This window comes from Miscanthus floridulus, chromosome 11, assembly GCF_019320115.1.
Source record: "Miscanthus floridulus cultivar M001 chromosome 11, ASM1932011v1, whole genome shotgun sequence".
Taxonomy (NCBI): Eukaryota; Viridiplantae; Streptophyta; class Magnoliopsida; order Poales; family Poaceae; genus Miscanthus; species Miscanthus floridulus.
In genome coordinates this window covers 39,491,330-39,562,039 of record NC_089590.1, presented here as the reverse complement: position 1 = coordinate 39,562,039, position 70,710 = coordinate 39,491,330, and the positions used below count along the sequence as shown (strand labels likewise).

Below are 70,710 nucleotides of genomic sequence, written 5' to 3'. Positions count from 1 at the left end.
CGGAGCCACAGCTCCCTACGACGTCATCACACGATGACCAGCACGACGCCCGCCATGCCCTGCATCAAGCTATACTGAAGCCCCACGACGCACAAGATCGAGTACGACCGACGCGTCACTCCTACACGGCAAGGACAGGGCCACTCCATCAACCGTACCACAACAGTGGCCGGCTACAGGGCTCGGACACACCGCCCCCGTTTATAGAGCAGGAGGTCTCGGCATCCCGACGCCAACTCCGCTTCGTGTGAGGCACCCCAGAGGAGGCCTCGGCGAGGGGCCTAGTCTCCGTCTCGCGCGAGGCCTCATTCTCCGCATCGCTCGGGACCGGCTTGTCCGTGGTCCGTCGGCCCCCACCTCGACAGCACGTCACGTCTCATTAATACTTTCAACCACTCCCGCAATCTCCGCCGGACCGCGGCTCAACGTCACAGAATGGCCGATGCGACCCAAAGTCGCATCAACGCCGTACCAGCTGGGACAGGGCACGGCGGGGGTTACCGACAACTGTGTCCACGATCAGCACCTGGGACAGCGTGACGGGGGTTACCAGCCACTGTGTCCTAACGCTGCACCCGCGACTCGCCGCCCACTCAAGGCCTCGGCACTGTGCACTGGGACAGCGTGAGCCTCGGCACCAACCAGGCCTCGGCCTCGCGCACAATCTGTCCACCAGGGCTTGCACGTTCGCCGTCACATCCGCTCCGAGACATTCTCGGGGCTCCCACGACGTACAGGACCTGATGGGACAACCACGCCGCTCCAGTACTCCAAGGACGGATCGCTCCTATGGCCACGCCGCTACCAGAACGGGCCACAGGGTTCGGACGTGCCACTTCTATTGACACTACGTCGCATAGTGATACATGTACTACCCTCGTTCTCCCTTCAACTATAAAAGGAGAGGACTTGGGCCTCGTAGGGGGGAGGAGGACACCGATAGAACGACACACTTCTACGCTACTTGAGAACAACGCCTCAAGCAGCCCGCACCACCCTCGCCGAGACCTGGGGCTAGCTCCCTCTCTCATCTAGCTTGTAACCCCCTACTACGAGCACTCCGATGCAAAGAACATAAGATCGATCTCCCAGACTGGACGTAGGGCCTCGATTGCCTGAACCAGTATAAACCTTGTGTCTCTTCGCATTACCATCCGGGATTAGGGGGCACGCAGCACAAATTCACTCGTCGGTAGAGGGACCTCCGGTTCCAAAACACCGACAGATAGAAAGAGTAGTTAAGTCCCCTCTTCATTTTTATTCACGAGAGGTACATCCTTGCAGCGTGGCTTGTGCCCAGACCTCCGGACGGACACGCGCGTCCAGACACCCGTGCATATTGCTGTGTGCCTGCATGACTGATGCGCTTGCCTGCGTATCCAGCGCCATCCCCGCGTTTACATGCGCCCTCTGCTCCGCCTGCGAATGTACAATGTGGAGGCATACTGGGCCAACGTCGGCACCGACGACTTCGACTGTGGCGTTGTCCCAAGAGGCTAGGCACCGGAGCTGCCAGTGACCCACGTCAGGGCCGTGACGCTCTCCAAAGAGTTTGCAGACAATAGGGGAACACTACTGGAAACCGGTACTTTGCCGGCACTTGGTAAAGCCTAAAATACACTCGACAAAGGATTTGTCGAGTGCCGTACTCGGCAAAGAGCACTCGGCAAAAAATTAATCGGCAAATAAGCTTTTGCCAAGTGCTATTTATCGAGCACTCGGCAAAGTCTTTGCTGAGTGCCGGAAAAGCACTCGGCAAAGATTTACGCTCGGCAAAATAAAAATGCGAAAAAAATCCAAAAATAATAGCAATTTTTTTTTCGGGAGAGGCCGCCACCAGCCAGCGCTCGTCCGTCCAGCGCCACCGGCCATCGAAGTCGCTGTATTTTTTGCGCAAAATCCGCGGCTAACGCGGCCGGCGAGATTCGAACTCACGACCTCTCTCTCGCGTGTCTGCTGCTCTACCACTGTACTACACTGTCACTTGTGACTAGATTACATTATTTATCCTCATATATTATACTAAACCGACAGTAAATTACTTGTTTGAGGCCATAAATGAATTCAAATCAAAAAATGGTCAACTACAAAGTTTCATAACTTTTTGAGATCTACAATTTTCATTTAGGAAGTTTTTTCATCCGAGGTCGTTTGAAAAATTCGAATTTCAAATTTGAGAGATTCAAACGTAGTTTTGCATGATAAGATGATTTCAAATCAAAAAGTTGTCAACTACATAGTTTCATAACGTTTGGAGATCTACAATTTTCATTTAGGAAGTTTTTACATCCGAGGTCGTTTGAAACATTCGAATTTCAAATTTGAGAGATTCAAACGTAGTTTTGCATGATAAGATGATTTCAAATCAAAAAGTTCTCAACTACATAGTTTAATAACTTTTGGAGATCTACAATTTTCATTTAGGAAGTTTTTCCATCCGAGGTCTTTTGAAAAATTCAAATTTTAAAATTTTCAAATTCAAACATCGTTTTTGCATGACAAGATTTCAAATCAAAATGTTGCCAACTACAAAATTTCATAACTTCTCAAGATCAACAAAGTTTATTTTGATTATTTGTTCATCCGACATAGTGGTAGTAACATTGTTCATAAATCTTATATATCTCTCTTCTACTTTCATGAAACTAATATGAGAGATATGAGAAAGATGTAGATTTTATGAACAACGTTATTGTCGCTTTGTCAAATGAAGAAATGACCAAAATAAACTATGTAGATCTTGAGAAGTTATACAACTTTGTAGTTGAAAAGTTTTTCATTTGAATTTATTTAGGGCCTAAAATTGCTTTGAAAAATTAATTTGCCGAGGGCCAAAAAAAAAATACACACGGTAAAATGCCTCTTTGCCGAGTGCCAAAAAAAGGCACTCGGCAAAGACGCATTTTGCCGAGTGCCGAAAAATGGCACTCGGCAAAATGCCTCTTTGCCGAGTGCAAAAAAAAGGTTTGCACTCGGCAAAAACGCATTTTGCCGAAATGGCACTCGGCAAAATACATCTTTGCCGAGTGCCAGAAAAAAGGCACTCGGCAAAGACGCATTTTGCCGAGTGTCAAAAAATGGCACTCGGCAAAATACATCTTTGCCGAGTGCCGAAAAAAACACTCGGCAAAGCCATCTTTGCCGAGTGCCGAAAAAAAGACTCGGCAAAGCCGTCTTTGCCGAGTGCCCGATATAATACACTCGGCAAAGTTTCCGGCACTCGGCAAAGTGTCGGTTTCCGGTAGTGGAAGGTGGTGGTCATCCACCGACGTCATTGCAAACATGTGCAACACCGAGATCTATTTTTGAAACATCCAGATAAAACATTTGCAACATATATGTGAAGACAGGTCAAAACACTTGAAACATGCATCTGAAACACTTATAAAATACACCTGAAAACACTTGAAAGTCATTGCAAAACATATACAACGTCCATATAAAACACCTGCAATATATGTGTGAAACACATGTAACATTCAGATAAACACACTTGCAGCATACGTCTGACAAATAGATAAAATATTTGGAACAGACACTTGCAACATACGTGTATAGCCATTGCAACATATGCAACATCCTGAGCTACTTTTGCAACATTCATATGAAACACTTGCAACATACCTCTGAAACACATGAAATATACGCTTGCAATATAGAGGCCGACCCCAGTAGATTCCAGCCGTAGGGGTGGGAGCCGACGACGCGCGAGCACCACCAGCACCAGCACCAGCACCAGCGGCGGCGAGCGAGCACCACCACCAGCACCGGCCTAGGCATGGCCGGGCGGGCGGCACGCACGACGGGCGAGGGTAGTGCCATGGGTGGGGCGCGTGACGGGCGGGGACGAGCGGCGTGGGTGGGCGCGCGACAAGCGGGAGCGAGGAGCGAGCGGCGCGGGTAGAGTGTGCGGTGGGGGAAGACGGCAACAGCGAGTGCGGAGTGGGCGCGCGTGGCGTTCGGTTGGACGGACGCCCGCGTGAAGCATTATCGATATCCTTATGGTTTGACTTTTTGTTGCTTTACTAATATTTGGAGGATGCTGTTCTTTTTTCCTGCAGTAGGAGTAGATCATACTTTGTTTCTCTACGCTCTTCCTACCCTTCTTTTTGAGCTCACGATGCATGCTTAACTTGCTCCGTTCTCGTCATTTGCATATATCCATCCACACATGCCACCGTAGCAACAAAGGAAAATCTTGCTTCCTTCCAATCGATCCACCATCTTTATGTCTCACAACTGTACGTGAACTCGCAAAAAAAAATATCACCAAATCTGTCCCATACGCACGAGGAGCGTCGCTGGCTGGCTTCTCGATAGGTGAATCAACCACTTCCAAACTCGAACAAGAAAACAAACCGACCGTCACGTTTAAACAACACTACACGTACTCCTCCGCGCGCCACGACCTTGGCGCGCCACGGCTACCCGTCCCCGTCATGGCGTCATTGGCCACTCTCACGGCGCCGCCACCCCTCACGCTAGCTCACGCCCCGCACCGCCTATAAATGCTTGCACCGATCCCTCCCGTCCCCGGAGCAATTAACTGCACACAAGCACAAGTCAAACGTGCAGCTGAGGCATCATCGCTTCGTTATCCTGACGTGTGCGTTGCCAAATCAAGCTACTAGCGAGTCGCCGCTAGCTCGTGAGTGATCGAGTGTCGTAGCCGCCCGCCGGCAATGGGTATTGCACCGGCGTCGTCCGTCGCCGTGGTCGCCACGGTGGTGATTTTCCTGTGCGGCGCCTTCGCGCGCGCGCAGGCGCAGGACATGGACAACGAGTGGGCGCGGCCGCCGTACCGCGGGTTCTTCGGCGCCCCCGGCTCGCTGCTGCCGCTGTCGGACGTGGACCTGCTGGAGTTCCCGCTGAACCTGGAGTACCTGGAGACGGAGTTCTTCTGCTGGTCCGCTCTGGGCTACGGCCTCGACGCCATCGACGCCAACCTCACCGGCGGCGGGCCGCTCTCCATCGGCGGCCAGTCCGCCTCCCTCACCCCATTCATCCGCGACGTCGCCAGCCAGTTCTGCTACCAAGAAGTCGGGCACCTCAGGTAAAATATAATCGGAACACCTGAACAGTAACAGCCGGAGAACGAAATGTCACCGGCCGGCGTGCGTGTATGCAGGGCGATAAAGCAGACGGTGAGGGGCTTCCCGCGGCCGTTGCTGGACATCAGCGCGGCCAACTTCGGCAAGATCATCGAGCAGGCGCTGAACACGACGCTCGACCCGCCATTCAACCCCTACGAGAACAGCGTCAACTTCCTCATCGCCTCCTACATCATCCCCTACGTCGGCCTCACCGGCTACGTCGGCGCCAACCCCAGGCTCCTCACCCCTCAGGCCAGAAAGGTACGCGCGTGCACCGCATGAACACTCTACTCGCCACCTAGCTAGTTGCCATCGCACGGCACGGCATGTGCATGCGTCATGCGTACAATTCATGTTCTGTGCATGTTCTGCAAGGCAGCTGCTGGCGGGGCTGCTGGCGGTGGAGTCGGCGCAGGACGCGGTGATCCGGACGCTGCTGTACGAGCACGGGACGGCGCGTGTGGCAAGCTACGCCGTCGGGGTCGCGGAGATCACGGCGCACATCTCGGACCTCCGGAACTCGCTCGGGAGGAGGGGCGTCAAGGACGAGGGCCTGGTAGTGGCGCCCGAGCTGGGGCCCGAGGGGCTCACCGTGGGGAACGTCATCGCCGGCGACCACCTCTCGCTCGCCTACGACCGCACGCCCGAGGAGATCCTCGGCATCGTGTACGGCACCGGTAACCCCGCCCAGCACGGCGGCTTCTTTCCCCAGGGCGCTGACGGCCGCATCGCCAGGGGGCTCCTCGCGTAGCGCAGGCATGGGTGAGTTGTGACTGTGCGCTGAGCAGCAGAGGGTGAAGTTGTCCCTGCACGGCGCAGGCTGTAGACTAGTACTAGTACTATACATGTTTGTGTGTTGGCGTGTCTAGTTGTGGTGTGGCCTTGAGTGTGTGTTGTGTGCATGTAAACTGGATGATATACAAGAATGTTGGTAGAAATAAATAAAGTAAATAAAGGGTTGATGCACTATACGCAAAGGTCGGATGTCTTTTGTTTGATCTCTAGCCGAGAAATTCCAAAAGGTGACAAAATATTTTGAGGTCTTGGTAGTCATCTGTCAACAGATTTTAGTTAGAGTTAATCCGTATTTTTTTGTCCTGGACAACGAAGCATCAATGGCTTACATCCAGCCATCCATTTCATAAGTAGACAGCTTTACCTTTAACCTCCTGCTCCCGTTGCCCTCACGCTCTCCTGCGCCCGGCTCCGGCGACATGGGACCGCCTTCACAGCCATGCGTAAGAACCATCGCCACTAATCTATTCTGTCTTCAACCTCTCTCATAAGAGTGCTCTGTCTCCACCACCTCCATCTTTGTCACCGCCGTCAATCCGTGTCATCTTCAACTTAACAGACCTGAGCTCCCCGCCACATGCATTATATATCCAGCCGGATTCTCCTGCGGCCTGATGAGCAACACCCTCATTGCCCCACCTTGTCGTCTTCTCATCCGCCATGCTACCAGCTCAGAGGCCTCCTTTGTCATTCCCTCTATAGCCGGGAAGTCACAAAACCCCTTAAACCTCGAACGCAACCCTAACACCTCTAACCAACACTGAATTCACCAGAGTTGGCCATCATCGAAAAGAAGGATAAGTCACCGGAGATGAAGGCCTCACAAATTTCCAATCAAATCCTTCTGTGAAGTATTCGACATATTTTCCCCTCCACCCTCCGCCCCAACACCCCCCCCCCCCAACCCCCCAAAAAAAATATGTCAACCTATATACTTAGCAAATTTCAATAATTTAACAGGATATGTTCTAGTATAGGATTGTGCCATACGGCTACGAACTGGTCCGAAGCTACAAATTGATTGGACTTTTGGTTTGTCGTGAGGCTGACATGAATACATTCCCTGTGGCTTATGGGTGTGTTTGGTTTGTGGTTCCTACCATCAGGAGGGTAAGCAGAATTTGCCTAGCTGTGTTATAGAAAAAAATGTGCCTACAATATTAAATGAGGGCCGAAATTTCTGGGCATGGCTAAATTTTTCCTTCGTATATTGGGTTCCAAAACTAAAGTTTAAATAAAAATACCCTCTTCTTGTGCAACAAAACAAAGAATATGAGAACCTTATTGTTGGGGTACAACCCCGGATACCCACGGCAGACCACATGGGCTACGCCCCCAGAGGCGGCCCAGCCCACAAGACGAAGCCTTGCGGGGCACGACGTTGCTCGGCGCCTCCTGCAAGATACCGGGAAGATATCCTGAAGATACTATAAGATCTGTTAGGATACGTATGATCTCATGATTCCTATAATCTGTTATTACTTTTCAGTTATCTCCTAGATCTAACCGACTTGTAACCCTACCCCCCGGACTATATAAGGCGAGCAAGGACCCCTCCAAACTCACGCAATATCATACGATAGCCAATACAGTCCAGACCACAGGAGTAGGGTATTATGTCATACTGACGGCCTGAACCTGTCTAACTCGTGTGTCTCTGTTGCCTTCTTGTTCTCGATTGCACGCATCTCTGTCGATCAATCTACCTTCGTGGGATACCCCTCAGAGGACTGCCGACGATATTCTGTCGACAGTTGGCGCGCCAGGAAGGGGTGTGCGTGTTGTTTCCATGTCAAACAAGATGGTACATTCCGCAAGCTCCTCGTCCCTCCCACAGCCCGGCCAAATCTTCACGGTCGGATCGATCTCGTGGATCATCAACGCTGACGGAGTCGGAGAGCTCATCGAGCCGGTGCAGATCAATGCTGCGCCAATCACCCCAACACATACGACTGCAGATCCAGTCTCGAAACCACCTCCGAGGTCGTCTTCGGTGACAATTCGCCGCCCGCTCCCCCGCTACCGGAGGAGGCGAATCAACAACGATGATCTGATCGCATCGATCTATCGGGTCGGTCAGAAGCTCGCCGATTATCTCTCCATCACAAAATCGGCTCTAACCACTCTGGTCCAGTGCCAATCACCCTCCGATCCAGCTCAATCGGAGGCTGCTCGGGAAACTCTAGGGGTCACGGCCCTACCCTTTGGGCTCACCAACACCGTCGCCGCCTATCAAGATGCCCTTAGGGGCAAATTCGCCGACCAGGTTGGAGATGTCCATCCTCTCACCGACCAGATCACCGACCAGCTCCCGCCGGTTGTCAACATGCTACACGTTGGCCGATGCCGTGGAGCATCCCTCCAAACCATCTTGGAGGAGAATACGGACTTTAAGTCCTAGGGCTCTACGGAGACTGTCGCCGAGACCATCGTCGAGCAACTTCCTCTCCCTCCTTTCCGTGGGGGTGCAATCTTCAACATCAGTGTCGACAGCCCCTCGTGGGAAGGGGAAACCGAGGAGGACCATGCCACCCATGTCAACAGGAATGTCAATCGTGCGCAGCACCGAGCAAACGAGGTTGCCCTTGCGATGGCCGAGGCTCAGCTTGACTTGCAAGGAAGGCCACACCAACTCCACGGCAACCTCGATGATGAATTTGTCTGTGTTGACAGCCATGATGTCTACAAGACCCCAAGCGCCAACCTGGTCGTGGCTACCAATGAACTCGCTAGGCTCCCGCAGACACCAAAGGTCACCAAAGTCGCTGCCATGCTTAAAGCGGCGCACTGCCAGGTCAACAAGATCCACCAGGATCAGAGACCTTCATACTCCACAAGCTCGATTCGCTGATCAGACGCGCCGAGATCTAATCGCCGCCCAAGTCATTTCATCGACCAGCACCACGACGATAGACAACCCCTCTAGGGGGGAGCTAGGGGCAACCGCATCAAACACCCATGCCAACATGACCAGCAGGTCAACCAGGACGTCCGAGTGCACCTCAATAATCTTTGAGACACATAACGATGTATCAACGAGCGTCGCTTCGGTCACCATGAAGAAGAAGTACGCTGCCATCAAGAGTACGAGCAAGAGTTCAGTAACCCGGACTCAGTTCTCAAGCCACTCAATGTCGGCAACGCTGCAGATCATGACACCGACAATCCTAAAGGACCCCTAGCATTCATGAGGGCACTCCCAACACTCCAGTGGCCCCGTGGCTTCAAAATCACTAGGGTCAAGCCCTACGAGGGACGGATGAACCCCACATAGTGGCTACAAGTTTACGCCACTGCTATGCACGTTGTCGGAGGAGATACCAGTGTCATGGCAAACTATCTTCCCATCATGCTCACGCCAACCGCCATGAACTAGTTCATAAGCCTTGCCTCGGACTCCATCAGATCCCGGGAAGAGCTGAAGAAATCCTTCACCGACAACTACATGACTACATGTACTCGGTCAGGCACCAAGCATGATCTAAACCGCATCTACCAGAATCCGTCCGAGCTCCTCCGTAGCTACATTAGACACTTTTCTGAGATAAGGAATTCTATTCCCAACATCACGGAAGCTGAGGTCATCACCACCTTCGTCCGAGGACTCCATCACCGTGATCTCCACTCCAAGTTCAACCGCAAGCCACCCACGGGGATTGGCGAGATGATTATGACCGCCAACCAGTATGCCAATGCTGAGGAAGCTGAGGTGTGCTTTAATGAGGATGCGGGCACTCATCGCCCAACTTGCTGCAGTGACGATCTTCCCGACGACCGGCACCACAGCGACCGCAGTCACCATCGGGACAGCGGCCCTGATCAGCCAGAAGGATCTAAGTCTGGTCAATATCGCAACCGCCGACCAGACCACATCATCGTCACCATCGAAGAACCTCGAGCCAAGCGCAATTATGATGAGCAATACAAGAAGATCCTCCACGGCCCGTGCCCTCTCCACAAGAACGCCAAGTATAAGATGAAGGACTGCCTTGGCTTAGCTAAGGAGTTTCAGGCCAAAAAGCCGGATGACAACAACAATGACAGAGCCGGAGGCCGCCAACCACCTGGGGGCAATAACAATGCTTTCTAGGATCATGACAAGGTGGTCGCCACCATCTTTGGGGGCCTCACCTCTGCCACAAGCAGAAGAGAATGGAAGCTCACCGCCCATTGGGTGCTCGCTGTGATGAGGACATCACTTTTTCAGAGGTACCCACTGATCCTCCAACCGTCATGCAAGGTCCAATGACCCGGGCTCGAAAGCGACAACTCAATTTAGAAGTGAGCTCGTTCTTAAGCGATACTTTTCATACTTTTGAGAATAGACTACTATATAATGATGTTATCTTTCTTAGGAACACTGGAGAGGGTCATGAAGGACTTAGAGGAAGTGGTGGAGGTGATGATGACCAGCAAGGACATCCAACACAAGCCGGAGGCCTAATCCAACAAGAATTCGAGTCTGCCTCGGCCTTCAGGACCAGTCTGCCTTAAACTGGTCACCCAGCACGCATCCGGACTCCATTTTCGATGATCCACATATGGATGAAAAGCTAATTTGATAAGAAAGCCAATTCAAGTGGTTTCACATCAAAAGCTGTTCAGAATCAATAGGAATCGTTGAAACAAGTCAGCGTCCAGAATCTGTCAGGGTGCTGCGACACCGTCTTTTGGTCCGTTGGACCATGTATCGAGTTTGGGCCCATTAGGGGCGCGTCCAGGGGTCTTGCACGACCCTAGAGTCTTCATAAAAAGCCACCACCCCTCCATTAGGGTTCGGGTTTTGCTTAGATTAATCTGTCAAGAACAGTTTCACCGTTCATCGGTTTGTGAGACCTCAACTTCATGAGATTAATCATTCATCTATAATTTAGTTGCGTTCTTTCTTGTTCTTGCTTGTGTTCTTCGATGCGCAGGCAGGGATTAGCCTTCTTGGTGAGGTCAACCTGGTCCATGACTCGGTTGATAACCAGAGGAGCTATGGTGCTAAGATTGCAGGGTTTGATCTTTTGATCTGAAGCCGGAGCGGTGTGTCATTCTCCGCCACAACGATAGTTATCATCACCTGATGGAAGATCGGGATTCCCGTCTACATTAAGTGGTATCAAAGCTAAGGTATACCATCAGGTTCACATTTATTCCTTAGTTTGAGTGTTTCGCATTCATTCCATAGTCCAGTGCCATACTCATTTTTCCTGTCCTAGAACCTTCCGCGCCATAGCCTTTGCATATTTCAGTTTCAGAGTCCGTCGTGTTGAGTTTGTGTCCTAGTCGAGGTCTTGTTGCTGGTTAGGTCGTGTTAGAGTCCAGTTCGTGTGTTTTCCCCCATCATTTCCATCAAATCTTTGCTGTTGTGACCAGTTTTGCGCACATTATTCCCGTTTTGTCCTCTAATTCGGAGCCAATTCCTAAAACTGATCTAGTTTTTGCATACAAACTCCTATTTTGATGTTCCATATATCAAAATCGATCAGAAAAAAAATTTCGGATCCATCCATCCCTTGCGTTGTTGGGGTTCAAAATTTTTAGATTGGTCAAAAAGTGATCACAAGATCCTCTTTTCGTGGTCACAAGGTTTTTGTCGATTTTGAGCAAGTTTTCTAAAAATTCCACAGGCCACGTCTTACACTTGTTTGAGCTCATATTTTCTGTGGTTACTTCTTTTGTGCTCCTAAGTAAAGGAAAAATATCAAAAAAATAAAATAAAAAAGTCAAAATTTCCCAAAAAAACAACGACAGCTAAAAATTCGGGTTATATGAGTGGTTAGTAATGCCTTTTGGTTTGATAAATGCACCTAGCACTTTCATGCGCTTAATGAATAAGGTTTTAAGAGCTTTTATTGGACATTTTGTGGTAGTTTACTTTGATGATATATTGATTTACAGTAAGTCTTTTGATGAACATATGGATCACTTATGTGCTATTTTTAATGTTTTACGTGATGCATGTCTATTTGGTAACCTTGAGAAGTGCATCTTTTGCATGAATCGAGTTTCTTTTCTTGGCTATGTTGTAACTACATAGGGAATTGAGGTGGATGAGATGAAAATTAAAGCCATAAAGAGCTGGCCGGTTCCCTAAACTGTCACACAAGTGAGGAGTTTTCTTGGTCTTGCAGGATTCTACCGCCGCTTCGTCAAAGATTTCAGCACCATTGCTGCCCCATTGCATGAGTTGACGATGAAAGGAGTGGTGTTTCATTGGGGAGAGGCACAAGAGGAGTCCTTTGACACTTTGAAAGACAAGCTTACACATGCACCATTGCTGCAACTTCCAAATTTTGGTAAGACTTTTGAGCTAGAATGTGATGCTAGTGGAGTTAGCATTGGTGGTGTTTTGATGCAAGATGGTAAACCAGTTGCTTACTTTAGTGAAAAATTGCATGGTCCTGTTCTTAATTATTACACGTATGATAAAGAATTGTATGCACTTGTTCGTTCTTTAGAGACGTGGCGTCATTATTTGTGGCCTAAAGAATTTGTTATTCATTCTGATCATGAATCGCTTAAGTATCTTTGCTCTCAAAATAATCTGAATCGTAGGCATGCTAAATGGGTTGAATTTATTGAATCTTTTCCTTATATTATCAAACACAAGAAAGGGAAGGATAATGTGATTGCTGATGCTTTGTCTAGATTATATACATTGTTGTCCCAACTTGATTGCCGGATTTTTGGTCTTCAATCCATTAAAGAACAATATGCGCTTGATCCTTATTTTAAGGATGTGTTGCATAATTGTAGAGAGGAACGCACATGGAATAAGTTTATAATCAGCGATGGGTTTTTGTTTAGAGCTAACTGCCTATGCATTCCAGTTGGTTTCGTTCGTCTTTTGTTGTTGCAGGAGGCACATGGAGGCGGATTGATGGGACATTTTGGTGCCAAGAAGACGGGGGAGGTGTTGTCCACATACTTCTTTTGACCAAGGATGAGGCGAGATGTAGAGCGGTACGTGGCTCGGTGTGCCACATGTCAAAAAGCTAAGTCGCGGTTGAACCCACATGGTTTGTATATGCCTCTTCCTGTTCCTTCTACTCCTTGGGCAGATATATCTATGGATTTTATGTTGGGATTGCCAAGGACTAAGAGGGGGAGGGATATTATTTTTGTGGTGGTTGATCGTTTTTTTAAGATGGCATATTTTATTCTTTGTCATAAGAGCGACGATGTTGTTCATATTGCTGACCTTTTCTTTCAAGAAATCGTTCGTTTGCATGGTATGCCTTTTACTATTGTTTTAGATCACGATGCAAAATTCTTGAGTCATTTTTGGCGCACGTTGTGGAATAAATTGAGGACCAAGCTGCTATTTTCGACAACATGTCATCCCCAAACTGATGGGCAAACTGAGGTTGTGAATCGAACATTGTCCACCATGTGAGAGCCATTTTGAAGCACAATTTAAAGATGTGGGAAGAGTTTTTGCCGCATGTGGAGTTTGCATATAACAGGGCGGAACATTCCACCACCAAGATAAGTCCTTTTTAGGTAGTGTATGGTTTTAACCCCTGTGCTCCTATTGATCTTTTGCCTTTACCTACCACTAAGAGAATACATAGTGATGCTAGAGAGCATGCGGATTTTATTCGTAAGTTGCACGAAACAACTAAAGCAAATATTGAAAGAATGAATGAAAAGTATAGAATTGCTGGTAGTAAAGGTAGAAAAGAGATTAAACTTGAACCGGGTGATTTGGTTTGTTTACATTTGAGAAAAGATAGATTTCCAGAGCTGTGTAAGTCTCAATTAATGCCAAGAGCAGCTGGTCCTTATAAGATCATTGAGAAAATAAATAATAATGCCTACAAACTTGAATTGCCACCCGAGTTCGGGGTTAGTCCCACCTTTAACATTGCAGATTTAAAACCTTATTTGGGAGAAAAAGATGAGCTTGAGTCGAGGATGACTCCAATTCAAGAGGGGGAGGATGATGAGGACATCACTTTTTCAGAGGTACCCGCTGATCCTCCAACCGTCATGCAAGGTCCAATGACCCGGGCTCGAAAGCGACAACTCAATTTAGAGGTAAGCTCGTTCTTAAGCGATACTTTTCATACTTTTGAGAATAGACTACTACCTAATGATGTTATCTTGCTTAGGAACATTGGAGAGGGTCATGAAGGACTTAGAGGAAGTGGTGGAGGTGATGATGACCAGCAAGGACGTCCAACATAGGCCGGAGGCCCAGTCCAACAAGAATTCGAGTCTGCCTCGGCCTCCAGGACCAGTCTGCCTTAATCTGGTCACCCAGCACACATCCGGACTCCGTTTTTGATGATCCACATATGGATGGAAAGCTAATTTGATAAGGAATCCAATCCAAGTGGTTTCACATCAAAAGATATTCGGAATCAACAGGAATCATCGAAACAAGTCAGCATCCAAAATCTGCCAGGGTGCTGCGACACCGTCTTTTGGTCCGTTGGACCATGTATTGAGTTTGGGCCCATTAGGGGCATGTCCAGGGGTCTTGCACAACCCTAGAGTCTTCATAAACAGCCGCTGCCCCTCCATTAGGGTTTGGTTTTTGCTTAGATTAATCTGTCAAGAACAGTTTCACCGTTCATCGATTTGTGAGACCCCAACTTCGTGAGATTAATCATTTATCTACAATTTGGTTGCGTTCTTTCTTGTTCTTGCTTGTGTTCTTCGTTGCGCAGGCAGGGATTAGCCTTCTTGGCGAGGTCAACTTGGTCCATGACTCGGTTGATAACTAGAGGAGCTATGGTGCTAAGATTGCATGGTTCGATCTTTCGATCTGAAGCCAGATCGGTGTGTCATTCTCTGCCACAACGATAGTTATCATCACCTGACGGAAGATCAGGATCCCCATCTACATTACGCTGTCAACACGAAAGATGCCACCGCCAACCCCAACTATCACACCTGGTCCAAGGTCCCCATCACTTTTAGTAGGGCCGATCAGTGGGCGAACATCCCTTACATAGGGTGTTTCCCCCTCGTCCTCGACGCAACCGTCTAGAAAGTGCTCTTTAGAAAAGTGCTCATCGACGGCAAAAGTGCAATGAACCTCCTCTTCGCCGGAGACATAAAGGAGTTGGGGCTTAGGATAGGAGATCTTACACCCTCTGACTCCTCCTTCTAGGGTGTGGTACCTGGCAAGGCATCCAAACTGCTTGAAGAGATCACCCTACCAGTACAGTTCGGCATGGCAAGCAACTACCACATCGAGCACATCAACTTCTATGTCGTCGACTTCAACACTGCCTACCACGCCATACTTGGTTGGCTAGCTCTCGCCAAGTTCATGGTTGTACCGCACTACGCCTATCTAGTGCTGAAGATGCCTTTGCCTATAGGAGTCCTAGCCCTATGGGCCAACCTCTCCATCACCTATGCCTGTGAGACAGAGAGTCTCACCCTCGCCGAAGCCACCGACCTCTCCATCTAGATGGCTAGTGTGGTCACCGACACCAAGACGGTGCCCACCGATGACCTAGAGATCCCATCGCTAGAGCTCTTCGTGCCTCCGCCAAGTCCAAAGAAACCAAGGAGGTCAGCCTTGACCTCGATGATCCCTCCAAGACCGTGAAGATTGGGACTCACCTCGACCCCAAATATGAAAGCGTGCTTGTCTCCTTCCTACGTACCAACACCGATGTGTTTGCTTGGAAACCTATAGACATGTCGGGGATACCATAGGAGAAGATCGAGCACTCATTGAATGTCTCACCGACCACCAAACCAATCAAGCAGAAACTCCGATGATTCATGCCAGACAAGAAAGAGGCTATTATGGTAGAAATAAAATGGCTCCTAGCCACCGGATTCATAAAAGACGTGTATCATCCTGAGTAGTTAGCAAACCCTATTCTCATTTAGAAAAAGAATAAAGAATGGAGAATGTGTGTTGATTACACTGATCTTAACAAATACTGCCCAAAAGACCCCTTTGGTCTGCCTCGGATAAATGAGGTTGTAGACTCCACCGCTGGCTATGAACTGCTCTCCTTCCTCGACTATTACTCTGGTATCACTAGATCTCCCTCAAGGAAGAAGACCAGATCAAGATGTCGTTCATCACGCCTTTTAGTGCATACGGCTATACCACCATGACCTTCAGACTCAAGAACATCGGGGCAACCTACCAAAGGGCCATCTAGATGTGCCTCGATCAATAGATCGGCCACAACATTGAAGCATACATTGACGATGTGGTCGTCAAGTCCAAGACCGCCGATAATCTCATCGCTGACCTTGAAGAAACATTCGCCAACTTGAAAAGGTACCGATGGAAGCTGAACCCTTCAAAGTGCATCTTTAGAGTTCCATCCAGTATACTCCTGGGCTACATCATCAGCGCCCGCGGCATCAAACCCAACCCTGACAAGGTCTCCGCCATCACCAACATGAAACAACCAACGTCCGTCAAGGATATACAGAAGCTTACAGGTTGTATGGCTGCTCTCAGCCGCTTTATATCATGCCTCGGCGAAAAGGGACTACCATTCTTTAAACTCCACAAGGCTTCTGAGTGCTTTTCCTGGTCGAAGGAGGCAGATACAGCTTTCGAGCAGCTCAAGTTGTTTTTAACGAAGCCTTTGATCATGACGGTGCCTCGACCAGACGAAACTCTACTGATCTACATCATCGCCACCTCTCGCATCGTCAGCACAGCTATCGTCGTCGAACGTGAGGAGGCCGGGCATGCCTATAAGGTGAAACGTCCGGTCTACTTCATCAGCGAGGTCCTTAATGAGCCCAAAACTCGTTATCCTTAGGTCCAAAAGCTATTATACGCCATTCTGATCATGTCACGCAAGCTCCGCCATTACTTTGAGTACTACAAGATCGTCGTGGTCACTGAGTTCCCTCTGGGGGACATTCTCCGCAATAAAGAGGCCAATGGCCGCATCATCAAGTGGAATGTTGAGCTTGGCACTTACTCCATTGAGTTCAAAAGTAGGCCTACCATCAAGTCACATGCGCTCGCTAACTTTGTCACTGAGTGGACCATGATCCAAGAGCCCATCCCCGCTACATGCCCTGAGCACTGGGTGATATACTTTGACGGCGCTCTCAACATCTGGTGGTTGCATTCTATTCATTACGCCGACCAAGGATAAGCTCCGATATGTTCTCCGAATATATTTTCCAGCCTCCAACAACACCGCCGAATATGAAGCATGTCTCCACGGACTCCGTATAGCCGTTGAGCTCAGCGTCAAATGCCTAATGGTATACGGGGACTCCACGCTGGTCATCAACCAGCTCAACAAAGACTGGTCCTACTCCAGTGAGAAGATGGATTCATACTGCACAAAAATCAGGAAGCTTGAAGGGAAGTTCTATGGTATCGAGTACCACCACATGGTACGAGATCAAAATTAGCTCGCCGACCACCTATCCAAGATAGTCTCCTCTCGTGCCGCGATTTTGCCAGGGGTCTTCATTCAAGACCTCTTTACGTCGTCTATCAAGGAAGAGAAGGAAGTGCAAGAAATTCCCCCCGCTGAGCAGCTGGTACTTATGGTACTCTCAGCGGTCGCCGATTGGAGGGAACAGTTCATCAAGTACCTCACCAGCATCGAAGTACCTGCCGACAAGACTGAAACTGAAAGCCTAATTCATCGAAGCAAGCATTACGTGCTAGTGGACGAGAACTTGATGAGGAAAAGTGACAAGGAAGGGATACTGCAGAAATACATCATCTAAGAAGAGGGAGTGAAACTACTTCTTGAAATTCACTCTAGTTCCTGCGGCAAGAAACCTGGTCGGCAAGGCTTTTCGAGCTGGTTTTTACTGGCCCACGACCATCTTCGATGCAAAAGACCTCGTCCAACGTTGTGAAGGATGTCAATTTTTTGCCAAGCAAATACACGTGCCAACACAAGAACTGTAGACCATCCTAGCTTCCTAGACCTTCGCATGCTGGGGACTGGATATGATTGGGCCCTTCAAGCTAGCGCCAAGTGGTTTCCAGTACGTGTACATCGCCATTGACAAGTTCTCTAAGTGGATCGAATACAAACCGCTTGTTTCGGCCACTGCAAAGAAAGTGGTCGAGCTCTTCGAAGATATCATCCATAGATTCGGTCTCCCGAACAGCATTATCACCGACCTCAAAACTACATTTACTGGCCATCATTTTTGGGACTTCTGCAAAGACCGATGCATCTCCATCAAATATGTCTATGTTGCCCATCCTAGAGCCAATGGCCAGGTCAAATAGGCAAATGGCATGATCCTTGATGCCCTCAAAAAGAGGTTATATCAGAAAGAAGAAAAACATCCGGGCAGATGGCTCAAAGAGCTACCAGCAGTGGTCTAGGGACTACGCACTCAAGCTAGTCACAGCACTGGTGTGTCTCCATATTTCTTGGTCTATGGCTCAGAAGCCATACTACCAGCGGACATTGCCTTCTGAGCACCTAGGGTGGAACATTATGATGAAGAGCAAGCCATAGCTGTTCGGATAAAGGACGTTGATAGGGTCGAGGAGGAACGCTTGATCACCTATGTTCGCATAGTCAAATATCTAGAAGGCTTGCGGAGATACTACAACTGCATCATCAAAGGTTGTTCATTTGCTGTCGGCGACCTCATTCTCCATAGAAAGCAAAAACCGAAGGGATGCACAAGCTCTCCTCCCCCTGGGAAGGTCCTTACGTGGTCAAAGAGGTTACCCAACTAGGGTTTTATCAGCTATGTGACTTGAATGGAATCGATATCCCCAATTCATGGCACATCGAGCACCTTATACGTTTCTATCCTTGAAACGCTCTAGATATGTATTCTCCACTCCATGATGAATAAAGTTTTGGTCACCTTAATTTGTCTCCATTATTTTTCCATTACGATTTAATCTCCACTTACGTTCGTCGAGCTCTAAGCTACTCCTTAACGAACTCCAATACAAGATCGCCATAAATGCTCTGCCATGTTTCTCCATATCTCCAACAAGTGATCGACATAAACACTCCACCATGTTTCTCCATATCTCCAAAATGTTTCGCCAACCGCCGAGCATCACACGTTTTGTTATGTGCTCTATGGAGAAGACCCAGTCTCTGATCTCTCCCTACACGTGCTATGGGCTCCACGCTCTGCGTTATGGGTGGTTGGCTGTGGTTCCTTGGTCATGTCTATTCCTCCTACACGTGCATAGGCTCCACGCTCGACATTATGGACTATGGGCTAGCCAAGGCCAAGAGCCCAGTAAAGAACTAACTGCTCGAACGCTACTAATACTATGTATATCTTCAAGTTATTTAACCAACCGCCGAGCAGCATACTTTCTGCTCTATTCTCTATGGAGAAGACCCAATCTCTGATCTCTCCCTACATGTGCTACGGGCTCTGCGCTCTGTGTTATGGGTGGTCGGCTATGGTTCCTTGGTCACGCCTGTTCCTCCTACATGTGCACGGGCTCCGCCCTCGACGTTATGGACTATGGGCTAGCCAAGGCCAAAGAGTTTAGTAACGAACTAACTGCTTGGATGCTACTTATACTACGTATAATCATGTTAGGGTTAACACTACAATGATTTTTTCACCGCAATACTAGCGAACTACATAAACAAGCACTTGTCACTTTACAACATTTATACATATCCATAAATGTCTATCTACGCCCTTACGCATTCTAACTACTCTCTCCAGTTAATACAGCATCTCTCTGAGCCGATCATCAAACTTTGCCATCGCCATCCATCTCGCCGAACAGGTCGACGTTGTCGGCCAGCTTCTTCCCTACGTCTTCCACCTCATCTTCTAGTTGCTGATGCTCCGTCGCTTCTGTCCCTCTAGCGAATCCAGTCCCTATCGCTTGAAGGTCAACGGCTAGGTAGTGGGACCAGACAACCGCAAGGGTGTGAGTAATGGCGGTAATGATGGCATCATGGTTGAAGCTCTTAAAGTTCTCCCACGCTGCCTTGCACCTGTCGATGATGGTGTCCGGACACGGCGTCCTACCGTTGGATTGAGGAACCACCTCTAGGTCAACACAGTCGAGCACCGGCTTGACTCCGGCAACTACGGCGTCAAGCTTGCTCCGCTGGGTTTTGGCCTCCTGATCCAGCACATTGAACTGTGCCTTGACCCTCCGGCGATAGTCTGCAGGCATTGCAAGGGTCCATCAAGTCAAGAAATTACTCTAGCAGTAACTCCGACCACGAAGAACTCACCTTTTAGCTCCTCGGCCAGCTTCTCCACCCACCCAGCCATCTTCTTCTCCTCCTCCTAGAGTTGCCCAATGGTTTGGCATAGCTAGCCGAGCTCCGCATCTTGCTCTACAAGCATAACCATCGTCAACAACAATATGACTTCAATAATGCAAAAGCAAAATCACAGATACGCCATACCTTTTCTCTGCTCGGAGACGATCCTGAGCTGCTCGGACTTCCGCTCCAACTGCGCAAAAAGACTCATCACCTGCTCAAAGCTGCATTCCAGCTGCTCGGACTTGCCCCGCAGCTGCTCGAATGTGGTCGCCAACTGCTCGGACAGAGCCCCTTTTGGTATTCCAGATCCCACGCTTGAGACTCGGCAAGATCTCGCTCACGCTGGGCCCTCTGGACATTTTTCTCCATTAACTTCATCTCCTCCTTTAGCTTGGCAATTTCTTCGGCGAGGGGCTCCATCCTTTTGATCAGCTGGTGCTGTTGCTCGGCAGTCTGAGCTATCCCCTACAAATGCACCAAGACTATGAAGCAAAGTCGATCTATAACGTCAAAGATGACCATTGCAGGCGCCATACTAACCTTGATCTGCTTCATTACTCTAGAAAGGGTGAACTCCATCCTCCTAAGCTCCCTGGTGGTGTCCTCCTCCTCAACGACCACCACTTTGTCACCCCGCTTATAGAGGATTCGGACAGCTTGAGGCTGCGATTCCTCACGCTCGATCTCTTCCACATCATCCTCCTCCACAGCGGGAGGCACCACCAGGGGGCTCGGTGGCCGGACAGTGTGTCCGACCACACCCTCCGACGCCTCAAGGAGCATCGTTTGCTCCTCGGGCGCCACCGGCCTATAAGCCATAGACTCCGACGCGGCATCTGCAACTCTAGTTGCCTCCTCCGAAGACCTAACAACTTCTGTCGTTGCTGCGGGCATCGTCGCCAACCCATCCACCATCGTCGCCAACCGTTCACCGCCGCCAAGTACATCAGCAGTGGCGATCGACTTCTCCGTAGGCCGTCGAGCACCCGAGGACTCTAGGATAGGGTCTACCAGCATTGCCTCCACCCTGGGACCAACCCTCGGTTGCTCGTTAGTCTAGACGGGTGGGGTCAGATCCTCCGTATGCCTCGCTCTATATCAGATTAGCTCATCAATCGCCAAAAAAGATAAGGATATGACAGCAAAATAACTTTGAGGCTACGATACTTATGTGCTGGCCTGTTGGTACACTTTCTTGAACCGGCGCTGCCTACCCGAGCCCCCAGGTGTGACCCTAGGGTCGACTCCTGCGCCCTGGGATGGAGGTCTCACGGCCTCCACCATTGGCCTCGCCTCCTCCTGCCGCTCTGGGACTCCCGTCACCTGCTGCTCGGGGACTCCCTCCCCTTCCTTCGGTCGCTCTTCCACATGCGAGCTGCGTGGGGGTGCTTTAGTACTCGGAGGAGGAGCTACTAGAGCCCCATCGTCATCCGACCACTCGGACATCGCCGCACTCTGTGTCCAAGTGCTCTGGTCACCGTCAAGCGAGATGTCGCCCGGCTTGAGGGGAACAGCACCCATCATCTTCCTCTTCTTTCGGGCTAGCTCATCTGCTGTTGCCCTCTTCCCCTAGACTTTCTCTGACACTAGTGGGTACTCTCTATCCGACCAATGTCTGCGCCTTCAGACTCCAACGAGGCGCTGGCCGCTTCTTCTTTAGGCCAAGCCGGTGGCCGAGCGTCTACTGCCTGGGGCCAATCGCCCCTCGGCACATCCGAGAAGTACATCACTCTTTCCTGTGAATGGATCTTTGCATAAGTGAATCAGTTCACTGCTCGGCAATGGTAATGGATAAAAAGCATCACGAACAAAACAAATGGGATGGTTACCAGAGGAGGCGGATTTGTACAGTTGAAGGCCCTTGTCTGCCTTGACACACTGAACGAGGCATTTGGAGCGAATAGCTCTACGGCCCGCTCTAGCATGTCATCCTTTGATAGCCTCCCCGTGCTCTCCTAAGTGTCGTCGTTGTCGCCCATGAAGTTAAAGCCTGGGTGGGCCCTCTCCTTGTAGAGCTAGACGCGGCGCACTATGAAGCTTGCCGTCACTAGTCCGCCGTTAATCTCCACGCCTTTTATCAGGTCAAGGAGCTCCCTCACCTGCTCCATGTTGGCACTACTCGGCTTCTCCGACCAGCTCTTTTGGCTCTCTAGGATGTGGTCGACGTCGCAGCGGATTGTAGGATGGCTCTGCTTCATGTAGAACCACCTGGCGTTCCACTCCTTCAGCAAAGTATTCAGCGGTACAGTGATGTACTCGCTCGCCATCCCATCTCGGAGTTGAAGATATACGCCGCCGACCACCTTGGAACCATCGTCGCCCTTCTTCTTCAACTAGAACAGGTGTCTGAAGAGGTTGAAGTGCGATAGAACCCCCAGATACACTTCGCATAAGTGGATAAAGATCGAGATGTGCAAGATGATGTTTGGGTGAAGATTGCATAGACTAATTACCTAGAACTCCAATAGATCCCTCAGGAGAGGATAAACAGGAAATCCGAACCCGTGCCAGAAATAATCCTCAAACACCACTACTTCATCAGTATGAGGCATTGGAAAGGGCTCACTGCTGGCTGGCCACCATCCGGCGGTGACTCGGTCAGAAAGAATGCCCGCCCCTACCATCCTGTTGATCTCTGCCTCCCCCATCCTTGATGGCACCCATTCCTCATCACGGTTGGCTATGGCGGCCGCCTTCTTCGGCTTCACAGCTCCCTTCTTCGGCGCCATTTCTCATATCTGATTTGGGATTGGCGGTGGAAGCACGTATGGATCTAGAAGTGTGAGGGCTAAGGAGGAACACGAAGTGGCAAAGTGGTAGAGGTGGGAGCGTGGGGTGTGGCGATGCATTTATATAGCACTCCCCCACTCTTTTGCATTCGAGGGTTTTTGGGAAATCGCTCCACAAATTGCGCCCCTTCGAATTCTTCGAAACCGCATGGTGGGCCGCTACCTAGGCTTTCGCGCAACTATAGCCCATATCGCCCATTTATCGCCGCAAGTTGTTACTGCTCACCGAATATTCGCCGACATCTCCGCCATCTGTTACGGCTCAGTAATTACTACTGTACAGTCGTTACTCCAGTTTATTCTCCACGATTTGTTTTCTCCAAGATTTCCTCTTGTGGCTCAGGGACTGCGTCCGCACTACGTCTTGGTTCCTCACTGCATTAGGGACTTTCTTCTGTTGACTGCTGTTTTTGACCCTAACACCACGTGACCACGTCACCTACTGTCAGTCTCGGGGACTAAGTGGCCACACTTCACCTTGCGATGAATGTGTTTTTCTCATCTCGAGGATACGTCTGGGGACTGGCTGCCTATTCGGCTGGTCTTCTACTTTTCTCCTACTTTGGACCCTTGAAAGGTCCTAATATGGCTAGAGGGGGGTGAATAGCCTATTTAAAAATCGTCGTGAAGGGGATGAACCAATCACAAGATGAAGACCAATCCAGTCACCGGGAGAATGCAAATGACAAGAGACAATCGATTTTTCTCCTGAGGTTCACGTGTTTGCCAACACGCTAGTCCCCGTTGTGTCGACCAACACTTGGTGGTTCGGCGGCTAAGAGGTGTTTCACAAACCTCGTCCACACGATAGGACACCGCAAGAACCGACCCACAAGTGAGGTAACTCAATGACACGAGCAATTTACTAAAGTTACCTTTCGGCACTCCGCCGGGGAAGGTACAACTCCCCTCACAATCACCGAAGGCGGCCACGAACAATCACCAACTCATGCCGATCCTCCACCGCTGCTCCAACTGTCTAGGTGGTGACAACCACCAAGAGAAACAAGCGAAATCCGCAGCGCAACACGAATACCAAGTGCCACTAGATGCAATCACTCAAGCAATGCACTTGGATTCTCTCCCAATCTCACAATGATGATGGATCAATGATGGAGATGAGTGGGAGGGCTTTGGCTAAGCTCACAAGGATGCTATGTCAATGAAAATGTGCAAGGGTTCTCCCTTGAGCCGGCCATGGGGCTATAAATAGAGCCCCCATCAAATAGAGCCGTTATACCCCTTCACTGGGCAAAACGCGCTCTGACCGGACGCTCCGGTCACACTGACCGGACGCTGGCCCTCAGCGTCCGGTCGCCCGATGGACGCCACGCGTCACTGGCTTCAAATGTTGTTCGTCAGATTTCAACGGCTACGAAGTTGACCAGACGCTCCGGTAAAACTGACCGGACGCTGAAGCCCCAGCATCCGGTCGTTTCCAGTAAGCTCCCCGAGGCATATTTTTTTGACCGAACGCGTCCGGTCCACCTTGACCGGACGCAGACTAGCGTCCGGTGCTCAACCCTAGCCACTGTGTCGTCTGACAGCTTGACCGGACGCTGCCTTTCAGCGTCCGGTCGCTGAGTGACCCAGCGTCCGGTCAGTAGACCGACGCCAGCATCATTTCGACCAACTCCATTTCAACTCTAACTTCTTCACCCTTGCTCAAATGTGTCAACCACCAAGAATTTTGCATCCGGCATAATAGAAAATAGGCATTTCATTTTCCCGAAAGCGCCGAATCCCTGCAAACACCACCTCCTTTGTAGATGTGCCAACACCACCAAGTGTATCACCTTGTGCACATGTGTTAGCATATTTTCACAAATATTTTCAAGGGTGTTAGCACTCCACTAGGTCCTAAATGCATATGCAATGAGTTAGAGCATCTAGTGGCACTTTGATAACCGCATTCCGATACGAGTTTCACTCCTCTTAATAGTACGGCTATCTATCCTAAATGTGATCACACTCACTAAGTGTCTTGATCACTAAAACAAAATGGCTTCTACATTTTATACCTTTGCCTTGAGCCTTTTGTTTTTCTCTTTCTTCTTTTCCAAGTTTAAGCATTTGACCATCACCATTGTTATGATCTTCGTCATTGCTTCATCACTTGGAGTAGTGCTACCTATCTCATAATTATCTTGATATACTAGGTTAGCACTTAGGGTTTCATCAATTAACCAAAACCAAACTAGAGCTTTTAATCTCTCCTTTTTTGGTAATTGATGACAACCCTTATACAAAGATATGAATTAAAGTTCATTTGAATCCATGTTGCTTGCCCAAGCATATTTACCATGTGTAAAGGATATGGACAAGTTTCATGAACTCCATATGGTAGCAATTGCTCCCCCTACATATGTGCTAAGAGTTTGGATTGTAGCTTTGCACATATGCTTAGATAGGAAATATAGGAGTCAATTTCTACCAAATGATGCTAAGGTATAAGAGATGGACCTTTGAAGCGTGATACCAATCGGAGTGCACCAATATACCATCCTTAGCACCATTAGTAACTAGACATACACAAAAACTAGAATACCCCATGAGATCACCATTAAAAGCAAGGGTCTAGTTTTCATAATGTGAGCATGAGTCTAGTTACTTTTAGCCTATGCATGCTAGTTTTTTATTTCATCATTCAAACCTATAACTAGCATACACCACACAAGCATGGATGTTGAAACTTAGACTTTGTACCATGCGAGCAAATATATGAAATGTTCATTCAAATGCATCATACAAGTTTATGAGCTTGCTCCCCCTACTTGTGTGTTTAAAATTTTAATTGATCCCTTTTCTTTAGCATATCTCTCCCCTTATGTCCAATGCTCCCCTATCACTCATATCTTTGTTTCTCTCCCCCTTTGTCAACAATTAGCACAAAAGGTGAGCTTAAATTATGGATAGGTTGGGGTGAAACCATGTAAAATGAGGATCATTTTCCCAATTTGGTTCAATCTAGATTACTTGCAAAAGATATTTAACTCGGTTTGATCCAAGGACAAGCTTCTTCACACCTCCAAATAAGGGTTATCTTGTACCATGTTGAGTTAAACACTTATAGCTTATTTTCTAAATCAAACACTAGGTTTACAAGCCCACAGACATGTTATATGCTACCACTAGATCATTTCAAACATACAAGCAATAGTGGTAAGCATCAAATTCATTTAATTTTCATGAATGAGCCTAGGACATGATAGGAATGACTAGATGCACTAAACAAGTCCTTAGTAATGAATGGATGACATGTCAATCAAATTTACTTTGCTTTGCTCGAAGGAGAGGCATGTCATATAATGGGGTGCATCAACACATATTGGAGAAGTCAAGTATGTTCAATTCATTCCTTAGCTTGCAAAACCTCTTCTCATCAAATGGCTTGGTGAATATGTCGGCAAGTTGATCTTCGGTGCCCACACTCTCTATGCAAATGTCTCCTTTTTGTTGGTGATCTCTTATGAAATGATGGCGGATATCAATATGCTTTGTTCTTGAGTGTTGAACCGGGTTGTTGGTGAGCTTGACGGCACTTTCATTGTCACATAGCAATGGCACTTGCTTGAACTTGATTCCATAGTCACTCAAAGTGGCCTTCATCCAAAGTAATTGTGCACAACAACTACCGGCCGAAATGTACTCCGCTTCGGCGGTTGAAAGTGCTACACTATTTTGCTTCTTTGATGACTAAGATACAAGTGATCTTCCCAATAGTTGACATGTGCCCGATGTGCTCTTTCTCTCAACTTTGCATCTCGCATAATCGGAATCCGAATATCCAATCAACTCAAATCTTGCTCCTTTGGGATACCATAATCCAACATGTTATGTATGCTTTAAGTACCTCAATATTCTCTTTGTTGCCTTCCCGCGTAGAAATACTCTTCCAAAGCTCTTGCTACTGACTTTTCGAATGCTGATGTGCCCCACACCACAACAGCGCAAGAGATTTGATCGATCCGATCCCATGGTCATGGCATGTTGCTTTCGTTCATTCCCTGCCAAGATCGGTGCCTTTCCCAAGGAAAAGTCCTGATCATGAAAAGATTATTCCCTCAGATGTGCACATCTCCTTTCAAATTCCTTCCATCGATCGGTGCAGTATTTTAGTCCGTGTCCTTGAGAGTTGAGACTTGTGCGAAGCTGACGAGCCTGATATTTGTAGCCTAAACGCGTGAACTGATGATGATACTGATGATTACACAAAGAAACCTCTTGTAAATCGCCATCAGAACAACGAACCAGCTAGCAGAGATTCAACACGACTCTGCCTGCGAATATCTATATCAGAAGGTGGTGGCAGTTGTCACGATACGATGCATCAGAGAAAGCGATTAGTTGAATCGTTTTTTTTTCTTTCAGCCTGAGAAGAAGAGGAATCAATGGCGTTGCTTGCAAGAGAGGGACGGCTGTAGCTTAATTCGGCCGAGATTCAGACCAGAGAAAGATGCCCACTCTGCAACATGTCGACACGCATGCATGGGTGAGCATGGACGATTGTGTTTGACCGGAATAATGTACCGGTCCTCGTTTTTTTACTAGCTTTGTGAGACGCTAGCCAGCTGATGTGGAGGATGACAAAGCGGGCCGGAGGAGCTAATAATGGAGGGTGGCCGGTGCGGAGGAGATAGGGTTTGGTCGTGGTGGGGTTAAGGTGTTGACACCTTGTTCTCTGGTGCCTTTGGACCAAAGGGAACAGCACCTAAAAATGAATGGACACTGCTCGGTGGTCGAGCATCTGCGACCACGAATGGACGAGTCTACTACACGCGAACGCCACACGATGAGACGACGGAGGAAGAAGAGGGTTCCGAAAACCGCGGCCTCTCCTTCGCAGTGCCGCTGCACCCAACACGCCCCGCCCGCGGGGTCCCCGTGAGGCCGTGACTCCGTGAGCGAGCTTGTGTGCGTTTCGATGCAGAACTCTGGAGTATGTACGTTGGCGCGGCGCCGGATCGAATCGAATCCTCCACGGCACTACCACGGACAGAGGTTTCCACGGCCGGACGTGTCGTTGACGGCTACCCCATCCGCCGGCGTCCGTGGGAAGATAGCCAGAGGAAATAGGGATCCTTATCCCGGGCGCGCGCCACAGGGCTTCGGCGCTTCGCTGTCCCGCGGCCCGCGCCGTGCCCGTGCCGGCTACTATTCGGCCTGGCGTGACTGCGCTCACCGTGCCGTGCGGCTGTCGCTGTGGCCCTCACCCGCTGCCACGGGCCATGCACGTCGGAGCGAGCTGGAGCTGGGCAGAAGAATCAGGTGACGTGGCGAGGGGTGCCCACGCCATGAATTTTTTTCGCGATCATGCTTTGCATATATATCATTAATTAGGAAATGGAGTTGTTATATAGGTAAACGCCGTGAAATTGAAAACCGACGACGTGCAGCTCAAGAGATGGGGACGGAGTCCGTGGCCGTGGGGCGTTCACGAGGCTGTACCAGCGACGTCCGCTACCGTGGGCTCTCCGGTCTCCGCTCAATGAACATAGATTGGGAAACAAAATTTTATATATATATATATATATATATATATATATATATATATATATATATATATATATATATAAGATTTGGATAGAGCAGCAGCAGATTCATTCTAGAACCGTCTGCAGCTGCGCGTGTGATCGCGTGAGATTTTGTTCGGTTCCCGGCTTCACGCCTCCGAACCCGAGACCGGAGGCTGGCAAACCCGCTGGCGTTTGCACGCAACCGACGCGATCCACATCCACCGGGGGCAGGCGGCGAGCCAGCTGCGCAACCCGCCAAGCTCCACAGCCCACACACCCCATCGTTTCCCGCCACCTCAAAGAAACCGCCCCCTTTTTTAATCAAAACCCGCCAAAATGACCGCTTTGCCAGTAACCATCGCGCCCCCGCCGGCTTGGCTGGTAAGCCTGGGCGCCGGCCGGAACGAGGGCACGGCCGTCGGCGTCACATTCCACGCATGGCTTTTCATCTGATCTGACCGCACGACTAGTTAATCTGCTGGCGCCTTGCTTAGCTTTCGGGATTAGTTTCAAAAACCAGTGGGCGAGTAGATGGTGGGTGGGTCCAGGAGGCCAGTGGGCGGGGTCGGAGAGGAATCCTGGGCAGCGCCCGATGCTGCCCGCGGGCAGTGCCATCCCCTGTATAAAAGCGAGGAGTGCTCGCCGTGGTGCCGCAGTTTGCCGCTCTCGGCACCTCGGCGGCGTCCTCTGTTTTCTTTCCTGCCTATCAGCTGCCGGTTCTCTCTCGTCTGGTAAGCTCCTACGAAGCCTTCCTCCTATCCCTTTATACTTCTACAGTCCTAACTCCTACCTAGGAGAAGAGAAACACACCGCTGTTCTGGATCCGTTCCTCTTTTTCTTAAAGATTTTTTTATTCATTCAAGCGTGTGCTGCTTGTGGAGTTTAATAGGAAGAACAGGTAGAGTGCTAACCTGAAACGGATCACTAACTAGGTAGAGTTCTTCGGTGCATGTAGTACCTCAAATCATCAAAACTTGTGTATTTGGCTTCAGTCCTCTAAATTTGTCCGCCGGTGGAAACTCTGCGTACAATCACTTTCTTCAGCGATCCTTGTAGTAACGAATTTAATCAGTCATCCTAATGGTGGTTATCCATCCAGGGACAGGAAAGTGAACGGAGAACCAGGGGCTGATGGCGTCCAACTACGTCGACATCGTGGCTGAGGAGGGCAGGTTCCACGGCCACGGCCACGGCCACCACCACCACCACAGCAGCAGCACGACGCCGTCCGGCGCGGCGGCGTCGCCCAAGACGATGCGGAGGAGCTGGTCGTCGGCCTCGTCCGCCCACAGCCACGGCCACGGCGCCGCGCCCAAGTGCGTCTGCGCGCCGGCCACGCACGCAGGCTCCTTCAAGTGCCGCCTCCACCGCAGCAGCAGCTCCCACGGCCACGGCCACGGCCACCCGGCGTCCCCTCCCTCCCCAGCCACCACCTCCGCCACGCCGCCGCCGCCGGCCGCGGCCCCGTCCTCCTCCCGCACCGTCGCGGCGCAGTGACGGCGCCCGTCTCTCTGAACCAAGAAACGCCAGCCCAGCAGCAGTAAAGAGGAGAGGAGAAGAGAGAAACGGGAAAAGGAAAACATACTCACCCTCTGTTATGTGACACAGCAAAGGGAGCTTACCCTTCATCTTCACATGCCAATGGCAAATATTCCTATTTCCTTTCACTTTCTTCCCTCCTCTTTTTTGTTGTTGGGATCGATCGAGTCTCCCTGGAATGCAAGGCCTTCCCTCCCTCCATCAGAAGAAATTCCCCTGCTTGTACTAGGCATCCCGCTCGCCTCCTCCACTGAAATGGAACGGGCCCGATTGGTAGAGTATGTGCGATGGTGACATGGAGTTCACTCATGTAATTACCATTTCAGTAAATCCATGCTTCTTGCAGGAGATGTATGATCTTGGTGGGTCTGCTGGTTACTCTTTTACCATTCCGTTGCGGAATCTTGAAACTGCATCAATTATTTGCTACAGACGGGGCCCATCAAGGATGACTAGGAAACAAGGTTAGTGGATTGGGATCCAGATTTGTTGGATGGTGAAACGTAGCAATCACACGAGCTTATATAGCACTGTCAGTTACTATAGGATTCTTTGTTGGTTCAGTTCATCGCACCTGAAAGTCTGCTCTGTCAGTAAAGTTCTGTATGGCCATGGTTTGGTTATCCCGTGATTCTTTAGTGCTCATGTGATACTTCTGCAGTAGTCTGACGGAGCCTGCATAGATCCATTCCGTCCCCACCTGCAAATGTTTCAGAGCTCCCCGGCCTCAATGCATCCATCGTATTAGCTGCACTTGTACCTGCAGACGTACCATTCTGAATGATGGTAACAGGGCATGTGTCATTAGCTGAAGGAGAACAATGCAACCAAAGCTATTGCGATGTGGCGCCGAATCGCAGTAAATTTGTACGATCCTGTTGATGTGCACAAGCACAGGAGTTCGCTGGCAGGAGACGGTTGGCATGTCAAGATCCGTAGCTGATCAAGATATTATTGTCAGCCCTATCTTGCTTTAAGCAGCATGCAGGTCCTACTGTAGCATACTAGTGCTCATGGTTGTGTCAGCTGGATGATATGTTTTTGGTTGGGTGCTGGATGACATGTTTTTGGTTGGGTGCTGGTCCTGTGTTACCTTCAGTCTTGGTGGCTAAGCATGTGCCAAGTAGCCTGCTGCCAGTCATGCTTCGGCTTCGGGCGGATTTGGTTTGAATTTAGCCAAGATAGGGCTGAAGACGGTTCATGTTTAGTTCTCTTAAACATGGATGATGGAGAGTGGTCATTTGGGTGAAGTGTAACGGACTGGCAAGAACAGTGGCTACAAACCAGATCTTCAGTAGCAACTAAACAAAAAAAAAGGCTTTAGGGGGTGTTTGGATCCGGCTACTAAAATTTAGGAGGTGTGTTGGGAGGATGTTGCATGGGGTGTTCGGATACTAATAAAAAAACAAATTACATAATCCGTCAGTACTCCACGAGACGATTTTTCAAGCCTAATTAATCCATCATTAGCACATGTTACTGTAGCAAAACATTGTTAAATCATGGACTAATTAGGCTTAAAAGATTCGTTTCGCAAATTAGTCGCAAACTATGCAATTAGTTTCGTAATTAGTCTATATTTAATACTCCATGCATGTGTCCAAATATTCGATGAGACAGCGACTCATGTGTCCAAATATTCGATGAGACATCGACTAAAATTTAGAGCCTTTTTACGCCAGTGCCATTAAAAAAGATGACATAATCGTCGATGCCCCTACAAAGTTGGGTCTATCACTGCCGTCCCTGGGTTTGGAAACTTCTTTCGCCCAAGCCATTCCGTCGCCACTCCGCTTGTTTTTCGCCGTTTGGGAGGCCTGACATGTGGGGTCGGGCATGGGAAATAACCCAGTTGCCCATGGGCATGGGACAGTTGACATTACATCGAGCACTTGGTTCGCATGAGAAGTCCACCACCAGGGGAGAATCACGTGAGCTCGTTGGCGGCGCCACAATGCCGACTTGGCGCCCATGCCGACGCCGGTATGGCCTACCTCCTGGACCGCGGTGCTGTGCTCTGCGGTGAGGTGCACGGCCTGTAGGCCGTCCATGTCGTGCGCCTCCAGCTTGCGCATGATCTCGGCCTTGAACTGCTGCCGAGGACGTTCTTCAGGTCGGGCTCCGTCCTCCGCGCCAGCACGGTGCGGCTGTCCCCGACGTTCATCACGTAAATGTCCTTGCCCTTCATCACCATGACGAGCACGCAGGAGCCCATCAGCCCCAGCTCCGGGCTATCGGCCGCGTGTTCCTCCGCCACCGCGAAGAACGCCTCCTCCGTCCTCTTCAGTGCCCGCGCCAGCGCCCTTAGGACGTCGCGATGCACTGGCGTCGTGGCGTTGTTGCCTGACATGGGCACTTCCATTCGCCTGCGCTAAGCCTCCACACTGTCGCCGTCGGCCCCAGCATGACAGAGGCGTTCGGCATTGCCTGCAGCCGCTTCTTGCTGACCGCACCTGGCGTCGTCGCCTGTTTGGATGTCGTCCCAGAGCACGCCTTTGAGCTCGTTGTGGACGGCGATGTAGAGGTTGGCGTAGAGGCAATCGGGCGCGTCGGGCCCATTGAAACCGTTGTAGATTCCGACGAACACCCAACCGTGTTCCTCGGACACCGCGATGTGGAACCGGTCCTCGCCGGCCATGCCTTGAGCCCACTCCACATTGTCGTTCGGCGGTGAGTGGTAGTCCCCATCGCTGAAGGAGACCTTTATCGGCTCAGCAGGATGTTCCTGTGGCCCACGGCCATAGCGCGGCGACCCGAGCTAGAGTTTGGAGGCGGTCCTCACGAAAAAACGTAGCAGGGATCGCTCGTCACGGAGACGGGAGCGTGCGGCACGGTGCTCAGCGATGAGATGAGAAACGCTCGGTTGGACCCCCACAACCACGGACGAGGAGGCGGCCGAGGATTGGTCAAGTGGACCCGACATGAATGGTGAGTCTGTGGTGGTGGACGCCGAGCCTGATGTCTCCGAGAACCGACGCTCGCTGAAGGAGACCTTTGTCGGCTCAGGCCTTCCACTTGGCGACAAGCGCGAGCACACCCAGCACAGCGAGCCCGAGCTTGAGGCCTTGCACCTCGATGCCTGCAGCACGGCGAGCGCGAGCACACCCATGGCAGCACAGTTGTCCTTGAGGGCCAACCCGAAGAGCGCCCCCGCTGTGTGCTCCCCCGCCTCGGGGACCGACGCGCCCGACTGGAGCACCTCGACGAGCGCCACCATGGGCCCCGGCGCACACGGTGAGCTCGAGCGCTTCATCCCTGCCTTCACCCGAGGACGAGCGCGACGGTGAGGACCGGGTAGCCGCCGGACACCGGAGTGTTGTGATTCTGTGGATCGACTAGGGTAGATCTAGACGGTTTGCTGTTGAACATGATGAACTAGAACAAGTAGAGAGTGGGAGATAGGGTAGAGATGCTGGTGTTGAACCTGAGCCTTCGGATGAAGTCGCGGTTGAGCTGGCCATCACTGGTTCGTTGATGGAGGCAGCACACGGGCAGCGACGGGTGGAGTAGAGGTTGCACGGACGTCGATGCAGTGCAGACGGGGCGTAGCAGTGACGACGGCGAGAGTCAGCGGAGCTTCCCGTCGCTGGCTGCGCGCCCTCTTAGATCGGTCTAGGGTTTGTCGGTGGGTTTGCGGCTCACGGCGAACCTCGTGCTTTGAGCCGCCGGCCCCCATCTCTTTTTATAGCGCAGTGCGACGGGGGCCCACCAACCATGTAGGGTTGGGCGCCCCCGATCAGGGCGCGTGACCAAGGCCCAATAAGCCGTTGGGCTTATTGGTTAGGAGACCATTCTAACACGGAGGCGTCGAGCGAACGGGGGAGGGTGAGGCAGGCGGCGGCGTAGCGCTACGTAGCGAAGTGGAGACGGAAACCGGGAGGTGATAGAAACCAGCGCGTTGGGAAGGAGAGAGCCAGACTGAGCCAGACCTGCATCCTCTTACTCCTCAGTGGCATTCAAGTCTTTTTTCACCTCCGTTACCCACCGTTAGTAGCTACAATAGATGAAATGGATTGGGCGAAAGAAGTTTCTAAACCCAGGGACGACAGTGATAGACGCAACTTTGTAGGGGCATTGACAATTAGACCATCCTTTTTAATGGCACTGGCGTAAAAAGCCCTAAAATTTAGGGGGACAACCAAACACCCCCTTAGTTGTGCCTTTGCAGTTGCTGTGTTCAGGTTCAGAGGTTGTGACTCGGAAGGCAGAGATGCAGTCAAAAGTACGATAGAGAATGATGATCATGTACATATAGTACAACACAAAAGTCACAAAACTGTGAAGGGCGGTCCGGCGATCTCTGTGCCAACGCCAATTGAAGGATGGATAAACATACAGGGGGATCAGAGATGCTCTCAGTTTCCCTGCTCAGTCTAGACTGGCTATGAACAGGTGAACTGTGAATTGTTACCATGCCTTTCTTGGTCGGAGATCCAATCAGATATTTCTAGCAAGTTTTTTTTTTCTGCTCAGAGAAAGATAGCAGCATTCACCATAGAAAGGACAAACTCAGGATTTCACCTATAGTACACAGTGTTCAGGTCGATAGTGGTATGCTGACACTTTGACAAAAATAGCAAGTATCAGTTACTACAGAAAGTTCGGCGATTGCCCGGTTGGTGTGTTTATCGTTATCTTCAAGACTTCCACACATGAAATCGGCCAGTCGTTATTGGTCGATGTGCTCGTGGCCTGAACCTCCTCCTTTTTTTTTCCTTTTTGTTGTTGAATTTTTTTTGTTTCTGTTATGTTCCTAGGTGGCTCGTGATCTGGGAGCTTTCTCAATACTGATTCTAACTAAGGCCACCTATCAGACGAGCTGCTGGGCAATACACACGCAGTGACACAGAGGAGTTGCCCTGGAGCTGGAAGTGTGGGAAGACATGTCAGTTAACTGACCATGCTGGCACTCTGAACTGTTCTTGGTGTAACGGATGAAGGAAAGTGGAAACATTGGAGGAATATCTTATTTTGCACGAGCTCATCTCAAAATGATTACCATCATGCGTCTACTGAATGATCAGTGCCATTCTTGGTGTTTGACGACGTTGCCAACAGTGGTGTCTGAAGACTGGGTATTCCTGCTCTGCACTGGACATTTGAGGGAATACTTTTCGATCGTTATACGGATCAAACAACTTCACTCTCTCATGTTCAGGTTTGCATCTGTGTTAGGATATGGCCATGGGCTCTATGGACCGGGCAGTACAGTATGTGCTCTCTCGGACAAGGCCCAAGGAGGACACGAATAGAGCAATAGAAAAGTAGTAGTTGCGATTCAGAGGGGATTGACTATTCAGAGAACAGGAACTCTATCTTCATCCTCCGGTGTCTCTTCTTCCTCCTCTACCTCAAGTTTCCACCTGCTGTACTTCTAAAACTTTCTACAGCTATCCCTGTGTTCTTCATCCTCGATTTCCCTCCTTGCTTCCTGTCCCCAACACTCCCTCTCATATTGTATCAGCTACCGGTACGTATCGTTGCTAATGGAGTTGGTGTGACCGGTTGCTAACAATCTGTTCCCACATAGACAGAGCACCAGTTGGATGATTTGTAGGCACTGATCCAGAGACGCCGAGATCTGCGATACAGCAGAACGAAACGCCGGTTCTGCTGGTGCGCATGCTGATAGATTTTTTTTTTAATAACAATGCTGATAGAATTAATTACTACATGAGTATGCACACTACGAACTTTTTTAAGACGGCATGAGTAACTTTATGCTCGATTGCGTGTGCACTGTGAAACATGCCATTTCAGCATCTCGTCATCCGATCATCTGCGTCACTGTATCCCCGATCCCCGTGCAAGGTACATCACATGCTATGTTCAGAACATGCATTGCATTGCACATCTACGAGGCAGAGGCTTATGGTGTACCTTGTTTTGAGATGGCTCCAGAACGTTTCTTCCCAACCTATGGAGCCCCAGCCGTCCCGGGAACTGAAGGAACAATGGCAACTGATGCCGGAGCATCTAGTGATCTGACCCTTGCGTTTCCGGACGAACCGGAATCCAGTGCTCCCGACCAAAAGGCAAAAATGAGACTGAAAGGAGATAGGGGGTGTGGGGGGCGTGCTGCTGAGCTGCTGCACCGTCTCTGGAGATATAGTCTTGTGCCTGTATCACTTTCAGGTTCTGCATCGGCGTCAGGTGGGAAGGTAGGAGTGAAGACTGAAGAGTGAAGAGCCGAAGAGGTGCCTGTGCCTGCCCTATCTTTTCTGTCCTGAAAGGCTGAAACGTGTGATCTCGTGTCGCGGAATCGTATCATTCTGCGACCAAAAAGTGTGTGTTCTTTATTGTTGGTGACAGCCAGGCGAATCGGGTCTTCTGTCTTGTCTATAACCAAAAAGATCGTTTCTGTTCCCTGAAACACGTACCCTTCAAATTCACGTTCTTCTTGTGTGGCAACCAAACGATCGATCTATGCACAACTGCAGGCTGCTGGGAGTCCGAAAACATTCAGATTTGGCGCCTCGGTTTTCAGACGCGATGCTGAAGTTAGCCTGACCACTGCTAGCGGCCTCCTAATTTAGGTGGATTCAGATTTCAGAGACCGTGCAGATGCTGGTGTTGAGCGCTAGGTCTCTCCCAGCAGGAAAGGGCAGCACAGCCGCACAGGGCGCAAATTAAACACCCTTTCGTTCAACATTTTTCAGTTCAGCTGCTTCTACCAGATCCTTATTTGTCCGATCACACTGGCAGCGTCCAGGAACAGATCCGGCTACTCCAAGATCACGCTTCCATCCACGGCCACATGCCTCTGAGGACGGAGGGGCAGACAAACGTACCCAACATGCAAAAGTTGGCCGTGGTTATGCATCTCATCATTGACGAGGCTGCGTGCATGTGTTTACTTTAGACATGATAAAGGTACATATCGAGCTGAATTCACATGTGGCAGCGGCAGAGATAAGATTCTTTGTTCTTGCCCTCAAATAATTCATGAGTGTCCTCGAATATATTCTCTATAGTCTATTCCTCCCTGGTTAAGTCTCAAACAATGTGGCGATGCAGTGACGCAGAAACAATGGCTTAGTGACCTTTGCTCCCTGAGTTATTACCAGATGTATCGCATATCTATCTCCTGCCCTTTGGATGGCCCCAATGGACGACAACTGTCAAGCCAACATGAGGAGCTGGTGAAACAAAACAAAACAAAATTGTCGTAAACCCCAGTCGCCCACTTGACACTGTTTTGGCGCTGTAGCATGCGTCAGCTGCATTATTGATCATGAACAACACTGCTACTGTATTTGGTAAATTAGGCGCCGTTCGTGTGTCCTTCAGCCCGGCTTGATCCGTTTCTTTTTTTTATATAAAATAATATTTTTTCTCACAAATTTTTTTAGATTCATCTAAATTTCTCTATATTTCTCCCGGCGAATAGGGCCTTAGAAGTTTGGGTGGCCGTGTCATGACCATCTTTAGTTGAAAAAGTGGGCCCCGGTGATATATTTACTTTGTTGTAACCTCGTAGCCTATCCTACCGGTCTTTCGAATTAATCCCCACGAGGTGACGAGCAAGAAAAAAAGGAAGGATAAACCTAAAAATTCACACAAGAATAAAAACAGATCCTAATCTTTAATTAACGATCGACAATGATAGTCACTGAGTCTATTTTGTTTCTAAAAATAAATAAATTACACCTATGATATTATGAGAAATAACTCAAAGTAACATGATCTTTGTCTTGTTGTTATTAGAAATATTTGAATTAGTCCTAAATTTGCATCTAAATAATTAGTCATTTTCATCATTAGTAGAAAATAACCTAGAGCAACCCATCATCTAGACATAATATAAAGTAAACCTTAAACTAATTAAATTACCCACCTCCACCATGGTTAAAATAAGAGAAAATTTCTTAGTTAGCCCTGGTTTAAAGTTGTCTTTCTTCCTTGGCCCTGAAACGAAATTTCTTACCTATTTGGCCTCACTCGAAGTTTCATTTTCTCATATGACCTTACCGTGAGATCTGTCGAAGTTTGCCGTGATTGAGTTGTCAGTTTTTATTGAACGGACAGAAATACCCCCGTGTCTCTCCTTTCTCTTCTATCTCGCTGTCGGTCTCGTCTCTGTCCCTCCGAGCCCGCTCTCTTCTTTTGAAACACAAACGAACCCTAAACCTAGGTACTGCGGGGCGGCGGCTAGGGCGCGCAGGCTCAGCAGGCGGCTAGAAGGGCGGAGGCAAGGGCGCGCGGCGGCCAGGGCGTGCGGCGGCCTGGGCTCGCGGCGAACAGGGCGCGCGGCGGCCTGGGCTCGAGGCGGCGCCCAGGCTCGCGCAATGGCGCGTCGACGCACTCCCCTGCTACACCTACCGCAAGTCACTCCCCTTCCGCATCGGCCTTTGGAACTGGTCCGTCTCCTCCTTTGCTCCCTCCCCTTCCATGTCTCTCTGCTTCTCAGCAGATTCGTTCAGAAAGTCTATGCTTGTTACTTGGTTCTCATGTCGGTTAGGGATAGGTTTGTACCAAGCTGAATTTCATCTGTGCGAAATTTGGGAACGAATCATGGAGTTTTGGTCGAGATTGCTTCATTTTTTTCGCTCACGCCTCTTGCTGTTCGTAGCGTTCTATTCTTCGTGCTCGGTCTCTAGGTCAGCGCTCCCGTACGGTGTTGATCGTGGCAGTGCAGCTCCTGCCCGCGTCCCTCGCAGCCGCATCGCTGCAGGCCGGCTCGGCGTCGCGCAGCCCCGCGCCGCAGCCAGCTCCTTGCCCTGCTCGCGTCCAGCAGCAGGAGCGCTCCTTGATTTGTGCGAATCCAGTCCGAGCAGTGCCTGCCCGTGAGGCCCAGGTGGCCTGCTCATCCGCTCTGCAGGGAACAGCTCGCCGTGGTCGGTCGTGGTCTTCATTGTTCTTGCAAGCGCAGCTTGCCAAGGTCGTGCGTGGCCTTTCTCCTTGCTGTTCGTGGCCGTAACCTCTCTCTCTCCCTCCGTGCGTTTTTGGTTCCGTGAGATTTGGACTCCAGGAGGAGCTGGTCCGTTGCCCCAGCTGCTTGGTCCATCTCTGTTCGGTCTCTCCTCTCCCTCTGCTTGTTTTCTGTGAAACCGGTTGAGCCACAGGTGTCAGACTCCCGAGAGGATTTCTCGTTCCTGTACACGGGGGTATTTCTGTCCGTTCAATAAAAACTGACAACTCAATCACGGCAAACTTCGACAGATCTCACGGTAAGGTCATATGAGAAAACGAAACTTTGAGGGAGGCCAAATAGGTAAGAAATTTTGTTTCAGGGCCAAGGAAGAAAGACAACTTTAAACCAGGGCCAAATAAGAAATTTTCTCTTAAAATAATGTTAAGTAATATATTAATTGGCATTTCCTTAAAAAATTACTAATTGGCATCTGTATTACCAGCATTTTTCATTACTAAAAAAGATATCCCAAGTTTTTTTTGTAGTATATCCTTCTAAATTATCTACTTCTTGCCATGTTGACATGGAATAACTAGCTCGATATACACGCATATGTCGCTATTCACACCATGTATACATAGGAAGAGATGATCATATATGCAAGAGTTTCAATTAATCATATGTCAAACGTAGATGGAGGTGTGGTGCATTGGAAAAACTTAAATATGGATGCCAAAATATGGTGTAATTGGTAATAAAAGTCTATTCAACTAGACAAAGTTATAGTAAAGTATCTACAACAGCATTGTGTTAGAATATGGTCATATGGACATATCGGATAGAGCAAAGATGAACAACTTGATTAGTTATTATAGACCCTAAATTTATTATCAAACTTTAAAAACTTATCTTTCCTAAAATTAGGAACTTGTGCTTAAAATGTCTAGTGCGTAACAATTTTCTCTTTTCCGAAACATAGTACAAATGCGTACTTTCACATAGCACCGTTAAAATCTTAACATAAATTTAAGGAAATACGAGCATCAATGTTAAGTCAGTAACTTAAATCCTGGCATGCTGGTTCTACCATAATAAGAAATCAAACTTGTCGAGAATACGTGAAGTCCTAATCAGCTGATCTATGCGAAGTTTGCGTAAAGGTTTTCCCGACAAGATTAATTCTGCGTATAAAAAAAACAGTGGCTTCGATTCGAGGAAACAGTCAGTAGCACCGTGTGGAATAGTGCGAAAAATCCAAGAGTATTCATGCGAAGCTGGCAGGAGGTGCGTGTGCGGTGTGCCGACGGGCAGCACACGTCGTCGCGATCCACGAGATCTCCTCCGCAAGCAACTCCGCCCTCCATGCATATATGAGAGCGCAACGGCAGGCTCGTCCAGAGAGACCACCACCTCTCAAGCCCGTTGACCCTTGGCGCGCAGAACGGGTAGCCGCGCCCGCGCACACGGCCGCTATTTCTGATAAATTTAACTCCGCGGTCCCTGTCGCGGCTGGCATCACCACAGTCCACACACACCACCCGCCCCCGGTCCAACGATCCCGGCGCACGATCCAATGCGTGTACGGGCCCCGGAACCGAAAGAGACGAGCCGGCCCGGGTCGCGCTCTCGCGTCGCGCCTCAAAAAAACGCCGCGTCCTTGTCGAGCTTCTTCGCCCCGTTAGTCAATGGCTGCCACAGTTCCTGTTCCTGCTCAGAAAATCTAACAAAGCCGACGAGCGAGCAGAAGCTGGTGGTGGTCCGGATCGATGCAAAGTGCATGCGGGCAGACGAATGCGATCGACGCATAAATCTCTACTTTTTAGGGTAAAAGAGATAAAAGGGAATTTTCACAAAAAAGAAAAGAGAGAGAGAGCCAAAAGGGCCGGGTTTGCAACCAGCGTACGTGCATATCCGGACTCCGATCGAGATTTCATATGTGCCTGCGGCTGCGCTGACCACCATCGAGCCGGCCGCTGCTGTGCACTGTATATGTGTACTTGATTATGAGAATTTGTGCTGCACCATTTGGATTGGGATATATCCACGGAGATCATGAAATAACGCTGATGTATCAGTACCACCAACCGGCCGCCGTGTGTTGAGCACGGAGTGCTACAGTGTGCCTTCGCTGGCTGGCTGCATGGCTGGCTTATCAGCAACGTCACGGCCATGTTCGCTTGTCTGAATTCTGGAGGAATTTGGATGGTTTGGAGAAATGCTGGATGAATTTGTGAGAGAAAAATACTGTTCCGGATGAAAAAATAAGCGGATCAAACCCAATTTAAGGGCACGCGATATCAGAAATAGCGTCCCCCACCGAGAAGTGAAGTGGTACGGACAATATGTGCCACCGTGGAGTTTGTGCATATAGGGTAGAAGTTTTAATTTGGTGTCCAACAACTGTTTTGGCCTCAGCCTCTAGAAAAGGCATAAATTTTGTTTTCGGCTTTCTTTCTTCTATCTTACGTGAAATGCTACTCCTTCGTTTCAAATTATAAATTGTTTTAGCTTTTCTATATACACAGTAAAACCTAGTACATATCTGCTACATAGCAAAAACCATATGTACTTAGAAAAATCAGAAGGACTTACATACACCAATATCAGTACCAATTAATTTTTTTAGGAACAATTGGAGATGCTCTAATTGTGGTTAAATTTGCAATTGGAGTATATCAATGAGCTTTTTAAGTGGCTAAAAAAAGTTAGAAGCATATTTGTTGTGTTCCTCTAACAATCTGCAAAATCTAGCTCCTAAAGTATAAAGACAATTTTGCAAAATCTCTGGTACATTTGCATTAGGAACCTTGTCCTACTTTTTTTCTTCCCCACGTCCTTCCACCTCCAGATTGGGGCGACGATACACACACGTAACTTTACGTGCATGGGGGTAGTTTTTTTTCAAGTGCCAAAAGATTGAGAAGTGGGTTTGGGAGTTGTTGGAGATGATTTTTTTTCAATCTTGTCAAAATTCCTGGATTGGGAGACTTTTGGATACTCTTGGAGATGCTCTAATTGCTCTAGCATTAGGCAAATTTGTCCCTTATAAAAGTTGCTCCTAACTCCGTCACTAAGCTGAACTTCTCAAGTATTAAAACCGAACCTGAATCCGGAAACGGATGCTCCTAACTCAGCCGCTGAGCTGAACTTCTCAAGTATTAAAACCAAACCTGAATCCGGAAACGGAGAAGACCAATATTTCAATTCGATTCAGGTCCGATTCAGACCAGCGTTTTTTTTCTGGTTTTAAAGTGCCAAGCCCTACCTTGCGAAGGGCCATGGGAATTAGAAGGTTGGAGTTGATGGAGCGAGTTAAGGTGGAAAATTAACTTTTAGTCGTAATCCCTTGTTTGATTCGTGGAGGGAAATAAAGAGAGGGAGTTCACGAGGGAATTCATATCCCTTAGTATCCCCCATTTGATGTTGGGGTTTTGAGGGGGAAGTTATATATCAAATCATGATAGATGTAATTTTTTTCTTTTATTAAGAACACAATTCCCTCCCAATTATCACCCCTCCCTAGGAAATTGATTAGTAAGAGTTGGCCCTCTAAACTTCCATTCCCTTCTCATCAAAACTCCCATTCCCACGAAACAAATCTCTAATAAACTTCTATTCACTACTTTAATTTCAATTACCCTCAAGCAAAGGAGAGGATAAAGGGCGTTACTAGCGTTCGGACATCCAGAGCCGCCCAAAATATCAGATGCCTCCGTCCTCCGCGCAAGAGGCCACACCGCACACGAAAAAAGCCCATGCTGTCTGTTTTTGCGTGCCCCACTATGTGTACCCCATGCTGCTATTTCCCTTACCACCGGGCCCACATGTAGGAACCCACGAGGATCCCAATCACCTGCCCCTGCCTATGGATGCCACGCCGTGGATGCATCTACTGGCATGAGACGCCCCGCAAGGTGATCCATGGATCCCCATTGCAACATGTGCAACACTCGATCTAATTTTGCAACATCCAGATGAAACACTTGCAACATACGTCCGAAAACATCTGCAACAGTTGCAACATACGTCTGAAACATTTGCAAAAACACAAAAAAAACTTGAAAACACGTGTTTAACCATTGCGAACATATGCAAACATCCAGATGAAACACTTGCAACATACATCTGAAAACACATGAAACACTTGCATATAAAAGCAACATCCAGATCTACTTTTGTAACATCCAAATGAAACACTTGTAATATATGTCTGAAACAGATGAAACATTTGGAACATAGACTTAAAACATATGTGTATAGCCATTGCAACATGTGCAACATCCCGATCTACTTTTGCAACATCGGTATAAAATACTTGCAACATACCTCTGAAATATCTGAAATACTTGAAATGTACGCTTGCAATATGCGCTTTTAACACAATGTCACCTTGCTGCTTGGACGATTTGAGGCTAGTCGTCTCGCAGAGCTCGATGCCAGTGCGGAGTGGGGGTGGGGGGGGGGGTGCAGCGGGTGGGGCGGGTGAAGTGCTCATAGCGAGGGACCCCCCATGCTGGAGAAGCCTGCAGTGGGTGGGCGAGCGGGTGCGGTGCCCGCAGCGCGGCGCTCCTGCGCTAGAGAAAGGCCGTAGAGGAAGGGGATTGGGCGTCGCCGGCAGGAGCGAAGGCGTCATAGGCGCGGACAGGAGCAAGCTTCACGGTCGGGGCACGTGACGAAGCGGGAGCGAGCGGTGTGGATTGGGAAGTGCGTCTTACGCCCTTTTGGAGAGCATTACCAGAGGATAAACGCACGGCTAGCGCTATTTCCTGCTCGCGTTACACTTGTTTCTACCCCCGCCGCAGAGAAGGGCGAAGCACAAGCAACAGTGTCAGTATCGTGGTGGCTAGTGACATGGTTAGATTTGGTATATCCAATCAGATCACAGGAAGCAGTCAGATCTCACCTAAAGAAAATCAAATCAAAAGAATAATAACAAAGAAAAACCAGGTGAATCTGTTACTTCCCTCTCTCTCTCTCTCCCCGTCGCCCACCACCCCCAACCAAAGCCCGCAATATTATTGTTGTAAAAAAAAAAGCCCGCAATATACTCCCTCTGTCCCTTTTTCTGTCGTTTGAGCCTCCTCCTAGATACACGAGACAATCAATAAACCTGGATACAAGTGACATGCAAATACGTGAACAATGCTCTGAACCTAGACTGTTTGAACCATAGCCAAAACGGAAAAAAAAAAAAGGACAGAGGGAGTATTCGCCGCAGCCCACACCTTCCACCAAATTTCCGTCCCCCACCTCCTCCGCACCGCGGCTGTCTCTTCCTCTCCTGGTCCCTCCTCCTGCCACTCCTCCGCCTCAACAACTTACTCGGCTATTCCCGGATTGCGGCTCGGGGTTGGTCATTGGCGGAGAGGTGAGCGTGCGAATCGTCCTCTCTCCTCCCTCCGTCCGCGTTCTGTATAGATGCGTATGTAGTTGTCCACGCAACTGCAACTGCAATCACACTGGACTCGACTTGCGCGGTATGCTGATTCTTGATTCGTGTTCTGTTCTGCTGCGATAGGGCCTTTTCAAGAAGAACGGGCGGCGGCGGCGCTTTTCCTGACGCAAATTGCCCGGGTCTCCTGTCCTGCCTTGCTGCGCGCTTGGGGCCGGGGTTGGGCTCAGGAATGGGGGGAGGAGAGCAGGGGCTGCGTCGCCTGGCCCGGTTCCCATCTCTCTGAACTTAGATGGATGCATCTGTACGTCTCTCTGCCTCTGGTTGCTTTTGCCTGTCTGACTGATCTTTCTTCTCATGTGTGTTTCCGTTCTCTTGTGTTGTGCTGCTGCCTAGGTGAACGCCAAGAAGAAGGTTAGTTTCTGTGGGAACACTGGCCACAGCCGCTGTGGTGAAGTTCATTTAGCTGCCGCCGTGTGCTCCGGTCGTATGCGAAGCAACAACTTCTCACTTCAGGTTATTGTGTTCTCTCTGTTCCCCTACATGTCTTGCTCAAGAGTAAAACTCTCTACGCTCTGACTCCGAACGATGTTGTTCTTGATTGGGAGGCTATCATTTTCCTTCTTTTCTTCAGTTGTTGTATTTGGATCTTGTAGAACTCAGTCATATTTCTTCGCAAACTGTGTCCGGTGGGTCATATCTGCTTGCTTAGCAGCAAGTACTGCCAGAGTTTAGAACCGGTGTATCCACTTTTGATAAGAACTAAGAGGGTAGGTTTGTACAATTCAAGGTGGAGGCGGCTGTAGCCTGGTGGCCTTTGATTTCCTCATATAAAAGTTTGTGATGGGGGAACAGGCGAATATTACAACCACAAGTCAAACTTGAGTTCTCTTATTTCATTAGTGGCGATTGGCACCTAATATGTTATTTCCGCGCTCTTAAATCCAGGTGGAAAAATAGTCAAACAAACTTACTTCCTCCATCCTAGAAAGAATGCAGTTCTAGTTTTCTTTTTAATCAATTCATCTCAAATTTAGCAAAGTTTATACAAAAAAATATTAATATTTACGATGCCAAATGATTAACATTAGATACATCATGGAATATATTTTCATATTATATCTATTTGAAGTAATAAATGCTGATACTATTTGCCATAAACTTAGTCAAACTTAGGAGAGTTTGACTGGTTCAAACCTAAAAATGCATTCTTTTAGGGACGGAGTTAGTACCATGTTATCAGGAAGGAATACATTATTTAGATGAAGGGAGTCTAACTTCTAACCTTTGCACTGGCTAGGGATGCACGCAACCACTAAACTCACAAGCATCTAAATAGATGAACACCCGGATTTGAACCCTGTGAATTGTCATATATATTTATACTAGTACAAACTGCGCGCCATCGCGCGCGCCGGCGAGTAAGCACACTTAAATATACATTGAAGTTTTGTATGTCACATATGGTGCGCGTCATTGAGCGCGTGGGCGAGCAAAGTGTGGGCAGTACAGATTGAGATTATGTAAGAACGATACGTAGATATATTCATAGATATACGATTTTTATTACATATACAGTACAATTGCTGTTTGAATCTACATATACGTAGATATATTGCTGTCACATATACAGTACAGTGTGCACCTGCTGAGCTGGCCGAAATGTGTTTTTTTCTAATAGAAAGAGGTATTGGTATAGAAGTCTGGTGATCAAACCTGGCTACATGGAGTTAACCAGGTATGTTGACGCCACATAGCAGAACGAATCTTCAGTTAGGCCAATGGCAAATGTGAACTTTTTATGAGATAGCAGCCTTGAGTGTTGGAGGGAAACCAGTCGGTTTTCCGAGTGGATTGATTAGCGCTTTACAGTTTTGGCAAACAATCTGTCGAGCTATTTCATCATAACAGAAGAAGTTGGCTTTAGCTGTGTCATCTGCTGCAGCAGAAGGAAGCTTGTATCTGCATGTTGAGAAATAGGCACAGGTAGCAGTGTCGATTGTTAATAATGATTATATAGTAGGCTGTGCATAACGATTCACAGACGGTGAGTGATACCTAGGCATAGTTCCTGTCCAATTACATTTGGTGCAGACGTATGGGCCGGATTCGTTGCTTCGTTTTTTGTTGCATTTTTTCCACAAAATATATCACTGCTTGTCATCTTGTGGAATCTGTTTAACTGTGACAGTGCATTTACGGCCTTCTTCCTGTAAAGAGTAGAAGACCAAATCTTGAACAATGTATCAATAGCATAGTTGTATATGTGGAACTAAAAGCTGCAGAATTTCATACTTTTTTAAACAAATGAAAAGGAAAAAAAGGATATGGTAAGAAAACGTATGACATTGAATCTGAATATACGCGATTAAACTGCAACATTAGGTCAGTGTAGGTGGCTAAAGTGTCGATCGAAGTCGTTAAAGAGCAGCACGACAATATTGGGAACCTATATTGGGATTAGTATAAAAAGATGCAATATGCAAGGACATTTCAGAGATGATGATCTCAACTCATGGTAGACCACTGGCAGGACCTTGGGAGACTAATTAATGTGAAGGCAAAGAAGAATTTGTAAAAACGCTACCGAATTAGCTACTCATGGTGAGGGTGGTGTGGCAGGGAAAAAATGAATTCAAATTAGGGGACAAAACCAGTATATGAACATCTAATATAGTTGCAAAGAAGTAACTAAATATAGTTATAGATAGCAATGTTATGAAGCAGCAGTTTATAGCAACATTCTAGGAAGATGTGTCATCAAATAAAGATAAAATTAAAAAAGGGGACGTACTGGTGGAACTCTGTGTTTTGCAACAAGAGGAGGATCCACTGCATACAGTTTCATTGTGGAGGCTGTGCTGTAATTCTCTTAAATTATCATGGACGAAGATCTGGAAAACACAAAATGGAGGCAAAATGGTTAGTGCTACAGCAGGTAGACCTAAGCTTTTGTTTGAACAAATTTTGCATATTTCTAAGAATAATTTACAGTTTCATTGCTTAACCCAGTCACGACCTATGGTTAGAAGGTGGTCGGTAAAATATTGAAGGGTCAAATTAGATGGAGACATAGTAAAATGAATGGATAGATATTTAACCTGCCTAGATCATGAATCCATGGCAGGGCACATGGTAAAAAAAGTTTGACAACTAACAACCTGCCACCAAATAGAGAGCAGCCATGATTACAAGGTAAATTAACTACAAGGCAACTGGGAAAATTGATCTATATGAAAAAATAGTAAAATACATTAATAGAAGCACTAATGCGATGAAGCATTGAGCTGTCAATTAGAAGGTGAAAAATAAAGTACAAGGACTGTGGATTAGATTTTCCATTGCCCTTTCTATCCGAGTTAGGAGATGGTCACTATATTGTAAAAAATAGTATCATCAGGCGTAGGATATCTTCCAACAATATAGTGACTAAATTTAAGTATCACACGAGACTGGATTATCTGAACGTAGCAATTTGCACAGTATGCACTGGAAAAAATCCTTATCACAAATGAGGCACGAAGCAAGTTACGAACGTATAAATCAAGGAACTTGTGATAATTACTCCTCACTCAGTTTTCTCCAGGCCATCAAACGGATTGTGTAGGTACGTGGAGAAGTGAAACCACATATAGGGATGTAGGAGAAAAGATCACCAGCCCACTACACATAGCAACAGTTCTGAAATCTGAGTCAAAAATAGCTGTCAAAGAAAAGAACAAATTAACCTCCCCATAAGGTAGTAAGTAACTTAATGGTGCGAGAGAGACATGAAAAGACAGCGCTAACTGAAGTAGGGAATTACGAAAGTGAAACCAAACTGTTTGAAGCAAAATAGCAGATCTTATTATGCAAAGAAGGAAAAAGCTGTCAGAGATGAAGAAATACAAACACGACAGCTTCCTGCATTTGGCTTACTTTAATAGGAACAATGCAGGAAGCACATATGGGAAAATATAAAGCCATGTAGGTGTGTAAGCCAAAAAGAATGGATCATAAGCTTTTTTGAAGAAGAGATAATTAAGCATATGGCAGGCCACATTGGCTCACGACAGGTTGCAGCAATTTAGTGTAGGACGTTCCAACCAAGATCATGATATTAGAAACCAAAAGTAGCACATTAAAATGTGGAAAAAGCAAGAATGATAAAACAGGCAAGTGTGATGCTAACTCAATCGCAATAGAGGCAGAGGTGTGTACTGGTAGATTAAGCCATAGGATAAACAAAGAACTTGGATGTTGAAAAATAAAAAAAGAATAGCCATGAAGGAAAACAGGAAAATAACTAAAATTAGATGGAAATGAAAAGGGAATGAGAGAGGGGGTGGATCAGCCTGTCTGACATATTTTGGTAAGCCAATAACTGTAATAAGTACATAGGTAAACGCACGCTGTTATCATGTACCTTGGACCAACCATAGTAACCATACTCATTCATTTGATCTAATCCTTTAGTATGGTATAAGTCATAGAAGCACAGTACATCAACATATAACCATATATGATTATTTAACCTTAAGATTTATCAAAATAGCACCTCGCTGTAGTCCACAAGATGTATCAGCATTTAGAAACAAACCAACTAAAAATACATACAGCGGTAAGAGGTTACAAATCTGCCAGGAGATGACACCGCTCTGTTGATAGCGCACGTGGATCAGACAGGACCCGACATCATCATCATATCAACCTGCCAGGAATAATAATAGACAAAAGGACGTCATGTCCTAATCATTGTAGCATGAATAAATTCTTATAAGCTAGGGAGCACTGTATTTTGTTGCGTCCTAATCTATTAGCCACACGAAGATTTAGCATATATGGTGTCAATTGCATCCCGAGCCGGAATGCGTAAACATTGCTGACAAATATAATTAATGAAGCTAAGTATTTAGGAAGATTTTCTCACTGAACCATGAAGGTTTTTTTTGCCATAATATGAGCCTTACCAATTGGACTACCTTTTCTTATCTTTAGTTATAATTTCCAATCATTTGTTAACCTGCAACTTCATGGACTAATTTTCAGTTCGCAAAGGAGGTAGCAGCTGTCCTCCTCCATTAGTGCAGCATGCTGTTTATCTGCCTCGATTTGGTTTCAGACAACATGATACGAAGGTTTAGGTGAGGCCATTGCATCGGCAGTAAGGACTGAATACTAATTGCAGGCAGACCACACGAAGTAACATAATAGATGGAAAACAAAGACGTGGCCAGCGGTTAAGACCTAAGAAACTGGATATATGCGCAAAGCTAACTTACAAATATATGACGTGGTAGACACAAACCATTCCAACCAGTGAAGGTAGACGAAGAAATCTAACCTGGGAGAGGACTAAGCCTGCCACTGACATGGTTAGAATATAATGGGCAGACCAAAGTAGCAGATAACCATGGAACCACCATTCTGTCAACTATCCTTTAGGCAGCGCTCAACCACTAAATATGCTTCATGTCTATACTAACTGCAAGTATATGAGATATGTATCTATATATAAGTGGATCGCAAAAAATATGACACAAAACTGTATTCTGTAGCTGAAGGACACCTATTACCAGAGACACAGTTGCAGTGCAAGCTTAGAGATGGCATGTAATCATTGCAATAAAATCTGGCATGATTTCCAATTGGGTCAACTACGAATAATCCCAACTTTTTTGCTGCCAGAACACTAAATTTGAACCAATAAAGTAAACTAAATTTCATAAAATAGCGGATGATAATAGGGATGGGAGTTTTACCATCAATTTCATATTTTCACTTGCTTCAGCACTCTCTTTGTTGGCAAACACTCCTCCAGTGCTTTTTTCAGCAATAAGAACGAAACACGTGGCCATTTGGCTCATTTTATATAATGTTCTGATGACCTGGTGACCAGGAAGAAATTGTAGATGCCAAGGCTGCATGTATAAAACAATATTTTGTGAACAATTAGCAAATTGAAAGGTGATATGGAAGCATTAGTTGTGACTATTTTAGCAAATAGGGATTAAAGCGTATGGTTAAACATTGAAGTACCTATCTTGAGAACACATGATGAAGCTGGTCAGGGACTTGGACCAAAGAACTGACACATCTAGCATCGATCCCAATTTGACTATGAGGATGGAACGCTAAACACTAACCAACTCCTTTTGGGTGTGCAAAACATGATGCACAACACAAGGGGAAATAAACAGTGTATTAAAGGGAAATTGAATTCTCTCCATCCTCCATATGCAGCCAACAACATTGTAGCAATATTTTTTTTGGGACATTTAATTTAGGAGGGAATCTATTCAACTGTCTATAATTTGTTGAAAACATTTTTAACATAAGTGCCAGCTGCCTGCCTTTTCCTAACATGTACTCTCTAATGGCATTCCAAATGCTTTGTGATTGAGACCGAGATGTTACATCTGAGCTAGAAACCTACTGGCATTGAATTTACTCTCGGATTGTAGAAGGCACATTGCTGAGGCTTCTCCATGGTGTATAGGATAGAAAAGCAGGAGAATTAGGCACACTTCACAACTTCTTCCAGCAAAGAAATATTGAATTCCAAGATCCAAACCAATAAGATCAAATATGCATGACTATCTAAAAATCAACTGTAGTGAGTCTGATATATTTGAAATCAGAGGAAAAGAATAGAGGGAGAAAGAACCTAACAAGACTGTGACACCGTCGCTACAAGCGTCATTGGTCTATATGGATCAGGTTACCGAGATATCACACAGGTTTAACAACGACCATAATTTCCCCCTTAACCTGCAAAAAGAAACACTTCTTTCACAACTCTAATTCAGGGAAGGACAATATTCCATTTCATGCAGACTAACCAAAGTTTCTTGTGGAGACGCAAACTATTTGATTTCTGAACTGTGTGGACCATCGAACTCCAGACCTGATACCTACAACAAAGTATGAGTCTCACCTTTTCTCGTCATATATATCAAACTTACTGGAATTTAACAAAGGTACACATTGCTTTATTTCTGGTAGCAGCACAGTAATGCATTAAGGGCAGAGGAGGCTCCACAAATGAAAAAAACACATTAATGTTCATTCAGCATGTGCCTTTGATTTACGTTTGGCTGCTAAACAGTACGCAACCTTTATTGAAAATGAGCAAAGCATGAATTGGGAAGTACATAGAGAAGAAAGAATGGAATGTACATGCACATGTAGTCCACGCAGCCCCAGTTGCAGATCTGCTTGTAAGGACCAAGCAGGTTGCTTCCCCAACATGCGTTGACTTCAGAGCCTCTGCAAAATCCCCGTCATCTTGTCTCCTTCAGCGACGAACTCCCTCTGAGCACCGCCGTCGTCGCAGTCTGACAAAACAACCTTGGAGAGAAGGGCCATCGCGCGCGCCGGCAAGGTAGGAAAGGAACTAAAGGAGTTCACCCGATTCACTGCATAGATTGAATGGGTAGCGGAGAACTGGTGGAGCATACGCGGAGCGGCGGGAAGGGGCAGCGTGGGGGAAGCAGCGGCGGCGGCTACCGTCATGGGCCTGTCGTGGCGCTCCGTGGCCGAGGACGACCACCGCCGTGGGGCCGCCCAGCATGGGGGCCCACGCGCGGCGCTACGCAGCAGGCCGGGTGCGTTGTCGCCCCGGCAGCGCGGCGCACGAGGAGAGGCGAACCTGCGGGACTGAAGCCGCGTCGGGGTGGCAGGCACGGCGGCGGCCACCTGCGGGGGGCAGCGGAGGCCAGGTTGCGGACGTGTGGCACCGTCCAGCGCGACGGCGGAGCCTATGCAGCCGGATCCAGTGGAGACGGGGAGGCCTCGCGCTAGATCCGCCTGCTCGGCGCAGATCCACCACCTCCATTGCCGGCACGAGGTCCACGCCGTGCTCCAGCTTCAGATCCACCGCCGGGAGCGGCCCCGCGAGCGACCGCTTCAGATCCACTGCCGAGGTTGCTGACGTGACCTCCCCGTCGTCATCGACGACCAGCACGGAGGTCCCTCCGCCACCAGAGCCTGCCGTCGCGTCAGGGATTCAGCTGGCTGTCCGCGCGTCCGTGGGGACGCCCGGTGACGGAGGGGCCAAACCCTATGCCGCGCGCCCCGCTGCTTTGCGTCGCGAGGAGGAAGCGGCGTGGCAGTTCCGAGAGGGTCTCGCGCGGTGAGCTGGTAGCGTTGACCCGGCCGGCATGCGGCGACGCGACGGGAGGAGGAGGGCGTCGCCGCATGGGGAGAGAGAGAGGAAGGACTGCAAGAGGGGGCGGCGAGCGTCGCGGAGAGGTCGAGTGAGACGGTACGACGGGAGTCTTCGAGAGGTGTCGGACGTGGTGGGAGCAGATATTTCAACGCAGGCAACGTAGGACCCGGTGCGACGAACCAGGAACATTGATCTTAAAATCCAACGGCTGACACAATTCGGGTGACGTGGATGGGCTGAGAGCTGGCCAAAGCTCCCTGCTTTGATAAGAAGAAATTAAAACAGAGGATCAATTGTACTGCAGTCACAACCATACTATGCCCAGAACTAGAGAAGCAGCCCTCTGCCTTGTTGAGATGCCATCCTTTGCAATTCTTGTGCACAGATCTACAGATTTAGTAGGCTGGAACATACTAATTTACAATCACCTTGCTATTAGCTTATCAAAGAGTACTTCACCCTTTCTTGTTCTTTTACAGCGGTTTTAACACTAAAGCAATGATGTGTATTTGGATCATTAGCTAGGTAATATTTTTTAAAATACTTTGTGCTTAGTATTGCAGGTTTGGTTTGCATTTCCGTTCAAGTATAAAGGAAGCAGTATTTGGCATGGCATTTGAATACCATAGGAACCTATAGAAAACAAAGTGTTCCGGCAGTATTACGTCACACTGGTGTTATACTGTTATAGAAAAACATGGTGGACGTAGAACTGTTTTATAAGGACACTAGCGATCACAGCATCAGCTCTGAGGAAGATATGCTTGTCAGGAGTTGTAGCAATCTCAATGTGAGCTTTGGATACCATTGTGATTCTTATCAGAGCTTTTCTCCTGAAAATGATCATGGGAATGGCATTTCTCCTAAGAACATATTTGGGACTAATACCATGATGGGGTCACGAAATGGCTCATTTACTTGTTTATCTGGTGCTGCTATTAGTGCAAATTTTACACTGGCAAATACAAATATTTGCAATGGCCTTATTGGCGAAGAAATTTTACCAGAACTAGATTCTCCAAATGCCTTTAGAAAAATTGTTTCTTCTCCATCAATGTCAAGATTGGACTCGTTATCCACCTCACAAGGCAGCCCTGTGTCAACTGAGAGCTCTATAATTGAGATCAGTAAAAATCTTTGGAGGTCCAGTGCCCCAACAACTGTATCATCCAATTTTCTGACTAATACAGAGGTGAAAATGGCTGGCGGAGCTGCTGGAGAGGATAGAGTCCAAGCTGTGTGCTCAGAGAAAAATGGATGGCTGATTTGTGGAATATATGATGGGTTTAATGGGAGGGATGCAGCTGATTTTCTTGCGGTAACTCTATATGATAACATAGTATATTACTTGTACCTGCTGGAGAATCGGATCAAGCAACAAAATGGTTTATACAATTCATCAGAAAGCTCTCTCAATGGTCTTAAAAGTGAGTTAACACTTGCCATGAGAAATTCAGAAAATGAAGACATCAAATTTTCTGAAACATTTCGAGCTGGTGTGCTGAATTGCCTTTCTACTGCTATTGAGCAAGCTGAGAATGACTTTCTGTGCATGGTTGAACAAGAGATGGATGATAGACCAGATTTAGTTTCAGTAGGGTCTTGTGTTCTGGTTGTACTTCTTCATGGAACAGATCTGTGCATCTTAAATATGGGGGACAGTAGAGCTGTGCTTGCTTCCATGCCATATGTAGAAAATGGTGCTTTGATGGCTACTCAACTGACAGAGACCCACTCACTTGAAAATCCTTTGGAGTACCAAAGACTTTTAGCTGACCATCCCAATGATCCTTCAGTTGTCAGGGGTAACAAAATAAAAGGAAAGCTGAAGGTTACTCGTGCTTTTGGAGTTGGCTATCTAAAGCAGGTGACAAATTACTCTTGGATAAGTGAATAAAATTCGTATCATTGCTACAGTTGTAACCATTGTTTTTTGGTCAATTTGCAGAGGAAGTTCAATGATGCACTCATGGGCATTCTACGAGTCTGCGATTTGAGCAGCCCTCCATATGTTTACACAAATCCACACACATTGAGTCACAAAGTTACGGATGATGACTTGTTTGTTGTGCTTGGTAGTGATGGCTTATTTGATTTCTTCAGTAATGATGAAGTTGTTCAGTTGGTTTATCAATTTATGCATGATAATACAATGGGGGATCCTGCAAAGTATCTCATCGAGCAACTTATACTCAAAGCAGCCAAGGAAGCAGGTACCCTCTAAATTCTATTTTGAATTTTTATGATTGAAATATCAAACAGTTAGGAGGGCTATTGCCCTGTGGATCATTAATCTATGAGTCATCTGCACAATTCGTTTTCCATATTATATTAGAAGCATCAGGATTTGTTTGATATAGTTTTGTATCTTTTTTCCCCTATGTAATCAGCATCTTTGAAATCATTTCAGATCAACCTGCATCAATGCTAACTCAGCAACTCCTAATCGCTTTCTTTCTATTTTCTCAGCTTTAACAGCCGAAGAATTGATGAGGATACCTGTTGGGAGTAGGAGAAAGTACCATGATGATGTGACTGTCATTGTTATCATCCTTGGAAATGCACAGAGGACGACGACTGCATCAACTTCCTTGTGAAAGAATGGAGAGCTAGAGAGACGGGCTATCAGCTGGTAAATTTTTGTGGGTGTTTGCATACGTGTCTGTTTCAAACTACATGGTTTTTTTGTTGAGAACGGTGTAGTAGTCAATAAACCGAATAAAGATGTATATATTGTTTTGAAATTTGGGAATTGAACAAAACCTTTTGTTCAATCACAAGGTGCACATGGATTTGACCTACTTTTGTGCATGAATCAAACATGGAGGCTCGTACCTGAGCTAATGAGTCCATGAGCAGAGTGGCAGATCGTTTTCAGTTTCCGTTTGCCAATCTTTCTCTGCTAAGTATTTTTGTTGTTTCTGTGAATCGTAAATTTATGACTCATGGTATGAATTTGCTTGAAATGAAGTCTTATGGTTTTCTTATATCTCCAAAAATAAAAGGGCAAACATTTGAGATAGTGGTCCATGTGGACTAGATTTTGGAAACCATGCAAAAACCAGTCCAGTGCAGAGGATTTACTGATACCACCAGCCACTAATTCGAAGAAGATATTATGTGGTGCGTGACGAATCTAAGCGCACATACCTACCACAGATCCACCACACCTCTAGCTCTTTTGTGCTTTCTGTCCACAATTCCATGCCGCGGCGAGCAGGCAACCACCTAATCTTCCGCATTGAAAATTCCCCGTGGAGCGTGGACAGGGACAGCGTCCCGCGGCCTAGTCTAACCTGGAATACACGGCTGTATTGCTCTGCCAAAGTACGCCAGCCACTAATCCTCCAATTCTTGCGTTTTTTTTGTGCATCAATGATAGCGACGTCCTGGTTAAAACTACTGCCACCACAGGCTCCAAGTAGATGTGACCGAGGAAGAGAGGCATGGGAAATGGCATTAGAAAGGCCTCTCTTATTTTCCCAGAAGCAGCCAGGCAAGCAATGTGGCACTGGACCTTTTGGTAATTTGGTAAAAAAAAAAAGGCGTGCATTTTATTTTTGTGCCATTGTGGACTTCACACTTGGCATGGACTAATGGCAGCTGCCTTGTGAAATTGGTTAAAGGCAAAAGCGACTGATAGTGACCTCCATGGTTAACAACACCTGGATCTGGGTGAATCGCTCTATATACAAGGGCAGTTCTCCACCACAGCACTCCCTCTTCCTCCTCTCTGTGCTTGTGTTGCTGTTAGGTTCTTGGATAGTTTGATGAATGATAGTGTGCAGCAGCAGTAGTAATTCACAGTGGGCTGTGTGGTAGTAGTGAGATCGAGAAGAGGATGGAGGTGTTCATCCACGAGGACTACGTGAACAAGCGCAACGAGGTGAGGAGGGAGCAGAGGCGGCGGCAGCTGCAGATGCTGCGGGTGGAGGGCAACCCCGACGCGTCCCGGCAGGCGCTGCTGGCAGTGCCTGACGCCCACCGGCGCGTCGCCGTCGTCCGGCGTCAGATCCCCAACTGCGAGCGCGCTGCAGTCGCCGGCCGCAGCAGCGGCGGGGGAGGCTGCTGTTGGTTGGCCGTCGGAGCATCGCCGCCTCTACGACTGCCTCAAGCCGTACTAGCTAGTAGTAGGCGCGACGCGAGAGTGGTCGGTCAGACGTGGCATGTCGTCCGTCCAACCGAATAAGCGTGGAGTTTCTGTGGTGAAAGTAGTGCTCCTGTTACTGTTCGTATCTGCCGTGATTGGCCGTGTATGTGTATGCACCAGGTTGAAAACTTGAAATTTTGAAATGCTTCATGAGTCGCAGATGCGCTGTCGCCCTTTATCTGTCTGCCGTTGGCATGATCATGTGGACTGAAGCTGTTCTGCTCTGTTCCACTGTCATGGTCACAGCAAATCTTTCATTCAGTTTCAACGACGTTGTCAAGAACTGCCCAGTGTTTCACGTTCACTTTCCCTACAGAATGCATTAGCCATTCAGCCCATAGAAAACCTACCTGCTGCAGTGCTGCTCATCGCTCGGATTTGCCATGATGCCGCTCGGTGGCAACGCCTGCAGCCCTGCACTGCCGGAAATTCTCATCGCCAGCGAGTCAGCGACCGGTGCATGTGTGATCTGTCATGTGTCATGAGGTAGGGTAGCCCTCGATTCTCCATCCATTTGACCTGGCAGGTCGATCAGCAGGACAGCTGCTGCCAATTGCCACTAAAGCACTGCATGAACATCCGTTCCCGACGGTGGTGAGGAACTTGGCCCTCGGGTGCACGGCGCAGCTGAGGGACCATCGTGGCAACGCTGGCGGTAGTGCTCATAGGGAGGGTGCCGCTGCACTGCCGGAGACGATGAGCACGCTGCACGCCCATGTACATGTACCGTATGCACGAGTACGATGCCATGGCCGCTGGCCAGGCTTGGAGGAAGGGCAAAAGAGCACGCTGCGCGCCATGTAGGAAGGGCAAAAGAGCCTTAAGTGATACACGGAAGGGCAAAAGAGTCAATTACTTGGCATGTTGGATTCACGTGAACATTGGGTCGTTCTTTTGTGAACATAGCGTCTTTTTTAATTGAGTTGATCTAATCAATGATGCATATGATTTACACTTCAAAAACATTTTGTGGGAAACCATCTGGTAAAAACATCAACATGGTTCGAAGTGCAGGTTGTTGAAAATGGGTCTAATGTCACATTCACAAGACTGTGAGCTCATGCCGCTCACCTCCATCAAGATTGTGAACCAACGTAACAATTATGTGACCCACGGTACTATATATTTTGTTAGCTCTTAAGTCTCAAGTGCTAGAAAATTCCAGCAGAAAAAAAATGCTGCACTGACTTTTGAACTATTGACTATGGTCAGATTCAGGGAGAAAGAAAGAAAGAACACAAGGATCATGAGTTACTGCTGAGTTTACGAACTTTCCACCTATAATACATTCAGAGACTGGGGAACAAGACCACAGATTCACACTCTTACCTTGGCTGCAGCTTCCTTGATTTGTTCAATGGTGAACACCCCAAAGAAGCTGTCATCTATGACTCCGTTGATTACCGCGTAGGCAACATCGTCCACGCCCACAGGGGGTGCAAGGATTAGGTCAGAGGCAGGCAGTGAGCTCAATGGTTTGGTGAAATTTTCAACAGAGGAGAGCAACCTCTCCAATGGTTGTCCAACAGCATCAAGCGGTACCTCAAAGCCATTTACTTTCCTTTTACCATAAATGAAGCCTGGCCTCAACACAACACCTGTAAAAGAAAAGCAGGTCCAATATATGACAAGAATATATAAATTCGAGAGAAAAAAAAAACTGACGATAAATGGTGTGCAGTATTTCTAACCTGAGGCTGGGTATTTGGAAAGGACTTCAGATTCCGCCTTTCTCTTACCAGTGAAGTAACCCGAGGTAAGAAGAAAGGATGGAAGATTGTAATCATGTACAGAGATTAAAATGAACTTCGGGACTCCTGTAAATGAACACATGAATATATTTATTTCAATCCAAAAGGAAATGGTATGGTAAAACAACAATCCACTTCTTTCTCTTTGATGTTATTCCTTGAGAAGATTAAATCCAGAAAGCAAGTTCTCTCACAAAAATTCTACAACTAAAAACTTTGTCGGTACACTAGATGTACCTGACACTTGAGAAGTTACAGACTACTATAGTTTGATTTGAACAATCTTAGTTCAGTCAAATCAATCTCATGAAAATTTGTCTATAGAGCATAGTTGCATACAAATTGGCATCAATGTAGTGCACTACGTAATACTTACCATATTCTTTTGCAGCGTTTACTGCTATGATATTTGCCTCACCATTTATCCTTTTCATTTGTTCTTCATTGCCAAATCCTCCAAGGGTAGACACAACAGCGGTAGCCCCAATCAATACTTCATCCCATCTTGCATAGAAAACATCTCCTACATCACATTAAGGTGCTTAACTGAATATTAGAGTGCCAGACAACATGTAAATCGCAGACTCTTGATTCTTGAAAGTAGACTATCACCATGTGGGCCTGCCACATAGTTGCAGGAATAAGGTGCCAACAGGAAATCCAGTTTATTCTCTGTTGCACTTTGTTAAAGCAGTTTTTCATGAATAAGGAGCCATGCAGTAAGCCAGTGAGCAAGGCTAAAGTAAGAAACAGTCTTATGTACAGGGCTACATTATTTTGCAATAATCAATATATGTGCATATATGTCTTATCTCAGCACTCAGAAGCAATAGGACATCAATAGAATATTGTATAAACTTAAAGAAATTGCCTTATACAGTTCATTTTAATATCCCAAACAAAGTATGGCAGAATGATGACAATACAAAATTGTTTGTTGAGTACAAGTACAACAGGGATCATACAAATTACAGCATGGCAGCAATATAAAATTTTGTTTGTTGAGTACAAGTATAACAGGGATCATACATAATACATTTCTTACAGAACAGCTATTACTCTGGATAAGAATCTTATTATTCTCATTCTCAATTCAGTTGTATCCTCAATCACTTGATAAAGGTATAATTTGGGAGGCAAACCATCAATATTAACACACTAGACACAACAGGTTGGGGAAGTAAAGCAGTTAGCTAACGTGAGGGAGCAAAATCTAATAACCAAACTCCTATAACGGCATATAATACTACAAGAATACCTGCTAGCCAATTGACTTGATCAACCCAGGGATCAGAGTAAGATGGTCTTCCTGACCTGCCCATCAACACACAATCAAGTAAAATGTGTAAATTTGTACATAAACCAGGTTTGGTACCCAGAACACTGTATCCACCTCTCATTTTTCATTACCAAACAGAGACTATTGACCCAATTTAGTAAAATAAAGGGGCTGCTAAAGAAATCAATAGATGAAGAATCTAATATAAACTTAAAATTGTTTAAAATATGCTAGAAATGGTGAAAGTTACAACTGCTGCATAGTTGAAATGATTTATACATCACCTATTTGCTTCTACAGGGTATACAGCACAGAAATGTTCATCACAGAGAAGAGCAAAAGAAGTACCTGCTGAAGCTCACAACCTCAATGCCTTTAGAGACAGCAGCTTTGCAGATCGCAGAACCAACGAATCCACTTCCTCCCAACACCACAATCTGCAACCGCCGACAAACAGTTCAGAATGGTGGGGGGAAATCGGCTTAGTAACCTAACAAAAGCTGAATGTTAGAGAACTTGAGCTGCGGAAACCCATGCCTTTTCCGTCTTCACATCAGCGACAATATCTATCGGAGTGGATGAGTAGTCTTCTCTCACATCCGATGCGGCGAACCTACACTTGGTACGGAGCCTGCGCGATCAAGGGAAACCATGTCACCACACCACGAAATTTAGCAGAAAACGAGGAGAGCATGCGCCAGGTGAGAGGGGTCGGTCAGCAGGGGCCATGGGGCATAAGATAACCTAGAGAGTGGGGCTGCGGGAGCCGTCCGAACCGCCGTCGCCGCTGCTACCGCGGCCGCGCAACGGGTAGGCGGAAGGGGTGAATTCGCCATCGCCGGCGGCCGGACGAGCAGCGGCGAGGGGGCCATGGGTTTCTCCGCTCGATGGACCTGAGCTGGCGGAGGTGTGAGCGCGAGGGTGCAACGGCGGCGGCGAGCCGGGAACGGCCGGCAGGTGGTGGCGCAGAGCGTGGCCGCGTGGGGCTGCTTGCTTCGCGTTGCCCGTGGTTGTGGGCTGCTGGAGCCTGGAGCTGGACTACTGGAGTGAGGCGTCCCGCTAGCCGCTGCCACGTCGCTCGCTTGTTTTCCCGTGGATTTGTGCTCGGAAACCAACAATTTTTTCTCTCGCAACAAATCAGCCATACTTATCAGCCAAGTGAATAAGAAACCACGGGAAAAATATGACGTCTGGTCCACATCCAATTTGACGGCTGGGATATTTGGATGCTGTTTATTTGCAACGAATGGGACTGGACAAAATATGTATATATATGTAATAAAGATAGGAGAATGTTAAGCTGCAAAATTGAATATGCCACATCTTCAGTTTCAGTATATGTAATTATTCATTCAGCAGATCATGTATACATTTGTCTCTCATTAGGTGAATGAGAAAGCCATATTTTCCAATACAAGAATGGATTCCTATAAAAATGGAATACATGAAAACATGACATGATATCTACACCATAAATGTAATCTGAAACATGAAAAATGGGACAATGAAGAATCGTCACTCAGGTCGCCTCTCTCTTTCTGGTCGTCAGACAATACAACAACAAGTCCTTCACAAACTTCAGTTCGCTTGAAACATGCGAATCCGAAGCTTCCAACAACAGCTTATCAAACATGTCTGTCATATCAATCAACCTTTGGTACTGTACTCTCTTTATAACCCCTCTCCATTGAACTATCAGGGCGAAATAGATCCATGGGACTGCATCAAGAACTGGACGCAAGCTTTCACTTAATCCTTTTCCTGGCTCTGTGAAGAATCTACCTGCCCCCATAGTGTCTCTGCATAAATCTTCTCTTCTTCCTTCTCTTGTTGAGAACAATCAGATAGCTCAACCACCTGCTCATCATCTTCATCTGGCACATCTTCGTCAGTATCCTCTGACAAATCTACAACATCGTTACCCTGCAGAACACAAGCCTGAGCCACAGCCTCTCGCATGGCCAGCCGAGTCGCTGGCCTATCACTCCCCTTATATCGTGGTGGAGGGACAACAAATGGCAGGGCGATGCCCTCGATCCTGTGCCTACTTTCACTTGCATGCTTTGACATGCCTGGTGGTGGAGCAATGAGTATGATGCCGAGCTCATAGTTGCAAATGTGCAGCCTCGGACCAGAAGGTGCTGATCTGGCTTCACTAGGATTTGCTTTGGAGGGAGGAGATAGAGGCTGTCCCCATGCAGCCGGACTGAAATTGTGAGACCCACAATAAGTCCAGCCGAATGAACGCTCATCAAAACAAGACTTGAAGCGTCTTTGAGCAACCTGGTACATAGATAAATTTGTCACTACCATAGCTGAATTTTATGCAAGAATATTGAACATTTCATCACTTTTTAATGTAGTATCTGTATCAGCCAACGATGACATAAGGTAAACAGAAGCAAGTCACATAGGACATGTCTATCCAAGTTGATGGTAGACAGCTTATCCAAAAAGGATGAATATCAAGAGCATTAGCTAGCAGTTGAAGACATAGTAAGAAAGAGTAAATATCAAGTTTTTTTTTTTTGTAAAGCTATAATTGGACTTTTCTCGCTAACATCTTCACTTAAACAACACACATACAATCATCAGCTGTTTCTAACCCATTGTCAATGTCTGCAACCATAGTATTCAGAGAAATGACGTTGTGTATGTCATGTCTGCCATTGTTTAACTTGAACCACCATTCAATATTTTATGAATAACTAAACAAGGCCAAGGAAGTTTAATTCTATGATATTCCCTGAGATGATTATACCTTAACATGCATAGGATGCCCTATCCTGGCATATGGTTGTGGGATTGCATCGTGAAATATACCAGTAGATCTCAGTCTTTGCCATGTTTTCTGTCAAAAGGAAGCATGTGAGATGGGCACAAAAAGTAATATCATACACCTTACTTGGGTAATCTCTAAATTTACACTATTTTCAGCACTTGCTTCTATGACTAGAAAAGCATGAATTTTCTATTTCATGTGCACAACTTTCCATATTGAATATAGTGCAAATATATCACGAGCTCTTATTTGTAAATTGTTCGAAAGGTTTAGAGTAGTCAAAAGAAAATCCACCTCAGGTAGAGAAAGCAAATTCCTGCACAATTGAATTCCACAAGCCCCTTTTTTCACCCTGTCAATTGTTGGAAACAACAGACTGATTGATGGCTTCTTCAGCTCATGGTTTGTTGTCCAGCAACCCCACTACGAAAATTAAGGAACACTTAAGTGGGTATGTCCATCAAGAAAAGATATACATATTCCAGTAATTTGCTAGAATACAGTAAGCTTCAGTAAACAGTTAAGAATTACCTCCGGATCAGATTCTTGAGAGTCAAAATCCTGATGGGGTCGTTTACCAGCAGCAGAAGCAAAGCTTGCAATGAACTGTGGATTAATTGAAGTCCCAATGGATGAAGCACCTATAAAATAATTTAACCTGAGTAGGAAACACTTAATCTAATACTCCCACCATTCCAAATTATAAGTCGTTTTGGATTTTCTAGATACATAGTAAAAGCTACATATCTAGATGCATAACAAAAGCTATAAACCTAGAAAAGCCAAAACGACTTATAATTTGGAATGGAGTAACTATTTCAATATAGCAAAATTGATTGTTTTCTCACTGTAGATGAAATTAGTCTCGAGTGTTTCAGGCCACTTAATGTTTGACAATACCTGCTTCAAATCAATGTTAATTACAATTAGAAAAATTTGGTTAATATCAGTAAAGAGGACAGGTGGTATGGACAGAAGTGACATAAGCAACTAAATAGCCATGGAGCAACTTACAAAGTGCAAATCAAGAAACCAAACTGACCAAGCAACAAGATGATAAGTGTAAAAGCTGAATTGATTCTGATGAATGTACAGTTCTTTTTCTGTTTTAGGCTCTCATTGGAAGGCAGAAAATTTTCCTGGTTCCTTTGTAAATTGAAGGTTCCCTGTGAAACTCTTCCATTCCAAGCAGAACCTTAGAAACTACAAATACCAATTTTACATGTCCTTACAGAGCAGTGAGGGCAAAAACAACTGAAGACATAATATTTGTTGCTTGACTCCTTATGTTTAGATATCACAAATGCAAAAGGCAGTGCAAAGGTCTTCAAACTGAGAAAATTGGAAGTATTGCTCTAGATGGTGACGACTAAAAAGGTATTAAGTTATGCCGATCAGCTTCATACCACTACTATCCATTTTAGAATAAGTATACACTGATTTCACCAAATAATATTATCATCTTAAAAAAATGTTAGTTTAGTTTATAAATCGCATGGTTTTATCAAAGATGCACATAATTTCATCATATAAAATCATAGACCTCTTCTAACCGCCAAAGTCCAAGGCACCGCTGCAAGGATGCTATTAGTGAGCAGAGTGGTGGAAAATGCTCATTGCTTATCAGCTCGGAAATTTGAGAAAACACTGGACCCTGAATTTAATTGAAACAGTTTAGGATATGCATGGAGAAGTTTCACAATAGTAGTACAAACTTATGAGAAAGGTTTCTTAAAATCTTTCTGGCATACCTTTGATACGTATAGAAGCAACTGCACTTTAGTATTAGTTACTCCATATGCAGCCTCCAGGGCTTCTCTAGGGTAGATAAATCCAGAGAAATTGAAGAATCCTGAGTCACTGAGGGGAGCTACCCACTTAGCAACCTCTCTAGGCAAGAAACCAAGTTGGACAGAATCTGAAAGGCATTGGGATATGGTCAATTAAAATATAAAGGTAGCAATTTGTTGTTTTACACGTGAACCATGAAACACAGAACACCTTTGGGCACACATTCAGTAAAAGTGCACATATTGAACTATGCATACCTTCCTCAGAAAATTTATCCAGATCAGCAACAAGGACACTCACAGCATTAGCATCTGCAGGTATATTGGTGTTCCTCTTCAAGATCACTTCTGTAGTCCCATGCATATTCTCACGGCATTTTCCAAGAAATGCAGACAAGGCTCTTAGTTGTTTGCCAGCATCTGATGGCATGTGAAACCGATGGGATAGGCCAACTACAGATGTTTGAACAGAGCCAATAAACATTCTATGTGCAGATTTTGTGTGTACATTATGTTTAGCCTGAAAAAGCCGGTGGATACAGCTAGTTATGGAATAGGGCACCATAAAAATAGGCTATTATTTTTCCAGTAATGACAAAGCAATAGCTAGTTCTGAGCTTAGGATTAAGTTCACTTACGCTAATATCTTCCTCAGAAAGTATCCAAATTATAAGCAATATATTGTTTGGTGCAAACGATATACTCACTTTGATTCCAAATGTAGGCCGTTAGGACAATAACTTGAAATTTTTGTTAAATATATAATTTTAAATGATGAAAGTTATATATTCTGAAAATATTTCCATGATGAACGTAGTAACATCAACCATATGTTGTGAGTGCATGTAACTTGTTATATACCGATGGTCCAAGTTAAGAAAGTTTGACCAAATAGGATCCTAAATGACCTACGTTTAGAATCAGAGGTAGTATATGTTTGATATTCTTACTAGAAGGGCTAAACAACAAAATAGTGTGTCATGCTAGCAAAATTAAACTTACTGAAAGGAAATAATTAGACTCCAAATAAGGAGGACTTTGTGCATGTATTCCAGATACTGAAGTGATGAGGTAGCCACCAGCTCCTTCAAAATCATACTTAGCAATCTCATTTATCCAATATGCCTGGCTAGGGACTTCATTGACCATGGATGCTATGAATGATACTAATTGAGCAGCAAAATCAGATTTTTGCTTCTTGGCTGCACTAAAAAGTGCTGCATAGTCCAGGGATGTTCTACGAGGAAAGTCTTGCCACCACACTGTGTTTGTTATGAGATGCCACTGCATAAATTATGTAAACCTTCAGCAAGACCATAGAAGCAGATCTTCACAAGAGAAAACACAATGCACAAAGTTCAAGCTAAGCCATTAGTGAGCAGGAAAAAAACTGACCTGCCTCGGTACTAAGTTAGCTGAAGCAACAATAACACGCATGCTGTCTTCCCTCTGTAACACTATGAGCTTTGGATGGTGGCATGCAACTCCTTGCTTCTTCCTGTCCTTTCCAAATGCTATCTCTTCAGGGAATCGGGGGAAACTTGAAAAGAAATAAATGACAACATTAGTGTTCACTATCCCTCCTCAACAAAAACATCCATTTTGGCATACCATAGAGCTCAACAAATGCAAAACACCCATTTTGGTATACCATAGAGCTCAGCAAATGCAAAACTAAGATACAGTATCTGATAGGCGTGCACCTGATAGATTCGAAAAACAAAAGCACAAGGCATTTGCTCAAACTGCAAAAAAAAAAAAAAAAAAAAAAAAAAAAACAGTACTCAAGGTTGCTACTTACACTAGTAGAAGCTTAGGATGGCTTTCAAAAGGTGCCGCCGTTCTATTTTCACTGCTTGCACTCCAGCATCTCTCCTTGTTGTGGCATGCTACTGTCACTGGTAGATGCTGGGGAATCTTGCAATAGTTGAGAAACCTGAGAACCATACAAACATTAGCATTTCTATGAAGAATTCAATCGCATGTCTCAATGTTATAGGTAAAGTTCAGAAAGGCAGCAGAGAGCAGGCACACCAGGAAATATCTGAGGTGAATGTTGCAATGAACACTCGCACCAAACTATTAACAGGATGGAGAAGCTGTGGAAGTGTCACGCCACTCTGTGGTTCCGATGTGTCAGACCCAGTACATGCAAGGCGATTCAAGAAGAATGTGCTCCCATCTGAGTAGCAGCCCTCACTGCGATACTGCTCTTCATTGCCGCTGCCGCATCCTGGCTGCTCTGCATTGTCATCTCTGCATCCTTTACTCCCATTAAACAGCTCTCCATCGCCATCATTTACAACATCAAGGTGGTGTTCCAATTTGTCTTGGTCAAAATTGCAATCACCTTGCAGCACATTCTCCTCAGAAGCGGGAGCAATTGGATTGTCCAGGCACAATTCACCAGCACCATCCTGCCTCCATTTTTTAGGTCCAACATCAACATCCAGGCTACCAATTCCAGAACAATCCCTCAATAACGAAAGGGGATCTTCGCTCTCACAGATCGCCCTGAGCCGTTTCCGCAGCGACAAGGCCCTAAACACAAGCCCCTCGGCGCAGGACCCCGCCGTTGAAGCCGTACCAACCTCAACCCCTCCGCATGAGACGAACCTCTCCACGATGAATCCGTACCTGGTGCCGCAGCGCAGCACCGATACCTCATCGCCAACGGCCAGCTCGGTGGGGGTCCCCGCGCAGAGGGGCCGGCCATTGACGCTCGGAGAGCCGATGCTAGATCGGTGTGTGAGGCGAAGGTCGCAGCCGTAGGTGCTGAGAAGGAGGTCGCGGGCGCGCCGGCGATGAGAACTGGCGAGGAGGCGGAGGCGGTAGCCCCGGCGGCGGGAGTGGGAGAGCGAGTAGAGGCGGTCCGGTGCGCAGGAGGAGCAGGGCGGGGGCGGGGCCCACGAGACGGAGGTGGAAGTAGCCAAGGCTGCCGGAGGTGTAGGGGCGGTCTGGCTGCTGCGGCAGCGGCAACGCCATGGGAGTGGAGGCGTCAAGGGGCGGGAAGGAGCCCGGTACTAGTTGAATCTGAATCCGCCATTTATTTAGGTTTCTTCTGCAGGACGTGCTAGATAAGAGGAAGGGTTTTAATGTAAAAGAAATTTCTACTGTAGGAGATTACCGAGAAGGAAGGTCCTGGATAGCAAAAATGTCCTCCTTGCGAGGGAAGGAGGCAGCCTTTCAGTTTGGTGTTTAAATCCTTTCTTCCTTACGAAGATTGCCAGGTCTGTGACTTTTGTGAGCAAAATATACTCCCTCCGTGCATAAAAAAAATATAATTTTAGTTTTTCAAAAAATCAAACAGTTTAAGCTTTGACAAAATATTTATATAAAAAGTATTAATATTTTTATGCAAAATAAATATCATTATATTAGTCATAGAATATATTTTTATAATAAAATTATTTGAAGACATAAATGCTAATATTATTTACTATAAACTTAGTCAACGAAAGCCCTAGTTTGGTTTTGACTAATTGATAAAAACCTATTTGGACTAATCTTTGCATCTAAGTGTGCTGACTAGTTAGGATGATCTAATCCAAGTGAAGGAGCTAGGTGACACTCATGGATGGAGATAGCCACATGAAATGAAGTCCATGGTAATAGTGTGGACATGTGATGATGATCAAGCTCCGGGACTTAAAAAGGAAGAAAGAGAAAAAGAAAATGGGCTCAAGGCAAAGGTGATATCAATAGGGCTATTTTGTTTTCGGTGATCAAGACACTATAGAGAGTGTTATTATATTTAGGATATATGGTCGTACTATTAAGAGGGGAGCTCTTATCGGATAACTCGATCATCTAGTGCCACTAGGTGTTGAAAAACTTGAATATACATTTTAGGCCTAGTGCATAATCGGTGAGAAGTGTTTCACCCTTGAAAAATGATTGTGAAAATGCTAACACACCTGCACGTGATGGTGAGACACTTAGGAGTGTTAGCACATTTGCAAAGGAGGTGAAAAATGTGAAGAAAAGGAGGCGATTCTTGGCTCGGGGTGCTGCCACGGGGGCACCACCACCCCCTGTCCGATGCACCGCCACCCCTGTGGCAGTGACCGGCTAAGGAGGCCGAGAGCGTGAAGTTTGATTGGTGGCACCGCCACCCCTAGGGCGGTGCCCACCTGGACTCGCTCGAGAGCAGCCAAGTGAAGGCTGGTCACCGGACACCACTGTGTACACTACCACGTGCATGACGATGCACCATCGGGTGCTGTCCGGTGCCACTGCCTTTTTTCAACAGAGAGTGGGGGAACCAGCAGGTGGCACCGCCACCCTATGGCAGTGCACGACCCTATTTATCTAGAGAGGAGGAAAAACAGGGGCTGGCTTGGGGTGGCACCACTACCCCCTGTCCGGTGCCCCCGTTGGATGACCGTTAGAGGGTCACCGTCACCCCCTATATGGTGAACACACCATCGTGTCTGGTGACCTCGCAGAAAGTTGACTCAAAGGGATAACGGCTCTATTTGCTTGTGGGCTTATAAATAGAGGTGTTGGCTGACCTTGGCCACTCTCTTAGCACGTCTAACAGTTGCATACATCCCTTTGAGAGCTGAGCACACCACTCCACTCACTTGCACACTTGATTTGATCATCTTGAGTGAGATTGGAGAACCTCTAGTGCATTGCTTAGTGGTCTAGCATCTTGTGGCACTAGTTGGGCGATTTGGGCTAATGGAGATCTTGTTACTCTTGGTGTTTGTCCGACACCTAGATGGCCCGGTGATTGGTGGATCATCGAGCTGAGGAAGGTGATTATCTCTGGCTTTGATCATTGTGATTGTGAGGGGTTCTTATGCCTTCCCCGGCGGAGCGCCAAAGGCAACTCTAGTGGATTGTGCGTGGCTTGTGTGATCCTCATCTTGTGTTGGTTGTGCGCACCCTATTGAGGGTTTGGCGTGTGATGCGAATTAGCGCGTGAACCTCCAAGTGAGTGAATCACCACAACGGGGACTAGCTTGCCGGCAAGCAACTGAACCTCGGAGGAAAATCATTGTGTCTTGATTATCTCCTTGGTATTCATTGGTATTCACTCATTGATCACTTGTCATGGCGGTATACCTATATACCACTCTTGTATTTCATTATACATTCATTTGGATAGAGCTAGTGGTAGTTAAGACTAGATAGTGTATCATTTAATTATATTACTCTCACTAGGTTGATCACCTAGGTGTATATTAGTGACATAGCTTTGTTGTGATATACTAGAGATCATAGAAAATAGAATTGGGTAGGTGGCTTACAACCCCAAGTATAGTGCTAGCGCAAAATTCGCTTCACCATCTTATTGACTAATCATTTATCTTAGTGTTGTTGTAGAAATTTTTAATAGGCCTATTCACCCCCCTCTAGCCATTAGGACCTTTCAAGTGGTATCGGAGCCGTGGTCACCGTGATTTGAGGCTTAGCAACCTTTGGTGTAAAAATGGCTCAAATCAACAACACAAAGAAGCCACCCCAATTTGATGGCTCCAACTATCCCTATTGGAAGGCTAAGATGACAACATATATCAAGTCAATTAATAGGAAAGGTTTGGAAGGTGGTGGAGACCAAGATTGAGATTGATGATGAAGAGGCTCGCACTGCCGCCGAAGAGATGCTACTCCAAAATAATGACATTGCTCTTAGTGCCATCCATGATGCTTTGGATGAGAGAACATTTGAGCAAATCAAGAACATTGAAAGAGCTCATGAGGCATGAAAGAAGTTGGAGGAATTATTTGAAGGCACTCAAGGCGTGAAGGGTGCAAAGGCATATATTCTCAAGGAGAAGCTTGTAAGCTTCAAGATGAAGGAGGATGAGAGTGTGCCAGAGATGTTTCATAGGCTTCAAGTGCTTGTCAATGATCTCAAAGCACTTGGAAAAGAAGTGAAGGACAAGGACTTCTCCCACAAGTTCTTGAGATGCTTACCTTCAAGATTTGGCACATTGGTCACTATTCTAGTAAGAAGTGGTTTGGACACCATGACATCAAACTAAGTGTTGGGAGATATAATGACTAATGATACATATAGAGATGATGATGAGAAGGAAGAAAAGAAGGAGAAGAAAGATGAGAAGAAGGATGAGAAGAAGAAAAGTGTGGCATTCAAGGACACATCATCCAAGGGCAAGGCAAAGCAAGAATCATCAAGTGAAGATGAAGACTCAAGCTTTGATGAGTTAGATGATGAGAAGATGGCTCTCTTTGTGAAGAGATTTAGCAAATTCATGGTGAACAAAAGGGCTATCAGTGCAAGAAGGAAGAAATCATCATCAAGGAACAAGGATGAAACAAGGAGGTGCTTCAAGTGTGGTAGCAAGGATCATCTTGTTGCTCAATGCCCATACAATAGTGATAATGATGATCACAAGAAGAATAAGAAGAAGGACAAGAAGGAAAAGAAAGAGAAGAAGGACAAGATGACCTTCAAGAAGAAGAAGAAGGGTGGTTCATATGTGGTTACTTGGGATAGTGATGCTTCCTCAAGTAATGATGATGATAGTGATGATGACAAGACTACCAAGAAGAAGGCACTTGCAAGCATTGCTATTAATAAAATGCCTTCTCTCTTTGACACTCCATCATGCTTCATGACTAAGGCCACTAAGGTACAAACTTGTGATGATGGAAGTGACGAGGAACATG

The 70,710-nt window shown here is 46.9% G+C and overlaps 4 protein-coding genes, 1 long non-coding RNA gene and 3 pseudogenes across 30 annotated transcripts; 4 read left to right on the top strand and 4 right to left on the bottom strand.

Annotated features, from left to right (window-relative positions):
- The first annotated feature begins 4,570 nt into the window (after positions 1-4,570).
- On the top strand, positions 4,571-5,982 carry LOC136494777 (desiccation-related protein PCC13-62-like). Of its 2 annotated transcripts, none has more exons than XM_066490952.1 (3): positions 4,571-5,053; positions 5,129-5,354; positions 5,473-5,982. In XM_066490952.1, the coding sequence occupies exons 1-3, from the start codon at positions 4,683-4,685 to the stop codon at positions 5,842-5,844; spliced, it is 969 nt and encodes a 322-aa protein (XP_066347049.1). In that variant the 5' UTR covers positions 4,571-4,682; the 3' UTR covers positions 5,845-5,982. The 2 variants fall into 2 exon arrangements, with proteins under 2 accessions (XP_066347049.1, XP_066347050.1); XM_066490953.1 differs by having other exon boundaries at positions 5,469-5,893.
- A 22,960-nt stretch (positions 5,983-28,942) lies between these two features.
- Positions 28,943-30,349, top strand: LOC136492997 (uncharacterized). Its single transcript, XM_066489024.1, has 2 exons — positions 28,943-29,110; positions 29,479-30,349. Exon 2 carries the CDS (start codon positions 29,511-29,513, stop codon positions 29,874-29,876), a length of 366 nt encoding a protein of 121 aa, XP_066345121.1. The 5' UTR covers positions 28,943-29,110; positions 29,479-29,510; the 3' UTR covers positions 29,877-30,349.
- Positions 30,350-31,591: 1,242 nt separating this feature from the next.
- Positions 31,592-33,135, bottom strand: LOC136491811 (probable protein phosphatase 2C 31; annotated as a pseudogene).
- Positions 33,136-43,969: 10,834 nt separating this feature from the next.
- Positions 43,970-55,163, top strand: LOC136494869 (probable protein phosphatase 2C 39). Its single transcript, XM_066491041.1, has 6 exons — positions 43,970-44,140; positions 44,291-44,468; positions 44,561-44,680; positions 52,877-54,180; positions 54,262-54,526; positions 54,783-55,163. Exons 4-6 carry the CDS (start codon positions 53,011-53,013, stop codon positions 54,908-54,910), a joined length of 1,563 nt encoding a protein of 520 aa, XP_066347138.1. The 5' UTR covers positions 43,970-44,140; positions 44,291-44,468; positions 44,561-44,680; positions 52,877-53,010; the 3' UTR covers positions 54,911-55,163.
- LOC136494872 (uncharacterized) lies at positions 45,710-52,870 on the bottom strand. Of its 25 annotated transcripts, none has more exons than XR_010768732.1 (4): positions 49,426-52,870; positions 47,266-48,854; positions 46,959-47,058; positions 45,710-46,374 (listed from the first exon to the last, which is right to left on the bottom strand). It is a non-coding gene; the product is annotated as an uncharacterized lncRNA (long non-coding RNA). The 25 variants fall into 25 exon arrangements; XR_010768733.1 differs by having other exon boundaries at positions 47,005-47,058; XR_010768739.1 differs by having other exon boundaries at positions 45,710-47,058; positions 47,266-47,325; positions 47,701-48,854.
- A 676-nt stretch (positions 55,164-55,839) lies between the features above and the next one.
- LOC136494871 (uncharacterized) lies at positions 55,840-56,622 on the top strand (annotated as a pseudogene).
- Positions 56,623-57,564: 942 nt separating this feature from the next.
- On the bottom strand, positions 57,565-60,569 carry LOC136494870 (uncharacterized protein At1g32220, chloroplastic-like). Its single transcript, XM_066491042.1, has 7 exons — positions 60,238-60,569; positions 60,031-60,124; positions 59,842-59,930; positions 59,473-59,528; positions 58,591-58,737; positions 58,155-58,280; positions 57,565-58,061 (listed from the first exon to the last, which is right to left on the bottom strand). The coding sequence occupies exons 1-7, from the start codon at positions 60,363-60,365 to the stop codon at positions 57,781-57,783; spliced, it is 921 nt and encodes a 306-aa protein (XP_066347139.1). The 5' UTR covers positions 60,366-60,569; the 3' UTR covers positions 57,565-57,780.
- Positions 60,570-60,801: 232 nt separating this feature from the next.
- On the bottom strand, positions 60,802-67,109 carry LOC136494866 (uncharacterized; annotated as a pseudogene).
- Between the last annotated feature and the right edge of the window lie 3,601 nt (positions 67,110-70,710).

Excerpts from the sequence above, each read along its gene's own strand:
- LOC136494777 (XM_066490952.1), top strand. The coding sequence starts at position 4,683 with ATGGGTATTGCACCGGCGTCGTCCGTCGCCGTGGTCGCCACGGTGGTG. Across the intron at positions 5,054-5,128 it reads CAAGAAGTCGGGCACCTCAG|GGCGATAAAGCAGACGGTGA; the intron begins GTAAAATATAAT and ends GCGTGTATGCAG. Across the intron at positions 5,355-5,472 it reads TCACCCCTCAGGCCAGAAAG|CTGCTGGCGGGGCTGCTGGC; the intron begins GTACGCGCGTGC and ends TCTGCAAGGCAG.
- LOC136492997 (XM_066489024.1), top strand. The coding sequence starts at position 29,511 with ATGGCGTCCAACTACGTCGACATCGTGGCTGAGGAGGGCAGGTTCCAC.
- LOC136494869 (XM_066491041.1), top strand. The coding sequence starts at position 53,011 with ATGGTGGACGTAGAACTGTTTTATAAGGACACTAGCGATCACAGCATC. Across the intron at positions 54,181-54,261 it reads GAGTTGGCTATCTAAAGCAG|AGGAAGTTCAATGATGCACT; the intron begins GTGACAAATTAC and ends GTCAATTTGCAG. Across the intron at positions 54,527-54,782 it reads CAAAGCAGCCAAGGAAGCAG|CTTTAACAGCCGAAGAATTG; the intron begins GTACCCTCTAAA and ends CTATTTTCTCAG.
- LOC136494870 (XM_066491042.1), bottom strand. The coding sequence starts at position 60,365 with ATGGCCCCCTCGCCGCTGCTCGTCCGGCCGCCGGCGATGGCGAATTCA. Across the intron at positions 60,125-60,237 it reads CCCGCAGCCCCACTCTCTAG|GCTCCGTACCAAGTGTAGGT; the intron begins GTTATCTTATGC and ends TTGATCGCGCAG. Across the intron at positions 58,738-59,472 it reads TCAAGTCAATTGGCTAGCAG|GAGATGTTTTCTATGCAAGA; the intron begins GTATTCTTGTAG and ends AATGTGATGTAG.